Consider the following 72,089-nt stretch of genomic DNA (forward strand, 5'->3'; position numbering starts at 1 on the left):
AGTAGTAATTCTTTGACATTTTTAAGATGAGTCTACCATAAAACAAAGATAACTGGTTACAGTGGTGAAATTACTTCACATCATGGTAGACTAGTAATTTCTTTTGCTATTTGTATAAAATATGTAATCCCACCTGCCCTGCCCCACCCCTTTGTAACAATTAACTTCTCTGTTCACTTCAGATGCCTTACTCTAGATCATAAACCCCAAAGATTTTTATGAAAAGCTTTGACAAACAGAATGTAGCTACCCAAAGTTTTCTATAACTTCAGTTATAACCTATTAAAAACTAAATCAACTCCCAGAGAAGAACATATGCCTCTTGTAACACAGAAATGTGCCTCTGTTTTATCCAGATTTAAACACCTGGAGTCATATTTTATCATTGGTACCTAAATCCAAAGAGAGATACCTTGTTTCAGTTCACACAAATGGAATTTCTGCTGACATGGTACAGATGTATACAGGTTTCTGCAAGAAATGCAAATATTAGCATGAGAACTGAAACAGGAAACATATTATAGAAGTGCTGAAATGGGAGCAAATTACTTCGAGTTATTGTCAGTTTCACTTGTGTAGCCATAGTGCCCTCTAGCACTGAAAAGAGAAAATACAGCATGTTATCTCAAGGAAAAGAAAATCTACAAAAGCGGAACTGTCCTTTTTTGAGCAGACAAAGGACAGTTTGCAAACGTGAGAAAGAACATTTCCTCATGTTTAAAACAAGGTACTTTTAAGGGAAAGGACAGTCCTATCAGCTGTTATGCATCAGAGTCCTGCAGAGCTAAGAAGCTCTGTAAAATGTGAGTTCTTATACCCTAGAGGCATTTCTGCACTTCACAGATCTCACCTACACTGTATATGCATTAGCAACTTGCACATGATTTTGGCAAAAGTATACATATTTTTACATGCACAGATCAACATACATATTTGTGAAGTCTTTGTTTTCTCTACAAAGAGAAAACAATGTAGTGCAAACATCTTTATTGCACAGAAGTCCGTACAATTTGAGGAATGAATTATGACTTTTAAAACCTAAAAAAAAACCAACTTTTTTAATTTCCCTAGAAATTTACTCTAAAGCATACTAAGTCTTCCGTCCATGTATTTCATGTCCATGTCATGGACAGAAGACTTAGTATGCCTTAGAGTAAAATAAAAATAAAAATTAAAAAAGATCTATTTAGCTACAGATCATTAGGAAAACTTTTCGGAGTAGTTTTCCTTTGCATTTAGAAAAACACTAAGCCTAAAAAGCAGAAATTATGCTGTAGTAACTGTGAAATAGTCATCTATACCATTCACATTTTGAGGCCTGTAAATAAAATTGTGCATTTCAAATAATCTCCATAGCTTATCATGAGGAATTGTAAATATTGGTTTGTTTTTTTCTTTCCTTTTTAAGGAAAGTATATGCTAGGTCATATGAAAATATCTTTTTTGAAGAAAATATTTACCCATCAAATTACTATCAAAAATCTTATATGAAACTCCAACATAGAAAATCGTGTGCACATTAGTTAAAAAAAATCTTGAACAAATTGTGTTCGTAACTTTGTAACTTTGAAGATGATTTTACCCTCTCTGCATGTGAAAGGCCAAAATAAAAGTACACAAGTCTACTGTAGATCTTTATAACTAAAGTGAGTTTTGAAGAGCACATGCCCCCATTTTTTTTTCACCCAGTTGCTGACAAAAACTAAAATCCAGTTCATCAACTACCATAGATAGATTTGTTAACTAATATTCCAGTCTGTGCCAGAGAAAGGTAAGAAACTGAGTTAGTCTACTGTGCTAACATGAATTCCTGGAATTTAAAATATGTAAATTCTATCATCAAAAACATTAAAAAATACCATGGGTCAGGTGAGATGATATTCAAAGATATCTACTGGTCTCAGCATTACAAGCTTACTGTAAGAAGAAAATTAATCTTCACTCATACGGACAAACAAAGAAGTATTAACACTCAGGTAAACTTCAGCAATAACACACGTAGGAGGAATTTACAAATAACGATCCATTAGGAAGAAAAAGAGAAAAAATCCTTATGTAGTATGTTCTTGAAATCCTTCTCATTTGCAATCTAAAGAGAATTAAAATAAAGACCAAAATCAGTCTATTTTTGTTACAAGTGTTTTTGACATCTACAGATTCAAAGCAGTTCAGAATGAAACACGCAAATACATTAAAATAAAAAATGAAAACTTTTTTTAAAACAACCAGTATTCAGATAACTGCGTGACAAGCACAGTAGGGGATTTACCACGGTCTACATGAGTCAACAAAAAAAAAGCAGTTCATTTTTAATTGAGAATCAGTTTACAACTATATTGGCTGAACAGAAAAACAGGTTTTTATTTTTCTTTGTGAAAACTTGATCAAGAATGCCTTTTTTGTATAATTTAACAGATTTATTGGAAATTAATCAAGATCTGTAATGTTAGTACAGTAAGAAACACCTCAGCTCAGGATAGAATGATAAAGAAACATCAAAATTATTCACTTTCATAATTAACTCCATTTCTTTTTTTTCACTAAAATGCCAAATTCCTGGTATTTGTTTCAGTTCTAGTCTTAATTTGTTAATTTTAACTTCATTTGTTAATTGCTGCAAAATTTAATCAGTGTAGGATTAAATCCAGCCATACCACCTTTAGTTGCAACATTTGAACAACGCTGAATTACAGTAAATTAGGTGCATCATTGAAGGTCTACGCCCCTTTATGTTACTTTATGTATTGGTACAAAAGTAGTGTAAGAGAGTTGGAAAAAAGCCCCTCCCCACATCTGTATTTGGTGACACAAACTAGGTTCAAGGTATCAGTTAAAATATATAGGGGACATAGGAAACTTCCATTTAGAATTACTGTGAGTCAAAAATTCTTGTGCATCTTTTGGTGTTCTTTTATGCTCATGAGACAACTGACAATTACAAATGTGCCCATTTCACCTAAAAAAAAAAATCCTGGATAATATTTTGGACTCATTGCCTAGTTAAAGAGGAGAGACTGTTTTCAGAGAGTCATTTAGAAAAGTAGCTTATTTTAAACGCCTGAAGTTGTATGAATACTTTTCAATGAGTGCTTTTTCTATTTAAGAAATGGACTTCCTGTGACTTGGTTGTAAAGTCAGTCATGCGCCTTCGTGCTTCAGTAGGAGATAACTTGTGTACTTCTTCTGTGCATATCCCAATTTGAAATAAGTGGTTTTTAAGAGACAAAAAATAACTACAACACAGCCTATACATAATGCTTGAAAGAGGCATTCTTGCTGTTTTACTGTTGACAGCCTGAATTACTGACTCCCATTACTTAACATTTCCTGTAATTTACCAAATGTGTCTCACTATTACATTATCGTTGAACTGCATATCAGATCACATCTTATTCAAGGACTTCACACGATCTAGTTGGAAAAGAAAATACCTTCTTAAACATTTACCTTTTTTTCCAAATAAATTTGGAAAGGCTTTCTGGGGAAAATGAGGGTAACCCATTCTTGGTGTTTCGGACTAGGAAAATCCATTTGCAGAACTGTTAAAAAGAATACAATGATTTAGCTAAGTACGGCGGAGACATACTTAAGAATGCATTCAGAAGGATCAGCTAGGTAAAGAAGGAAATGAAAATCAGCAGGATGCTTGGTTTGTTCGGTCAAACAAGGGAAGATGCAGCTCCATACAACAAGAGATTTAATTGAATGCTGAACTAATAAAGTTCTGACTGGACTGAATGGAAATGATAAGAGTTGGTTAAGTCAGTAGCAAAAAAAGGGAGAGCAAAGCTAGGCTAGGAATACAAGGTCAAATCAAGCCAAAAATAATTTAAAAAAATCAAGGAAATTATAAGGACAGAAATACAAACAGCATCAATTTATATTGCAACCAGGAAACCATTACTTTATGCTGAATGGCATCCAGTCAGATTAGTTTCAACTAAAACAGGCATATAGGTTCGTTTTTAAAGTGGCGGTAAACCAAACTAATCTGATCCAGGTGGTTTTCAGTCATCCAAAATGACATAAGATAACAGCAGGGAATAAAATATGACAGCAAGACTTTCCCTGACATCTTTCTCTGGTGGCGTTCGTGTACGGAAGGTGCTGAAGACTTTTTCCCCTTACAGGTAGACCAGGTTGCAAACAATTATTAAGAAAGCAATCTTCCATGCATGCTGAATTGAAGGCAAGCAAGGAAACAAGGAATAATCATCTTAAAAGTACATGATATAGCAATTTTGTATGTTTCATAAGCATCCATCTAAAGAATACACTAATATTTATCATTAGCTTGTGCTAGGATTTAGTGCCAGTGAAAAGGCAGGTTTGAGCAGAAAAGCACACCACACAACAGCCATAAGGCAGCATGCACTGTTTGTGATTTTTTTTTTTTTTTTTTTTTTTCCAGGCTGTACCTGTTCTGCAAGACAACACACTAAAAACTTCCACCTTCTGGACTGTCAATCTGGCAGCCTTCAAATGCACTAAATTATTTAAAAAGAAAAGTAGAAAAGCTTGTATTTAATTCAGTGAACTAGAAGTGCTCATGGGATAAAAAGGTTCTTAAAATATTTTATTTTGCCTTGAATTCAGTGTAAAAGGAAATCAATTTCCCAAATACAATTAATTATGGCAAGATTTAGAACTTACTTTAACAAGCATGGCAGTCAATTGTGATATTTCAATGTGAAACTAAGCCTGTATAAAAGTTTTAAGTGCATATTTTTTCAAGCATGCACACAGGAACACAGAAAAAAGAGCCAGGCTTCAGGCCTCAAAAAACCCTCAAACAACTGAAAAGCAGAGGACAAAGTCTACTCTTCTGTCTAGGACACTGCTATTTCTACTTTCCTCTGCTTGTATTATGGAATTAAGAAAAAAAAGAAAAGGAGGGAGGGATGTGGGAAAGGAGAGAAGTTCAGGAGAGCAGCTCTCTCTTCTCCCAATAGGCAAAACACAAGGACTATAGAAAATATACTGTTAAATGATGTACTATCCCTCTGCATCTAATTGATAGATGTGATAGTGGTATTACACTGCACTCATTAATGAGCTGATAAAAAAAAATAACTATTATTTAATAAAGGGCTTTAAAAAAAAAATACACAACAGCAGAATGCCACTGAAGGGAAAAAGAAACAAGTCCTTTAATGTGAAGAGCTAGGAGTTCCCCTTCCTAAGTAAAGGAGAAACTTCAGTACTCACACAACAAAATGCCCTGTTACAGCTATTTAAGTATTTCTGCAGAGTAGGAATTCTACTTACATTTTATGTATGTACATTTTCACATAATGAAAACAAACTACAGTATGAACGTAGTATCTGCCAAATACTACTTTTGAAATAGAAAAAAAATTAATTCTAGAAATCAAGGAATAAAAAAATGCATTAATGTGCGTGGTCAGAATTGTCAGTTAATACCTACCAAATATTCTGCTTCTCCTAGTGTGTAAATTACATTCCAGTAGCACATATTTTTGTGGGACCAAGTTTTCTTCTATAATTGTACAGCGCAGAGGTAGAAAATAAATTCCTAACTGTTGAATCATTGACTTAAACCATTTTTAAAATTCAGAAAACACCCAAAAGCTTTTAGGTGATAGAGTATACTTGTGTATTAAATGAAACTTCATTTTGAGATTTTTTTTTTTATATCCAACAGTATTTTGAGGTGACAGTGATTATAGCTCCTTTTGTGAATATGGGGGTGGGGTTGCCATTTGGAATGGTCTTTTTTCTTTTCTTTTTTTTTTCTTTTTTCTTTTTTTTTTTTTCATTCTGAAGGACCATTGCCTCAGCTTTTTTGGTTATTGCTTTTTTTTCTTTTTTTCTTTTTTTCTTTTTTTTTGAAGACCATTCCATTTATTTATTTTTTAACATCTTAAAGTCATAAGGACTTATATGCAAAGCAGTCATACACTTTATCATTAAAACCCATAGGTAAAATACGTACACAAATCCAACAAAAGGCTAGTACATAGTAAAGCCTAAGCATACTACTATGCAATATTATGAATACATAACTTTAGAGACTTCAGTTTAGTACTGTTATCTATTCATTTCTGAAAACATTCACAAAGATTTTAAATGCAAATTTTCGTTCCGTATCTGGAATAGAACAAAAATTATCTATGTTATAACAACTTTTGGTCATTTGTGCTTGACCAATTTGGTAAATTACAAAGAACCCAAAGAATTCTGTAACTTTCTGTAGAACTATGTAATAAAAACATTGCATATGTTCCTAATATGATGTCTTTAGCAATCATTTACTGAAATGTAACTCAAACATCAATCTCTCAAAACGTGTAACTGATCAGCTGCTTTTTAGCCTATATCCGAATTCAACTTCATCACAAAACCCCTTTTAATACAAAGATGCAGAAGTACATTAGGTAATACTAATGCAACACAGGTGCAGTTCTAGCATTGTCACTGATGAGTTGAATCATCTTCTCCATGAACGAGACTCATTGTCCTCCTCCTCTTCATCATCATCTTGAAGCAGCGAGTCATCCACCAAAGACTCTTCCTGAAACTTCAAGAGAAAAATGTGATAACCTCTGTTACGTCAGAAAGTGTAAGAGATCAAAAGGCAACGTACAATCCTCTGCAAAGATTTAAGAACAAGCAAATTCATTTTTAATAGTTAAATGGTAATGCTTTCAAAAAAGTATACTGTATATGTGTGTATTTAATATGCACATATTAATATATGGCAAACGCAACTTGTTTTTTTCTTTTACTGGACCTCAAAATGACATCATAATTCAATAGATATTCTGATTCCTTAGCATGTCATCCACACCAAGGCTTTAACATTCTGATGGAACTTGAGATGCTATACTGAAAACTAATGTTAGGTTTTCGAAGTTAATATTAACTATTCCTCTTTTAATCCCAGAGCTTAATCTACCTGTGCTTTAGTATAAAAAAAAAAAAAATGAATATGGAATATTTTAATTTTGACAGCTTTAAGAAAATGCATTTTAAATCATAGCTCTGTCTGCATCTTGTCTCAATATACACTTCTGTACTGTAAGCTGAAATAAAACATTGCTTTCTGAGTACTCAAGTCTCCTCTTCTGGTGTACAGATGTCCAGCAGACTAAAATATGATAGCACTGCTGAAAAGGAGAGCTCTCTCTCAAGTAAAAAGCAACAACATCAAAAAACACATCAAGGTCTTTCTTCAAAGTCTTAAGCCTCTTTATGATAGTATTCCTTAGGTGAATTAAACTTATCAATAGAGTTTAGACAGAAAAAAATGAAACCTTTTTCATGTGTGTACCATAGTGGCTATAAAACAAAGTTACATAAATAGCACAATCAATTGTAAGCACATGGAAACTTGAGATGTCTCATACATAAAAGGAATACAAGACTGAAATTGAGGCGACTGATTACAGAAACCTCCACAGCCCTGATTCAATCCTGCATAAGTTAAAAATTTGAATGATAAAATTACATAAAAATTATTTTATGCAATTGGTTGAACTTCTGCAAATGAACATGAAGTTCTTGAACCTGTCCATCCAAGACCTGGGATTCCTAACACTATACTTCAATACTAACTTAACCAAATGCTAGAAGCAATACGCAGTGCACACAAAGAATAACATTTAAATACAAAATTTCCTGAAGATTGCTGAAAGGAAATCCATCATACAAAAAAATTTTGTGAATGTCAGGGGGTCTAATTCAGCTGTAGAGAATTCAAATAAAATCCAGTCTAATGAAATGAGGAAGATAGGGGAGCTATGTACACTTGATTTGTTTTGAAAATGGAAAGTGATGAGAGGCAAGTAGAGGTAAGCATGTTAAATGAGTAATCTGTAAACACTGGGCCAAGTAAAAATCCAGCAACATCACCAATAAAAATATAGATAAAGTAAGATTTTTATATTATACATTTGGTATTGCAAAGACCTCAGCAAGCACACAAAGGCAATGAGTAGCCTGGTAGCCTGGATCAAATCCCTGTGCACTTTCTACAATACTTAGCTAATGACTGACTACAAAAACATTCCAGAGAGAGAGAAAATCAGCTAAGAAAAAAAAAAACAGAACTCAAGAAATGTGTTAGAGGAAAAAATCAAAAAATACTAGAAGATTTGCAATAAAGGTCAACATTTAAACCATGAAATTATTTCTTAATAGCTACCTCCCAAAAAAATCATTACCTCAATTTTAACTTACATCTTGAAAATTTGGTGTGTTTTGGATGGGTCAATCAACTTAGGAGTTACAAAGAACAGCCCCATGCAGTCTTTTCCCTAAATTTTATTTCCACACCTCATGACTCCTGTTAAGGAGTACAACCATCACCTAAAATAGATGTATCCCACTACTACAAACACTTCAAGAGTAGTCAAGACAAGAGAATGTACATGTAAATCTGCCCTTTCCCTCTGCCAGGCCAGCCAATGCATTTAACTTGTTACCATCTTCATTCCCTTCCAATTTTCTTACAACCCAAAGGTTCCCTTCCACACTCAGTATCTTCAGCTAGGGTATAAATCTAAATCTCATGATAGATCACATGCCAATCAGTCTGTACTTTCCTTTCTTTACCCTGTTAAGTATTTGTATATCTTTGCATGCCCTTTCTTTCATTATGTAAAATGACAAAGTCTTAAAATGAAGGAGTTGCTCAATGAGACCTGCCACTACGGTAGGCTCCTTACAGTAACAAACATTGCTTCAGAAGCAATACATCCCTGATGGGAAAGTGACAATGTATCTAAGAACCTCTGAACATTACTCAGCATAGCCTCTTGTTCACTCACAGCTCATTACTACTTGACAATGTATGAGGCTTGTATATAGAAGAAGAACAACATTTATTAAGTCAGAATACACAAATGCTTGAACTGAACACTCAGTGGTGAAAGTAGACAACTCTACCTGTCTTTCACACGGTAAAAATAAACTGGCATTTTTAGAGACAGAAAGAAGACAAACTACATTTCTTCAGGAAAACAAAAATGAATGAAAATGAAAAAATGAAAACTGAATGATAAACAAACGTAAAAAGACTAACTGAGTTTGGTTATATCAAAACAATCTTGTGAAGATGCTTTTATGGTAGGTCCACCAAAATATCATAGGAAAAGACATAAATGAATACAGCTCCAAGTAACTCAAGTATACTTCAGCTCTTCTATGGCAGTCATTTATAATTGGCAGTAAATAAATTAGAAAAAAAGCTGCTTGACTTTTTCCTCAAGTGACACTTCCCTCCCCCCCCCCCCCCAATAATTCACAAATGTATGTAAATTTGAACGTAAGTTACACATACCAAAAAATGCAGCCCAACAATTACTGTATTAACCTAGTTATTTGGACAAAGCTTTAGTATCTTTTCTTGCACCACAATGAAGACTGACACTCAGCAGGGGTTACTTTAGATGTCTAAATGAAGTTAGCAGATTATCTAAATTACTACTTCACCGGCATCCTACAAGACATCTCTCACTATAAAGGAAAGTTAGATTCTGAGCTATGATCCTCTAAGAAATTAGTGCTTAGAGATGGTACAAATAACTATGTTTTAGACAAGATTTTTGGTTATTTCTCATGCAAATTTGAACCCAGATCTTTCAGTTTCTAGATACACCCCCTAGAAATGAAACATTCCTGCAATTAGAAGTGAAGTATTTGGACTGTCAATAGACTAGAAAACAAGAAAAAAATTGATAGATTACTCCACTATCTGATATTAATACATGAGTCAGGTTCAAGAAACATGAATGAACGGATCATTTTCTTTTGAATCAAAAATATTTCATCTTAAGAAATAAAAAGGAAAAAAAAAAAGCTTACTTCTTCTTCATCGGGTTCAGCTTCTTCTGTTTCAACAGCTGACATACTAGCAACAGGCTTGTTCCATGCCAACTTCAGCTCCTGTCCTTTAAACCGAGATCCATGAATCGCAGCCTAAAACAAGTTTAAACATCTTAGTTAAATATTTCCTCATCAAGGGAAATACTAACTTCGCTAATACTTAAATCCCAGACGTAAGCCAATAGTCTGGTCTGCTTTTTCTGAAGAAAATCCAAGTTTTAGTATGTCCATATTGGATCACTGTTAATAGTTTAAAACAAAACAACTTATTAATTTGCACGTCCTTTCAGTTAAATGATCAAAACATATTCAGAACAAAATTGACCTTGAAAATCAAGCATCATTTGGTGATGTAACACACTGAACCCAACTTGTTTTTTTTAAAACTACCCTGATGTGTTCTTCACCTGTCAAAGACTGACACAAAACTGTTAACGCGTTATTTACTGGAAGAAATAAGGCATTCCACAAACACAAATGATTTAACATTAAAACAAACAAACAAACAACACCTCTGTGATTACAACTTAATCTACTGGAAAATGTTCCACTTCCTGTAAAGCCTTTGTAATTGAAATGTAAAAATTTTTAACTTATGGGATATTCATGCCGTTTTAAGTACCAGATGCATTAAGTGGCTGCTTTGGAAATAGTATGTTCAAATTAAAGTAACATGAACTAGCATAAATCAGCGTTAGCAACATTCCGAAATAACCGTCACAGTCACAAAAGATTTATAGTACAATCTGAAAGCACAGCATAATGTGAAATGTAGAAACAATTACATGTTCAATGACATCTGAACATGAATTGTGTGATATTAAAGTCCCCAGGTATAAATTTTAAATCTGTACATATAAATTTATGATAAATTTAAAAGATTCTATGCCTATTAAAATGCAGCTCAGGAGCTTTTCGTCCATGGTCTCATCACAATGTCACACAACTGGAATTTTTAGAACTACTTATACGTGACATTTAGGTCCAGAAACAACTTGTAATCGTTGGAAGAAATTACTACTACATAAAAATGCAACATTTCACAACAGGGAATCCTCCTCTTACTTCCAGGCTAGAACATGTACAGTCATAAAGCTTAAGCCTTTTTTCATTTAAGAAGGTAAAATATTAGCTGCATTTACTTCACAATTGGTCACAGCAGATGCTTCTAGTAACTACATCCTCTATTTACAACTTCTTCAATTACTGATGTCTGCTGCACTAATAAACACAAATTCCAGTGAAAATGTTTAATATATAAGAATATCAAGAAAAATATAGACTTTACTGTATTTGACCTAGCATAGTTTTCATACAATTTTCATTTCAAAACGAAGGTGCAATTAGACAGTTACAAGAAGATGAGAAGTTTTAATGCTAACTGGACTGTGGGCATACAACACATCAATAAAGAATTTTAATCCAATTAAAAACCTGGGATAAAACTTGAAAACTTCATCTACTGGACTTGAAAACAATGGAAGAAAAACACGCTGTTTTTCAAATGCAGTGAAACTTATCATAGAAGAGTAACAAATGTACACAATGTTAACTTGAACTATTCCATCTACCATGTCTCCCCTCTCCTCTATAAATACCTTTCTGCATCCTCTGCACTATCCTCCTTTTCACACACTGCATATATAAAAATTTCTTCACTTCATAATATAAAATCATATGTAAGAAACTTCTGTGTTTGCTTCCAAAGCTACTGTTCTCTGTTTTTTGGGGAAAGAAATTTAACTAAGGCTGAAATTACTCTCCAGGCCAATTTTTCAGCAGTTCTAACAGTAAGACCTGTATTTTGCTGATAAATAACATCTGTTAATTTCCTTTGGATCATAGTCCATCTGAGAGAAGAAGAGACGTTATTTGGACAGTACATAAAAACAGGTAATTGTCCTAGGTCACCTATTTTTAAGTGTAAGCTACTTTCAATAATTGAGAGTATTTTTTTATATAATACCTATAATATTTCTTATATAAGCTACAACTATAACATTAAGTAATACGAAGGTGCAAAATCAAGTATCAAATGTTAGGAAGCACCAAAATTAAAAATTTCAACCATAACTCAGTCCACTTGTGAGTATACTAATTATTACAGCTTTTATCTGTGTTCATGTATTTCTTATTCTCCACAAAACTTCTGTTCACTGTTGAAATACAGTTGTACAGTACTGTTTTTTTCTCCTTACCAGTCATTATATACTATGCACACTAATTACACTTTCCTTTTTGCAGAATAATTACCATCTCTGTACAGATAGCACTCAACACTGTTACATATAAAATTTTCACAAACCATATTTCTATATTTCTTTGGAAGACTGATCAAATTATTTCTCAAAATAATGCATCAAATTATTTCTCAAAATTTCTCATCAATTTATTATTACATTATTTTTCATCAAATTATTATATGCTGTACCATATATATATCATATATATCATAATCATTATGATACTGTAAGTGTTCAAAACTACTGCACCCCATTGGCTTTATTTGCATTGTAAATGTATTTCTGTCAATCAGGTCACTGGTCTCTCAAGATAAAGCATACAGAAAGAGAAGAGTCTGGCCATGTATGAAAATTCTGTTCAAGTAATCTCCACAAGATGAACTTTGTGCAAAAATATAAACTTTGTTCAAAATAAAAATATAAAATGAAATCTTTCTATCCAACCATACCGTAAATATGAATCCATTCTTTTTCTTTCGGGAAGCCCTATTACTTTCAGGATACTCCTTCCCAACAGTGATGCAAGGATTTTAAAGAAAACAAAATCATTTGCAGAACAACTCTGTTTGGTATTTTGCACAGGTTCATGTACTGCACTATTTACTGAGTAAGGCAGAACTGCAGCTGAACCAAACACATGAAGTCCTAATGATCTGTATGCAATGATTCTGAATTACAACATACTTCAATGCTGGATTTTAGTTTCTACGAGTTACTTCTATAATTCTATACTTATATAATTTCATAAAGAAATTAAAAAAAAAAATGAAAATATCATTGTATAAGATTACTTTTACATTACCCTAAATTTTCAGGCAAATGTATGAAAACAAACACCAAACAGATTCCAACAATACCAAAGAAAACGCATAGGCTCAGTCTGCAGGATGTCAATGAACCTACAGAATACTGTGAGGTCTTCAGGTGAAAACAGTGCAGTATCCATGCAAAAACAACTGGTAATTAAACAAAGACAAACCAGGACATCTAGCTATGAATTCCCACACTTGTCTTGATCTCTCTTTCACATCATGTATTTTTCCCTTGTTTATTTAAAGCATCTTCATTTCATAAGAATTTCAGTAACATGCTGTTTTGACAGATTTGTTTAATCTGGAATTAAGACTTCTGTGTCAGACTTCTTTTAAAACCCTTCTGAGTAATTAACTACATTAAATTTAATCAATTATAGAAATATAAAGCAGTTGAATGTTGAGGAGTATTTTCAACAAAGAACTATACTCACAGCTTCAGCTTCTGCTCTCGTCTTAAAGGTAATCACCGCGTGGAGAGAAGAGTCATCTATCTGGCAATCTTCAATTTCACCATATTGCTTTTAATATGAAAAAGAAAAAAAAATGGTGAAATAGTCCTCCTCCTCCATCCTCCCCCTCTAAAAATGACGTCCTAAATGAAAGGCCCTCAAAAAGCATATAGAATAGTGTACCCCTTCACAGCCTCAATGCCAGTCTGAGGGCTTTGCAAGAAATATTGTTGTGTTTTTTTTTCCATTTCGAAAACACAAAGTACGGTAGTCTTTGGATTTCCTGACTGTAAATATACAGGAATGAAGTAAAATTACAACAGAAGAAATAAGTTCTTCTGCTTCAATAATTCTCTCTTGATCAGAAAGTTCACATCTTGAGATTACTCCCTAAGTCTATTATGATACAGTTCTACAAAAAGATTTAATAGATACAGAAGAGGTAGCAAGTTTCCAATTTAGCTCGATTTCAGCATCTTAAGATCCTGCCCCATACATTCCTGCAAGGGTCTCTAAGTTTTTTTTAATTTTGAAGTTGGGTATTGTAAGGTATTCTTCTTTTTACCCCAAAAATTTATAAAATCTTTGTTTAAATGTTCAGTCTGTCATTAGGAAGTTGTATATCTACATATGTAGATATATATAGATCGTGGAAACACAAGACCTAAAAAAAATAATACAGTAGTGCTGGTAGGTTACTTTTCTTAACTCTTGTTCTTTTCAAAAGCTGCTTACACAGCTGCCAGACAGGAAATATTAAGTGCAATGACTGAAGTAGAATTTACCAGACTTAGTGGGTCTTCAATTTCTATCTTCAAAGACAACCACTGAAATTAAATATTGGAAAACAAACAAACAAAAGAAAACACCAAGGTGGTGTGTGTTTGCTAGGGAAGGAGGGTGACAGGACTTACTTGTTATTTATGTAAACGCTGATATTCTCAGTATTCATCCCTCAAAATAAACTAATATTACTTTAAGCTTTTTTTTTTTTAATGACAGATAAAGGGGTTTTATTTCTTTCTGTCCAACTATCAATTTATTATACTTGCATAAAAATACTGCTGAAATTCTGATTTTATTTTTAAATCGTGAACTTTTAAATCATGAATCTATATCATATTATAGATTCAGTCCTAAATAAAATTTCCAGATGAATTAAGTTAAGAAAAAAAAAGTCATTGGAAAAAAGAATGTTATCCAAAGAACAGAAGAAGTGAAATTACAACATACCGCAAAATGAGGAAGAAGATCTTCTCTATCACTTTCTGTAAATGCAGAGATTTCTAATGCCCTAGGTCGATGATCCACAACCGCATGCACAGGAACTCCTCTGCCTCTACCCCGTCCACGTATTCCTCTACCTCTGCTACGTGATGCACCCCGACCTCTTGCATGAACCCCTCTACCACGAACTGAAGAAAGAATCCCTCGTTTGGCAGCCTAAGATATTTATACATAACATGGTGATTTATAAAAATTCATAATCTAAATGTTTAGACAAAAATACCAAACACGTTCACAGAGCAGCTTACAGGTTTTAAAGTAAGATGTTTACAGAAATATTACTTTTTAGTAACAGATCAAAAACAGGACAGCAACAGAAAAAAGAACAAAGCATTCAAAAAAAAAAAAAAAAAAAAAGATGTCAGAAGAACCCTCATCTGTGATGACAATTCCTCGAAGGAGGTCAGACTGTAGTGTAACATCTGAAATTTCTCGATGTGGGGACTAACAATTTTCTTTTAATTCAAAAACAGGACTATCATTCTGACAAGAAAATATGGAGCATAGTAGGTTTTGGTTACAGGACTGTGAGGTATGAAAGAGAGGACCTACTAAGAACCTCCAAGTACAAAGCATTCTCTAAAAATTTGGGTCTACATAGTCACTAATTTCCATTCCTGCAACATCTGTGCTTCCATTTTTAAAGTACAGGTATGCATTCTCTAGAAGTCAAAAGGTTGGTGACAGTATCTCCATCAACCATTTAAAAAATAAGTTGCAAATAATATTCTACAGTGTTTGTTTACAACTCAACCACTAATAACACTATTTGAATACATGCCAACAGTATCATCCATGAGGAGATAATTTTCTTTATTAATGAAATCATTCAGAACACCTAAGAAATATTACTCACCATCAGAATAAATACTGGTAACTTCTGCTTGTGTTATTTCTCTACTCAGTTGGCTTAGCTTATTAACAAACCTATTTTCACAAGTACCAAAGCTGCATAACAACTTACTTTTGAAGTAAGATTTTAGGGCAACCTAGCTGTATATACGTATATACATGCAGTGTTCATATGTAGTTACACATAAAACATGACAAAACCTCATTAAGAGGGATTTAAGCAACACAGTAGCCTGCTTCAGAGTAAAAAAAAAAAAAAAAAAGTAGGAGCATCATGCAACTAAGTAGCTACTACAAAATCATATATTCAAGACAGTACAATATAACACCATATAACCTCCAATAGTATTCTGAGATCCTTAGAATAAGACACAAAGAATCTTGCATTGCCTTCCAAATTTTTGTAAAGTGATTCCTTTAACAAAAAGTGTATTTCTGTACATAGAACACATTTTGAGATATTGTCATTGTTTTGCTAAGTTCATCTTTCCTTCAAACTAATGCTGTAATAACACTGCTTTCTGACACTTTGGTCTTTTTGGTTATTAAGAGGATGTTGAGATTCAAGAAGAAAAGAACAAGCTGTGTCTTTTATTCTTTTGTAAAAAAAACACAGCACCACCTATAGACAATATATTTAATGCTCCATATTCTCAAGGAAGCACTCCTACCATAAATCTGTAAAATACCATGTCATGTTAAAGTTACAGAATTTAAATAAATTAGAGATCAAAATTAAAGATAATACTATTTCTCTGGTCAAGGAGAGCTCAGAAACTTATTATGTATTGTTGCTAACTGTCTGCATCTATAATTGGAGCTTAATATTGCACTGAAGAAAAAGTTTGATACAACACACAAGCTAAGAAATATATTTTCATTAAAAGTTATTTGCTACAAATAAGAGACAAACATACTTCCAGCTGCAGTTCTGTGTATTTCCGTCTTAATTCAGTAACTTCCTCCCCAGCTTGCATCTTCTTGTATAAATCCAGTTCAGTATCTAGTAACTCTTTCTGCATCTAAGAAATTGTTACATCAAATTATTAGTTCCACAGTTTACATTCACTTGTGAGGAAACAATTTTCTGATGAAACTCAAGAATCTATTGCTACACTCCTATCAGCAGGCTATTTCAGAAATATACAGTGACTTAAGGATTGGCCAGTGCTGGCCTTCAGGTGAGGTAGAAGTCTGCCACAGCACTTCTAACTGGAAAAAAAAAAATCCTAGAAACTCTAAGGAAAGAGAATTTGAAAACTACATGTAGTGGGATTTAAAATTTAGCCAAGTTGTGGCTTATTAATTTAGATCATAGCTGTAACTTCAGAGGTATACTGCTTAAAATGCTAGGTTTCCACTTTAAAAAAAATAAGCCAAGCACAAGCTTAGGAGCGTCTTGGCAAGATAAAATTTCAACATGTAGTATTATGTTACTGAGCTTGGTGATGTCAAAGCCATCTAGTCTACTGCACAAAGCCAAAGCCAATAGAATTTGTTCTAAACTACAGATACACAAAATAGAAAATGCAAAATTAAATGATAGTGATGATGAGATAAAAAGGGATTCTACAAAAAAAAAAAAGCAGTAGATTTATGAATGAACACACAATCTATAATCAGTAATGACAAAAAGCTTCTAAGATTACCACAAGCACGAATGGTAGTTCTGTTCAGACCACAGTAGAAAAAAGCACAGTGAAAAGATCTCTGATAACAAAAAGCTGGACTCTGATATATCCAGAATTGCCCTCCAGCACATGGTACCTTAGAAAGAATTATTTAAAAGTTCAAAAATATCTATGAAACTGAAAGGTGTCTCTGAATCCAAATTTAGAGGTGTTCACAGTAACCACAGAGGTGCAGGACATGGTACAGGTGCAGGAAAGAGCTTTTACGTGACTGTGAAAATTTTATTTCAAGTTCCAAACTGGAAAGGTTTTTTCTTTTCCTGTTTTGTTTTGTTTTTTAATGGAAAAAGCAGCAGCCAAATGTTCTAATGACATCACAAATGAAGGAGAAAATTATAGATGACTATGAAATAGTTTTACATTTACACCCGTTGATTCAAAACCACAGCATGTAATGTATTCAAAGGCTGGTTGTCAAGAGATGAAGGTTTCGCAGTTGTGACAGTTGGAAACCAAGTATCACCACTGAATGATAAAGAAGGGGGTTTTTTGTTTCTTTGTTTTTTTCCTGGAAGCTTTAAAAGAAAAAAAGCTGGATTATTCAACTGGCAACTTCAACCTGAACCCCTTTCATCCCCATTTTTCACCATCTAGAGCAACCACAAAAAATCATCTCCTGTATAATGGTTTTCAAAGTTTTCAAAACTGGAAACTGTTTCTCTCCAATCCCACTGCGTGTTGCTAAATAAATGACACGACAAAACAATCACTTCTGAAACTTCTTAATGACCAGTAATTAAACTCACAAAGTAGCCAGTGACCCTGGTGTCATAATGTCTCTAAACTTTTGAGGTTTCTTTTTAGTTCTCTTAATGAAGACTCCTCTTTTTATAGAGCTGTGCCTGGTCTCAAGAAGATAATGCCTCCTTCAAGACATAGCAGGAGGCAGCAAATGTTTCTACACTCAGGAGAAGGGGATTTTGTAATCTACATGAACTGCAACACACAAAAATATGTAAAGATAATGACACGTTCGCATGGGCCTCACATACAGAACTATTCCTGCAAGTTTGCAGGGGCTTCTGAGCTGCCTAGGATTTAACAGCTAATAAAATGCAAGAGAACCTTGTGCAAAGCCTTTCAGAAAATTGCCAAAGTAATAAATTTTAACTGAAGAATGCTCTTAATTACTCACTTTCACAAAATTCAGATGTTTTTTCTCTCTTTCAAATGTTAACAAAACAATGCTCATTGTTAATACACAATCTCCCTGAGAAGAAAGCTATCAATAACATCAACTCTTCTACAGTCTAGATGTTTTGACCATTATAAACTGTTTCTTCACTTTTCATATTACAAAATAGAAAAAAAAAACAAAAACAAACACCTGAAGAACTGCTCAAAAACTCTAATTAAAGTTAGTGTATCATCTCACTTTTACTAACTAAAAATTAAAATCACATGAGAAACTGATGGACCAGGTTACCAACTGAAGAGTGATGTGGACTGAAGTGATCCCAAGATCAACATACAGGGTTGAAGAGGGAAAACCTCAAGCTTGCACATATTAGAACATAAGTAAAGGAGGGCCTACAGAACAGTATTGTAGGGGAAGACCTCATTACTTTTTTGGGAAATCAGTGCTTCTCTAAAGATCCCGTACACTGATATACATGACAGGAAACAAAGAGGAGGAATTAGATGTCTGCACAGTTCCAAGGCTACAATCTTACAGAGACTACAGAAGCATTGCAGTGTAACTCACACAACTGGAGTGCTGCGGTGGATGGATACGGGCTCTTCAGGAAGGCCAGGCCTGGGAGAAGCAGGAGCTACCCTCTGTGTGCGAGGGAAGTGTGAATGCATGTAGCTCCGCCCAGGGACAGATGATAAGCCAGCTAGAAATTCATCAGATGGCAGACCAACGTGGGTGACACTGCAGTGGGCGTCTACTACATGCCATCTTATCAGGTAGAAGTAGTAAATGAGGCATTTTTTAGGCAAGTGGAAGCCACCTCATGGTCCTAGCTAGCAGCTGCAAGGGCAGGTTGATTTTAAAGAATCATATCCCCCGCTTTCCAAAACATGCGGGAAATAAACAGCAGGAGGCCTGCATTAATGCCTAAGGAACTCCTAACAAAAATCTAAAAACAAAGTGTAGGACAGGTGGAAGTAGGCTCAGACCACACAGATGCAATACAGACAGACTGCCTAAGCATGCAGGTACGATTCTGGAAAGCCAAAGCCCACCTGGTAAGGAACAAAAAAAGCTTCCGTAGGTCTATCAGCAACAACACAAAGACTATGCTATGAAAAATGAAGACCCACTACCAAATGTGGAAGGGGACTTGTAACAAAAGACATGAGAACAGCCAAGGTACTCAATGTCACCTTCTCCTCAAGTCTTTACTCGTAAGACTTATCTTTGTTAAAAGAGATTCAAGTTAGCAAACATTTAAGCTAACTGGACATATACAAATCCCTGAGACCTTACAGATGCGACGGTTAGTACCGAGGGAGCTCACTGATGTCACTGCAAGGCCAATCTTAATTATCTTTGAAAGGTCCTGGCATTTGGGGGCGGTTCCTCAGAACTGAGAAAATGCAAATGTCACTCTAACCTTCAAGTAGGGCAAGAAAGATCTAGCAAGTACATACTGGTCAGTCTCATCACTATACCTGAGAGGATAATGGAGCAAATAATCTGGGAAACCATTCCCAAGCATACTAAGAACAAGAAAGTGACTGGGGAAAAAAATCAAAAGCAACTTTGAAAATATTGCCAATTCCTAGGACTTTTATGACTCAAATTCACTCTACAAGAAGTTAACTTCTTTCATCTAAGACCTCTAAGAATTATTTTCTCATCAGAAAGCATCAATTCTCTCTGAAAATATCAGAAAAATCTCTTCTATAATTTAAGAAAAAGTTAAGTTTAAATAGCAGTGTCTGAATACTGGTGTTACTACCTCTTGTTCCCCCTCTAAAACAGAGTTATTCCACTGCAACTGTAGTCATTCTAAGAGGCATACACCAACTCCCAGTAATCACACACTATGTCCATCTTCAGGATACAAATGCACTGCTTCCAACTTTTTCCTGACTGACAAACAAGAAAAGAAGTTACAGTAAGTACATACAGGTCATTTCAGTACTACCTTTTTCCCACACCTGTACATCACGGTAATTTATTCTGCATGTACTTTTAATGCCTGTATTTCTAAGCAAAATTAAGCCTTAGAAATGTTCTGTCAAAATGAAAACTAATGATCTGTTTAAACTAAATCCGGGTTGTAACGTTGCACCAGCTTTTTACAATAGAATCCCAAACTTTAGTAGAGATGATTAAGCATTCAGAAGATTTAAGAACTGAATGAAAACAGCAAGAAAAGATCAAGTGTTTTTGTTGGCGGCTGAAAAATACACTGCATAAAAATCTAGCCCTTTATTGTTATGTACTTCCTCATTCAATAAAGCAAGAAAAGCTTGTAATACGTTTAAAATGCCTCTTAAAAATTCCTTAAAAATTTATTATTTCTCAAAGTCTCGCTGAACTCTTAATTATGTTGTCATCTGTTTAGGAACATATACTTCCACAAAAAGAGTAATACCGGATTTAAAAAAGGTAATGTAATTGCATATTTAAGTAGAGTCAAGAAACAGGTTATAGCAATATATTAACAGAAAGTATAGCACAGAAGAGAAACTCCTCTCAACAGGTTCAGCCCAAATACAGATAGCTAAATCAAAGGAAAACCAACCAGTATAATCTTCTATCTAAATCATTTTGCAAACATTTCAATTTCTGTGATGTAAAAAGAACAAACAAAAAATATGTACCAGTTCAGTAGTCAACTAGCTTCATGAAGCAGTCAATTTGGGTATTTAACCTGACCAGTGGATATCTGTGTTGCACAATGATAATCCTTTTGCATAAGAAATACTATTTTCGCTGTTTCTATTAACAATGTATGAAAGGAACAGACTAAAAAGACTGAATAAGGCAAAAGACAATCATAGGATTTCTCTTTTGGTATCTTCCAGATCATCACAGAATCATAGAGGTCTTTTCCAACCTAAATGATTCTAAGATCATCTAGTTCTAGCACTGCCAAGTACACCACCAATCCATGTATTGCTTCATGACATCTACAAGTTTCTTCAATACCTCCCCAGGCAGTGACTCAACTACCTCCCTGGGCAGTCTGTTCCAATACTGCATAACCCTTTCACTGAAGAAGTTTTTTCTAATATCCAACCTAAACCTTCCCTGATGCAACTAAAGGCCATCTCCTCTTGTCTTATTACTTGGTGCTTGGGAGAGGAGACCAGTCTCCACCCCGCTATCGCCTCCTACAGTATCTGGGTAGCAGTGGGTAAAACTTCTAGACAACGGCACTGTTTTTATATTCACTATGCTCCTTTAAAGGGAGAGCAAAAACAATCCCATTTCATAGAAGACTTCAAAACTAAAACAGCATACTTCTAAATACCTCTGATGTGGCTGCATATTTTCATTCTGGGTGCCGTAAACATGTACATTCTTTTTATTAGAAAGCTGACCAAAACTTGAGTACCTGAGTCTTAGTTTTCATGCTTTTTAGAGGAGTCCCTCCTCCTGACGATACACCCTTTAATTCATCCTTTAACTTGGTAATGCTATTAGTCAGTATTTCCAGTGTTTTCATGATTTCTGCTTTATCTTCTGATTTCATGGCTTTATTTTTCTCCAGCTTCGAAATCAGCATCTGTCCAATTAAAAAAAAAATATTAAACTACACTTACAGATCTGTTTTCCAGTACTCACCACAGCTCATGGAAAAACATAATTTTGCATTACCCTTGCTGTGATCTTCAAAACTCAATAAAAAAGGCATTTAACAGCTTATATTCAGATATTTTAATCTCTGGTTAATTAATTTGCTAATGAACATCTAGCATCTCTATTTTATTTGGACAGATAAGTTGAACATATTGAAATTATTCCAATATTTGTATTCAACCTAAATGACATTTTGTCCTTTTTCCCCTCTCAAGCTTGAGTGCACTCATGAGTACTTTTCAGTATCAATTTCTCTTGCTCTTGCCAAGTATAGAACTCTCTGACTTGCACTTGTTCACCAAAAGCACATATTTTGCACCTCAAGTTTTTTAATTTCAACTAGAAAAAAGCATCCAAATTGTAGATGCTCGGAGTTTAAGTGGACTAACATGGCAAGTTTGATTTAAACTCTAAACTTAAAAAAAAGAGCATGTTTACTCTTGAATCAGCATTAGCACATTACTTTAAGTCAGTTTGGTAGCTCATGCCAACAAATTCTGAAATATTTTCAAGTGAACTGAGTTTTACAACTGAACTGCTGGCCTTGTACAGTGCTAATGGTTTACCTTTTGTGTTTCAATGTGCTTCTCCAAGATTTCTTGCTTCTTTTTTCTCACGTCTTGTTGAAGTCGCAACGCTTCCTAAAAACATTTCAAAAATTACAGAAAGTTTGTAGATTTTGAAAAACAATTTCAGAAGAATAATACACCATATCTGATAACTATAAAATAGTAACTTACAATATAAGGAAAAAACTAGTGAACTCAAAGTACTGAAAGGAAATACTTAAATTTATGCTTTGAAAATCAAAGCATCATTACCTCATTCACTAATTCGGTTATCTTTATTTGCATATGTGCTGGAAAGACCTCATTAGTTACGTAAAACAATCTTTGCACAACTCCACCGAAAGTTGAAAGGCAAAATAACACACTACCACCACAAGAGGTAAAGCATACAATATTTTAGACTTACTAAGATGGTATCTTGAAAGCTACTGTAAATCAAGTCCATCAATTAAACACACTCTCCAGTATAGCTCCAGGCCAAAAAAAAAAAAAAAATATGTTCTATTTTCTAAAATTAAAATGTTACCCACAGAAAATCATCTCTTTTATGTCTGCTAAGAACAGAATCTTGGCATTCCAATAAGCAAATCATAATCAACTGAAACTGATTAATTTGTTACATATTGCACTCAGAAGGAAATGTAGGAGGAGATGGCCACAGCTGCTGCACTCAGCTCTTCCTAATAATGTTTCTAAAGAGAAAGCAATTGCTCTCAGATACAGAATGTAAAAGGTCTTAGGCACCGGGATAGTTGCAGAAAACAATAAAGAGCTTTAATAGTAACATATTTAACAGGATAAAAGTGGCAGAAGATGATTTTGATTGCCAATCAACTTGTATCAGACTGCAAGTCAATTACCATATACAAAGTGTAAAGGCACAAAAGCCATAAAAAAAGAAATAGTAGTAAGGTTTGTACATGTCTTTCCAAATACTGGCAAATTCTGATGCGTGAAATGTTAGGTTTGCAATATAATGTGCAATTGTTTTTTCACAGGGAAAGGAAAGATAAGACATGGGGATGAACGCTAAGAAAAACTAGGGTGACAAGAAGGAAGAAGGGAATGAGTCCCACAAAACCATGTTTTTCCACAAGTGCTAGCATATCATAATTTCTGAAGACAAGAAAAGAGCACAAGAGCGCAAGAGAAATGAACCAATCACTTAGCATGTCTTCAGTGTTTTCTCTCAAAAAAAACAGGTGTTATGATGAGTCATTAATTTCATTCCAGGTTTTTCAGCATTTCATAAACACTCAATTTCTTATCTTGAAAGGTAAAAGCTCTAATTCTGAAAAACATGTTTTGGGGGACAAACATGAAATAAAATCCCCAAATTAGAAGTGATTTCTAATCACTTTCTGATCACAGTCTGGACCAATGCCACAACTGACATGCAGCCACAATCTGTTATTTCAAATTATATCAGACATTAGATATAGAAGTTGACCAACAGGCTTAGTAGTATAATGGTTATACTACTCTCAATGCTTACATCTGAACCTAAATTAATATTCAACTCTTAATTTGTGATTTGAAGCCAGTGAGATAAATGTTGTCCTATATTTAGTTTTTAGGAAGGTTAAGAATAAACCTTAAAAAAAGGAGCTTTACTGGGCACTTTGAAAATTCTAAGCAAGCTATACTACCAGTAAGTGACCTGTTGAAGGCCAAACACATTTTTGTTGCACTTCCTCTTCAAAATGAGAAATTCTAGTACTATGCAGAAACAAAAATGGATGCAAGAGAACTACAGTTTGGAAACAATAAAATGCAGTCATACAGTTCTCAGCTCTATCTGATGAAGAAACAATACTCGTCACTGCAAGTACAAAGTACACTGAGGAAAAAAGGCCAGTTTAATGAGAACTAAGGCCAGTTCCATCTGATAAGGTGTAAGAGAGAAGAGCAGTGACTATACTAAACTGCCTTGTCACTCACAATAGACAATTCATGCCTCAACATGGAGACTCTGTTTCCAGGAAAAAGTGCTTCGCACTTTGAACCACTAAAGAGCTTTACGTCTGCTTACACTGCCTGAACATGCACTGAAATAATAATAAAACAAATACTGAATTTTATTGTCCTTTGAAAAAAAGTTATAGTAAATTTTATCTTGTAGCTAGTTTCATCTATGCTCTTGAGATAAGTATATATATTGCACTATCTCTAGTGGTCACAAATTCCCAATCTAGGTCCATTTTAGAAAGAAGCATATTTAATTTACCTGTTTTTTCTTCTGTGCTTCATTAGAGTCTAGCACGGAAGTGGAAACAACAGGCAAAGATTTCTGTGCTGCCTTCAAAGCAGCAGGGTTGTACACAGTTTTTGTCAAGCCAGTAGAAGTGGATAAAACCTATAGAAGGAAATCATTTTATTTTTTTTTTGCCAGTGAACTTCAGTGCTTTTTTTTTCTTCAAAAAAAAAAAACATGACTGCTTAAAAAATGTATGTCTTTTCTTTTGTCTGTTTTGACGGTATGAATATAAAAATTTGGCATAACAATTTTATTTGGAGTTGCTGAAGTTAAACAACTTTTAAAGAGGCAGCATCACATCAAATATGTAAGAATTATAAACATCAGATTATAAATCCTTTCCATTGAGATTTCATATATATTTCCATGCTTAAAATATGTAAAATTTAAGGTATTTGAACATAATTAAGGAAACAGAAGACTGTGATTTGCCCAAGAATAACTCAAGTTTTTCTTTTTTATTTTGAAGTTTAAAATACAATTTTCCATAGCTGCACAAATTTTCTAGGCAAAATTTCAACATAATTGTAGAAACTAAGGTCCAATGTAGACAAAATAGTTCCTTTTCATATGCAGCTTGTGCAAAATACAGCTTGCACAACCAACAAGACGTAAGAGGTGTAGGCAATCGCTGAACATCATACAGGAAAGGAAAAGACTCCTATGTCTCTCTTTCCTATGTTTCTAAGGAGATACAGATATTTCTCCATGACCGAGAGCATAGTTGCCTGCTATACAACCTCTCTAACATCTCTGCAATACCTGAGAACTTGGAATGTTCTGTTTCTTATCACAATACTTGAAGTACACTTTGGTCACATCAGTATTGAAAAACCCATGACTAACTGCTGGAGATGATATTGCCATGATCTTGCCTGCCTTGTTAGCAAGTCACAACAATTATGCGTTTGGTATCATCTCTGGGAGTTAAAAAATAGTTTATATACACGGAAAATTAAAAGATGCATGCAGAGTCTACTGGTCACCATGCACTCCATAAAATAAGACACAACGCCCAACAACAGGAGAAAAAAAGGGACAGCCACAAAACTTTAGAAAGACAGAAAAGATCAAAAGATCAGAAGAACACTTCATATAAAAGATCTGCACTTCGTTGTGCTATTGATACTATTTTTTCCCCACAGATATTTTCCAGAGTAGGCAGTGCAGATGGAAAAAACAAAAAATTCAAAGCATGTTATGGGGTATTATAAAAGCTGATATAAAATTCTCTAAGCAGGCCATCAAAAAGGAGATGGAGTAATTGTATTTATTTATTAACTTACTGAAGCACGTCAATGTATGCACATCCCTGTAGTTCCTTTTACAAAGTAGCTTTAAGACAGGCCACATCACAAAGAGAGGACTGAGTAAAGAACAAATATACTGACACATCCCTTTCGCCCTGAAATTTCCTCATGTCTGAATGAACCACACTTACTCATCTCAAATAATAAGGAGAGATGCTACAACAGATGTACCTGCATTAACTAATACAGAAGAGCAAGAAGCAACACACTATCGGTCTTGTAAGTCTTTTAATGCTATTCAAGAGTGAACAGTGAAACTTTTCACAAGTTCATGAACTGTAAGTCCCTATCCAGATCTGAAAAGGCATTATGATGACTGTTTCATCTCCATTTCCTCCTGCTCTTTGGGAGGCAAACCAACCTACTTTCTTACTGGAAAATTCTTGCCATTGCCTGTACTTAGTCAGAAGTAGAAAAACATCTAGGAAATATCTACGCTTTTGACAGCTGTAAATCTAATTTAAATCTAATCTAATTTCTAATGGACATAGAGCACTATCAGAGCAAACTAAGCAAAGCATTGCCTTGCAAAGGGAGAAGTGTTAGGTCAAAACAAGTTTCAGAACCCTAATAAAAACACCAAAGGAAACTGCTGCTCACAAACTATCCACTGAGCAGTCCAGCAGCTTATCAAAATCAGTCTGTACTGTAAGACAACACAGTGGAAAAACCTTTTATAGCATGAATTTGCTCTTTGTAGAAAGGTGTTTCAGCATAACTCAGCTGTTGCAGAAGGAAAGTATTCCCACTTCAACTGAAGCAGACTTCCTATTTCTAAAGTAGACATTTAATATACATATAATACTATGTATCCCTGAACTACATTTTATGTATTTTAATAATTTAGGGCAACAAGAATGCAATAGAACATAGCCAGGAAGCCACAATAACTATATTTAGGTAGACTGTTTGGCTTGGAAATGAGTCGAAGAGACATCTGCATTTAAAACTCAACAGTAAATAATTACTTTTGTGTGCAAAGGATAGCACTGTAACTTTGCAATGAGTTTCACTATCAGCAGTAATGGATGCACTGTCAGATAGAGGAAAATGCACTCTATCATTAATTTCAGTCAAAGCCAATTCAGAATAGAAAGGTATATAACTAGGCAGACAAATCTTGTTACTGGGTAAAACTTGCTGCCTTTCCACAAAAAGTTGTCTCGAATGTTACAAATACCAAGGAAGACCATGACCTAAGGTGCTAAACAGATTGAAAATATGCCTTATAAACTTTAGTAGTAAAGTACTGAACTTCATCAACAACTGTAATGAAAATTTCTACTACTGGAAAAAATATGTAACTCTTAACTACCATTCAGATACACCTCCCCCAGCTTACCTCTTAGTCCTTTCTGGTTAATTTTCACTTTCATCTTTTCATAAGTACTACAAAATTGTAAGACCAATTAAGAAAACAAATGTTTACAGCATCACCTTTTAAGGGACACAAAAGCCTAAAAGCTTCTTGGAGATTTTTTGTGTGTGTGTGTATTTTTTTGCTATGTTTTTTTTTTTTTTTTTTAAATAAAGACTTTAAAAAGATTCATATCTAGTACTAACATATATATGTATTTTTGAAATGAATTTTGGCATTGTTCTAACAACTTAGGATCCTAGAACATTTCTAATTATTTTCATGACTGAAAAATGGAATCTATCACATTAAAACAAAAAACACAGAATAGCAGCTTCTCTCCTAGCATGTTTTACTCTTGCTGTAATCATATAGCCATCAGCTAATCAGAGTTTCTATATACTATACTACATAAAACTAACCTTTAACAAATGACTGTATTCATTTCTTGTGAAACAAACTGAATATTGACACAAGGGGTTTTGTAATAGAAATAATTCTTACCTTCTCAGTTGCAGGAGTAACTGGCTTTGACACAAAACCCAGTCTGTCCTTCACAGATAATTTAGTCACATTCTAAGAAAACAAACAAAATTAACTTTCAGGTATGTTTAACATTACGAATACAGTAACTTATGGTTTCCTGTATAATTCCAAATGTTAGGGATTAAAAAAAAAAAAAGATTGGCATAACAAAATCATAGATTACTGAGCAACATTAAAAGGAAAACAATATCAAAGCTGTTGAAAAATGAATTTTATATATATAGGACTTCAACAGCTAATATGCTCCTATGTGATTTAAATGTATTAAAGAAATGTATTACAGCCAACTATGGAATCACAAATTATGTTGTTGCATTTTTTTTATTATTATTTTTTTAAAGAAACCCACAACATGCTAATAGATTATTTCCAAGACAGGCCCTTTTAAATACACTTCACTTTTTGAGTTCTGCAAGCTGCTATTTACAGGCATCATTTGCAGGAAGCTGTGGTTTGAATTTAAAATCAGAAATTCAAACCTTTAGAATTTAAAAGGTGAAGCCTTCCTTCTCAGAAGGAAAACTAAAGTAGTGACACTGTTATTTATGAGAAGATACTTCCAACACAATCAAAATTTAAAGGCTATTTCGTATGTGAGTAACATGACAGATTTTGTCATGATTTGGATTGACATTACAACTATCTTCTTCCTTAAGGGTGATGTATGCATACTGAAAACATTTTCAGATGCTGACCATTAGTTTAAAACAGGTTGAGATGTTTAACATATATGAAATTTTAAAAGGGTAACATTTAGTTTTTTAGTAGACTTACTTTGAAATCTGAAAATTGACTTTTAGCATAACATTAATGAAACATTTTTAGAGTCTTTTGTTTTTTGAACTAAGTAAAAAGTTATGATAAAAAGAATTTTAAAAAGACGTATCATTGCACTTAGGAAAAACTGCAATATCAGAACACCACTCAGTCAAATTAGATGCACTTAAAAGCAGTAAATATTTATTTGCACTGTATGATTAACTATAATTGATACATTTTTTGGCATGTATTTATACACTATGGAACCTAATACAGAAAGAAAATTCTTTTTTTTTTTTGGCAGATCATACATACCTGAGTGACTTCTGTATTGGCACTCTGTGCTTCTGTAGGTTCAATGTTACTTGCGGGTACTGGACCTAATCGCTCCTTGACTGATTGTTTCACTACCGGCAAGCTAGGTTGCTGAACTAAGGGTTGTATTACCTGTAACACCCCCCACCCCAAGAAAAGCACATTGTAATATTAATAACAAAAGCCTACTACATATACAGTTCAGAAAATACATGATATTCCTGTAAAGGCATTTAGATTTACACTTTCTAATCATTCAATAGCTTCTCGCCTGACTGCAAAAATAAACACTTCATGAGACTTAGGATGTTACTTTGACTGTGAAGTGCATACAGCTGTAACATTTATTTGGCACGTGCAGCTCACAGATCAAACAGTCTTGGATCTGATTCCATTAATTGCATCTAATTAGACTATCTTAATTTCCATCCAAAACTGAACTGAATAAAAACCGGCATCTGTGATTCCTTTCACAAATCAATCTTTCATCAAACACCTAGAGAATGGCAGAACACAAACTTGTATCATAAAGATTCTCATTTTTTACTCTGATATATCCCTTTTCATCTCTTATGCATTTAACTTGCACAAAAGAGAAAAAGAAGGAAGAATATGGAGACATGCACTAGTGGGACTGAGGAATCAGAAAACAGCAGCTAATCTTCAAAACTACCATTGATATACACTGACAGCTAACACTGTCTTTTTTTTTTTTTGACAAAAACTCTACTTAAGCAAAAACAAAACAAAACAAAACAAAAACAACTTATGCGTCTAAGTTTCTAAGCAAACTTGACATTGTATTTATGGAAAAAAAAAATCACAAAAGTGGAAGAAACCCTCAAGAAGTCACCTAATCTGTTCCTCCATTCCAGACGTCAGCTATACATAAAGCATTTGCAGTACTATAAAATACTATAGTGCTATAAATGAAATACTATAAAAACTATAAAATTGAAATACTATAAAATGTAGTATAGTACTTGAAGCACTGTAATTGTAGCTATAACAATAAATATTAATTTAAATAAAAAGGAAAGTAAATATTCACACCCCCTAGAGGCTTAAGAACTAAAAATACCTGTTTACTCATTCAACAGTTTGATAATTTTTGTACTTAAGGGTAGAAGAAAATGAAAGCATTACATTTAAAACTTTAATCTCCTGTTCAAATTTTGTTACTGACCACTTGCCCCCATAGTAGACTTCAAGTTGTAGTTTCCTGACATGAGACAAAAGGTTGTTCTTTGTGAAACAGGAACCTTTAATACTGTCACCTGACCTTGGGAGGAATTCAATCTCAAACTACTCAAGTTTACATATCAAAGGTGGTATGCTGTGAAACTAACAACAGAAATAAAATCCCTAAGACTATTTAACATGTTCTGCAAAATCACAAATACAAAGATCTGGTATCTGGTTGTAAATACACAGTTAATACTCCCAGGTGGATAGCATAATAGTCAAATAAACCAATGGCAATAACTATTCAAGCTATCCTACTCAAGAGAGGCAATGTCTGTATTCCTGCAAATCACATACTCCACTGCCCTCTTCTGGCTGATCTGATGTAAATCAAGCTTAGAAAATAATGTCAAGTACTGCAGGTTCAGATCGGGGATACTTATAAATTTGAATCCAAAATCAAACCAAAGGGATGGTAACAGGATAGTTAGAGAGGTGGGTGTCTTCACCTACAAAAATGGAGTTTTAGTAAGCAGAATACAAAAGAAGGAGACAAATGAAACTGTTACCTAAAATGCCCTACAGCAGGATTGATCTGGAAAACTGGGTCATTTTTCTCAATGATGATGACATACACCATCAAGAAAAGGGAAGGATTTAAAAACCTGGAGCAACAGTTGAAAGAATCCTCCAATACTGGTTATTATATCAGCACATATAAATACAAGAATATTTCTTCTACAAAGTCTTTGTCATGTTTTCTAAGTATAGAATGTTCCACAGTGACAACAAATCTAATCAGGGAGGATACATAGGTATTTAGAGGGAACTGCTATGCCGGAAGCTAACTGATAAAAACTCTCTATCCAATAACCTACATGACTTGGGAGAATCCAAGCATCTTTTTGTGTTTCAGTGGAACCAGGAGGCCTGCTAAGAAATCCAATTTAGCTTGTTACAGTCTATGAACTTAAGCTCCGTAACAGTAGTTACTGTTTCATATTCTTAAAAATTTTCCAATGATACTCCTACTATGCACTTGACAACTACCAACAGGTGCTCCAAAAATGTAAAATGTCCCCTTCTGTTCCCCCAAAATTAGGGTAATGTAGGCTCTTCCTCTTATACTGGAATTTGGACTTCCTCTCCCTCTATACATATGTGTGTGTGTGTGTTTATGCATATAAACATATTTATCTTTGGATAAAGCCAACTCTGCTGCAATCTTCTATAGCAGTATGCAAGCCCAGTAGGAAAGGAAAAAGACAGTTAGAAAAAGCAGCACCTTTTGGAAGAAAATGGAGATCATCTTTCAAGAAAATGTCCATAAACACATATAACTGTCTTATGGTCACCAGAAGGAAAAAAAAAAAAAAAAAAGTAGTTAAAGCAAAATAGAAGTTATTCAAGCAGATGGTAGCATCAAGATAATAGAGCGTAATTCCCCAGAAGTCAGAGAAGTACTTTCATTTAGTATCTTCGGTCCTACCATGCTATCAACTCTTGAACCTTGTACATGAAGTAAAAAAAATCTACAATTACGGAGTAACTTTTGGAAAGGAACGACATCAAATATTCCCTATTTCAAAAATATTTAACTTACTTTCCATAAATATTTAAAAGCAATGTTTAAAAGAACGTATTTTACATAAAGCTCTAGATAGAACAGACTTAGATCCTCTACCTTCTGTGTGGTAGTTTGTATTTGTGGTGCACTGCCTTCTCGATGCCAATAAACTTTGATAAAGCGATTATTTAATACTGCTTCTGTACTCGATATAGCTTTCTTTGCTTCTTCATGTGTGGCAAACTGAATAAGGGCACCTTCTGGATCACCTTGATATGCAACCTAAGATTTAAAACAAAAACAGAACTCACTCTATGTAGGATTTTCATCTGTGTCACAGCTACTACAAAACCAACAGTTTCAGAACCTTATGATTTAAAACCGGTACGGATCAGTAGATGAGTATTTCCCATTCATGATTCTGTTTGAAAAGCCTGGTGTCAAGAAGCAACCTTGAGATTAAGTTAATCAACTTTAATAGCTAAAAACCACTGAAGTAAAATTCCTGAACAGCAAAACAGGATTTCTAATTGCAAATATGTGTAGCTCTTCGAAACACAAGAGGAAGCATCACTGAAATAAAGGCAACTACTGTAAAAAAATACAGGAGTTGATTAATAAATTCCCTATCTAATATCAGAGCTAAATAACAAAGTTCATTTTGGTTTTCCTCCTTTGGATACGAACATGTTATCTTAGAAATCTTCAAAGAACAAAATTACACCTTTTGGAAGATAAACACAGTTTATAATCTCTGTCCTGTCATGTCTCTCCCCCTCTTCTCACTCCTTTCTTAATGGCTTAAGAAACATTTAAGAGGAATTAAGATAAATCTCAATTCCCTCAGTGTTTAGATGGCAACAGAACATTCATTCTCTACTGTGTCAGTGCACAAGAAATACTCCATAACATCTCTTCATTCCATCTCCCAGGGCAAACAGGAAAGCATACATGAAAACACTAGTATCTGGAATTTTTTGTTGCTGATAATGAAACACGATGAAAAATCAGGCTGAGTAACTTAGATGTTAGGTACGAAATATTGACATTGCACACAGCCTTCAATATGTAATACATCAATCGAGCTTAACTTAGTTTAACTTAGCTCTTTGCATCTCTTTTGTACCTTTCTCTAATTGTTTGCTTATTTCAGTTTATAAATAACTGTTTTTAAAAAAGTGGGTCACTCAGATGTACTAGGAAGTAAGCGTAAGGGATAAACCACCACTATTATGGAACTGGTAAGTAATCATATAAATGGGGACTGTTTTCTAGATGAGAAACAATTTTCTGTATTTACAATTCACCTCAAAAAAAACAGAGGGTTTATAACACAAGATCCAGAGATGTGGAAAGGTCAGAAGAAAAAAAAAAAATCAACAATTTTAAATGTTTTAAATAAATTATTGAAAAATCTCATCTATTTTTTACAAAATCTAATCAAGGACTGAAACATTGAATTTCTGCTTCTTCAAACAATTTCATTGAAAATAAGGGATCATGTTTAAGAAACAGGTTAGGAAAACAGTAAGAGGAGTTTCAGGAAACCAATTGCAAGGCACGTCACATTCTTTTAGTAATTACCTCCAGTATTAAGCCAAAACCTACTTGCCTTCTCTTTGTTATGTCTTACCTGCAAGTTGACTAAGTTTCCAAATTTACTGAAGTGCTCATTAAGTTTGCTGATATTGTTAAGTTCTGGTGGAACTTTCCTCAATTCAAGTTTTGTATTTTCATTTCCAAATTGCATTTTCTTCTGGAAACCTGGACTGTTTGTTCTGTTAAAATTTTGCCTGCAACAAATGAAAAACAAGCCAGAAATCCATAGCAAGCTAGCAAACAAAGTTAAATTTTATTCTCACAGACAGGATTGTGTGTATCACACAGAAAGATTGGCAGACAAAAAAAAAAAAGCATACATTTTTAGGGAAGTGTTGAAGAGGAGTGTGACACACAGGCACCATACCTACAGTTTCACCCACCCATACTCTCACCATACCTCAAAGCATAAATCTCTAAGATAACTGACAGAGCATAAATCTCTAAAACAATCTGCTTGTGTAGAAAAAGTTCTCAACTTAATCACCCCACCAACATCTCAAGTACCTACTATTTCAAAGCAGTCCCAGTAGTGTCTTAAAATCCCTTCCAACTTTTTGTCACCCCAGGTATATCCGGACACTAAGCAACACACTCCACATTTTATGCCAGTAACACAACTGGCAACTGGATCAAAACTGGTGACAATAAAATTAAAAACTAATCCAGTCAACCCTAATAAGTATCACAATGCAGGTCATTGTTTCTTAGTTAATTTCAGCTTTCCATGACTGGATCACAGTATCATCCAAAGCAACTCTAGCTATCTCTAATACAGCCTTTGAGTCACCTCTATATTATGCTTTATTTCAATACAGTCAGCTTAGTCATACTTTAACTTGCTTGCAATTTATATACTTCTCAGATCAGAGAAAAGAGCTCAACTGAACTGCAACCTTTAAGCCAACCTTGTGTTAATGATCACTCACTTGTCAAACCAAGTCTTCTTTGTAGGAACTCCACCATCCCCTGCACCAATTGTTCTTTTCCTGGACTCAGCATCTACCACTATTCTCATACTGCTTTTATTAGGAGGTTTTTCTGTAAACAGATGAAAAAGTTCTATGTTAATTTTTGCATTTTCTGTGCATTTGACTGCAACACATTATTCTGCTCACAAGGAATTTGCACTTAAAAATATAACTGTTTATTCTGAAATGACCACCTTCTTCAATCAAACTGGATCAAATTTTGAATGCAGACTTCTCTGCTTAATCTTAACTATCAACAAATGCTGTGATCAATAAAAACATCTAATAGCTTTCATTTTGTCACAGTAACATCATACAAAAGGAAAACAAAAGAAGTGTGACAGAAGGCTTCTGCCTCCAAGTGACTACACTCATTCATTCACAAAGTCACATGGAATATTCTGAAGTTCACACCATTTTTGCTAACACTTCCATTGTACCATTAAATGGCACACACAAAAATGCTAATGATAGGAAAGGTATGGTGCTCCAGAGCACTGACACCCAGGAGCAAGACAGAGGGGAGGAAGGGAAGGCACTGTCTCTTGTTGAAGAACAGAATCATACTGCTGAAGAACAGAAACATACTCCTTATGGAAAACACATCAGCAAAAACATAAGATTAAATGCAGCTACGTACCAATTCAAGTAAACCCACAGTCAAAAAAAACAAACAACTATTTTTATTTCTCTTCTCATTTTGTATACTGCTACTTCTCAGGGCTACGGGAACTATGAGGTTAAGATTCCTTCCGTGTAACAGTGTGATACAAGATAAAAATGACTGTCTCCTCTCCATAGGAAAAAAAAAAAAAAAAAAAAAACACCTCTAAGATTGCTAGAAAAACATCAACTATTTCTATATGGGAGATGCATAAAGTGATCAGTTACTGCACCAAAGTGCATAATTTGTAGAATTTTCTGGTAAAAGATTTCGTTTTACCTGCAAAAATACACAAACAGACCAAGAATAAACATAATTCCCTGCTCAATAAAACTTTTAATGCCAAAAGATTTTCAAAAATTCAACGATCTCCAGTATTACATTCTCTGAAAAGTTTCTCAGTTTACATTGATGTAAGAAATGAAGCTAAACGAAGTAAATATAGCTTTGAGAGCATACCTCTGGGTGGCAAATCCATATCACCTGATGTGAGTCCTATCAAATTTGGTCTTTGGGCATGTACTCTGTGTCTATACATAGGTCTTGAAGTGTTTGTTATACTTGGAGCTTCTGGATTGTAGCCATCTGTGTCATACGTTTCTAGTAAAAAACAAATTGTCTAATTAAAATAAATTGCAGTTAAAAACCAAGATTGCAAATATTATATTTCATCTATTAAAAAGACAGTTACAATGGAACAGTCTGTTGTATAACAACTATAGAACTGCCGTGCTATGTTTTTGCTTACAAATATAACAATGCAAATATTATTCCACGGTCAAGATTTACTTTTTACATGCAAATTTTACTTCTGTCTTGAACTAAATTGTAAAAAAACAACCAAAAATTATTGTCACAGTCTAAGTGATACACATTTATTCTCCCAAACTACTAAATTATAATCTCTAAAAAGTACAGTACAGTATGAATCAATGTTATTCTATTTAGCAAACCTTGTGGGCAAAGCCTCAGTACTACACCTGCTGTAAAAAGAGAGGGTGGAGCAGGAGGCGGCTGGTGATGAATACCCGTTGTAACAACAGTAGGAACTGAGCTAGTTGCTGAATTTGGGGGAGCATCCATGCCAGCAGGCTGCAATGGAGGAAGAGGAGGGGGTGGTCCTGTCAAAAACAAAGAACAATGTATTCACATATTATCCACTAAACAAGCATCCCCTCTGGCAAATGGCTCAAAACTTAGATTATAGAGACAAATGTTTGAACGGTTTAACATTTTTCTAAATAATGTGTATCAATAAGCCAAAATTTCACCACTAAGCCAGTACTTATCTTCACCTTTTAAAAGATACTGTAACAAAAATATTCTGTGACGACAGTAATGAACATTTGTTTTTTAATACAAACACACAAAGAAAAACACATTACTCAAGTGGAAAGTCAAAGGGTTCTTTCCTAAAATTGAGCTTTCTTATTTATTTAAGCAAAAGGTAATGTGACACTTCCAAAGCTGAACAGTCAAAACCTGGCCTTCAAATTAATCACTGGTAAAAACACATTCTGCAAAATCACATATCTGGACTTCCCAGACACATCTGGAAATACTACCTGAAGCAGAACTGATCACCCCAGCAAGACAGGTACTATCTGTGCTAAGTGAAATAAATAAATTCAGTTCTTACTTAAAGATACTGCTAACTGGAAATGAAAAGTTTAAGAAAATTTCAAGCAATATTAAACACCAATTACTTTTCAGTAATTTTACCAAGTGGGGCATTTAACTTAATAAAAAAAGGATTAGTCACATCGAACTAACACACCAGGCAGTTTTTAGACCACATCAGGCATCTGATTAATAAATTGCTATTTTAAAAGTGGGAGTGAGGACAGAAGTCTTCATGAAGTCATTTTTAATGCATGCATCTTTCCAATGAAAGAGTAAGCAAACTGGCAATTTTTCATTGTTGCTTTACAAGTTTAGGTTTCAAAATTAATCACAAATGACATTTTCAGGTGTAGATTTGATGTGGTCATGAATTCGTATTAATTTTAGTATTACAAATGAAATGCCAAGTGTCTGTCGCTTTAGGGTTTTCCCTTCTTCTCTAGCATCTAGCAGTAGTCATTTTCATGAAGCTTCTCCTAGTAAATCCAAGGAGTTGGGTTTTGCCATACCATTCCATGATTTTCCTTAAACACAATTATTTCAAGTATAATTTCATATTCAAGATTCACATTTTATATGCAAATTTTACAATTGACACTGCAACAATTACCATTAAAACAAAGATCATTTTGGGGTAAGCTATGCCAACCTAACTTTGAAAACACAGTACAATATATTTTTTTATAATATAGTTAGCTTTCTTACACTTTTTGTACTGTATAGAAGTAACATTGATTTCTTTCTATCCAGAAATGTTTTTTAATCTTAACTACCTGTTACAGGTGGAAGGCTAGGTGGCAAGGGGCCTGGTGGCGGTACTGGAGGTCTAAGGTTAACAGGAGGAGGACTCAGAATTGGTGGAGGGGGAGGAAGTCCAGGAGGAGGTGGTCCTTCGACAACAGGGGGTTGTGCTGGAAAAGGCAGAATGCCAGGAAGATTCACATCTTCTACCACTACTGGATCGCTTCCATGATCAAAAGGGCACATGTCTCCTCTCATACAGAAACCCTTTTCTGAAACATCAAATACAAAAAGAATCACTGTTAGTATTCGAGGGCTGTATCTATTAACTCTTCTTCAGGAAAAGTTACAGAATACAGAAAAATAAAAATCCCTCTGAAAGTCAACTAGAAAATATTTAAGTGAAGATAGGAAGAACAGTATTTTGGAACTAGCTAGCCACTAAAGAGAGAAATGAGCTTATAAATTCAAAATACACAGTCATAAGAGAAGCAACTGCAAGAGATATCTACAGAGGTATTTTAGTGATAGCCAGAAATATATCAACAAAAAGTAAAGACGTAAGAATAGCTATGTCATAGTTTTCCAACACAGTTCCATTTGCTTCATAACCACAAACTGGAAATAAATGCTATGTGAGATGAACTTTCAAAGATACCAAGTTCCAGCATTCCACCTGGAGTTTTTACTTCAAAAGTTTACTTACTTGCCCCCGCATCCATTTTCCTTTCTAAAAATTCTATAGAACTAGAAAACTGTGACAAAACACTCTACAGCTCAGCTTGCACTGGAAGAAAATTTCCAAACAACTACACTTTCACAATTGTACCTGACAGTCCTGATACTTATACCTGCAAAACTATTATTTATTAGTATAATTCTGTCAACACCTGAGACTTTAGTCTCCCATCCTCTTTTTAAAAATGTTATTATTCTAAAGAGAGTCCTGAATATAAACTGTCCTAGATCTTCGACTCATTGTGGTATACAGCAGAAGAAAGCCTCAGGAAAAACAAACAAACAAACAAACAAACAAACAACAAAAAAAACAACTTTAGGAGGAAATTAAATTCTGTTGATTTAACAAGTTTACTGTCTAGACTTAGTTACATTACGGCAAACAGCAACAGCCTCTTCCACTGATTTCAGCATAAGACAATCAAAACAACAGTTTGTGCATATAAATAAGCACAAAACCCACTCAATTTTAAGAAATACCTGTTCCGTAAAAACGGGCAAATCTGAGAAGTTGCAGCTCTAGACCCTTCTAATTAAAAAATAATCTCTCTTAGATAGGATGGAATAAAAGCAAAAAAATGGCAAAGACAATAAGGTCATAATTATGGTCAAAACAATTAAATATGTCTTCTTCAAGCCAAGTAGTAAAACAAGAAAATTGGGAAAAAGTCCACTAGAATTTTTGTAGAACAAATATACTATTTATATATATATATATATATATATATCTAAACTAGTAACTAAAAAAACCTGTATAGACACTAATAAAGACATCTAAAATGCAGGTGGATCAAAAAATGGGATACATTTACATTCAGTAATTGTGTTACAGAAGAAAAGCACATTATTATGGAAGAACAAGAAAATGACCTTAATCTTTCCAGAAAGATGTCTATCACTGCCGCAGGAAGGAATTTAAAAAAATACAGACTTACCATCATAATCCCTACAGCGTTTCTTTGGCAGCGGAGGTCTTCCATAGGAGTTGTGGTCCAGCTGCTCTTCATGGAACTCTGACCAGCTTTCAGTAGTGTTATTTCCATGATGAGCAGGAGCAATAACTGTAATAGTGCTGCTCAGTGTAGGGACAGGATAGTGGCCAGATGAAATATTTGTCACAGAAGAAACTGGAGTATAATTGTTCTCTAATGGGTCTGTTCTATCCATATCATATTTCGGCTTTCCCAAATCCCTTTCTGGAAGAAAAAAAACACAAAACACCACAACTGTGTAAGTATCCGTGTAAGTAACTACTGGGGTATTTCAGCAACAACTATACCCGTAATACAATAGAAACCCTTCCAGAGGAGTAGATCTTCTGTAGTGATCCATCTATTCTAAGAATGTCGTATGTCAAGTTATCCTGAATAAAGGAAAACGACATCCAAGAAAAAAATAAAAAAAAAAAAACACCGCCAAATGAAAACACTGGCAACACTATCAAGATAATACTTATGTAATTTTAACATTTCAAAACACTGTTATTGTTGTATTTTCATGCTGTTTATCTTCATTTTATCTGCACCCAATTGCATAGATTTGATCAAACACAAAGCTTTGCCATCATTGGAGAAGTAACACTTGACAAGTGAGGAATGCTCCTGGCCATATACAGCGGCAGCATGATTTTTTATTCTGAATACATACAAACTGTTCTCTTAATTTGCTAGCACCACCACCAATTAAACAGTAAGCATCCAGATTACGACAGAAGAGTTCTGTCATGAGATAAATTGGTAGACTCGAACAACATTACGTTAACGAAACATTAATAAAAATGTCTTAAAAATGGCATACAAGTATGGGTAAAACAGGCTTCTCCCTCAGTCCTTAGTATCTTACAGTAGAAACTTTTTCTATCTGTAAAATACTATCATTGTAATAGCTGTAAAATATTCCTTAAATTAAGATTTAATCACATTGCAGTGTTTTAGTTAAACTGCTGCATGCTATTGAATTTAATCACTCCTAAATTGTTTGGAAAAATATCTGCTTGCTTTTCAGGACCTTTGCGCTCCCACTTGTAAGGCCACGTTGTCAAGACCCATTCTCCACAGAAATAATAAACAGGAGATCTAAACTAGATTATTTTTACCTCTGTATTCTTTAAGTCAAGATAACAAGATTATAAGATGACTGCCAGTGCTCTTTTTCAATTTATCAATAACTGCAGAGGGAAAAGCATTCTTTTTAGGTGAAACAAAACAGCTTTGTTTCTGAAGAAGCCTAATTTGAAGAGCAAAACTACCATATTGAAATCCTAAGTCCTGCAGCAGTGTGTGCAAATGCACATACTTACCACAGTAATTTCAGCTCCTACCCAAAGGAGGGGCCAACACAAAAAGAGCACAGAGCTCTACTGTTCTCTTTGACAGTTTACTGCCAAACAGGTAATTTCTGCCAATCCTACCTCTGTAGATAGGTATTAATTTCTGTATATTCCCAAACAAGATTCCGAGTTTCTTAAAACTTAATGAAATGCAATTAACTCAGATTTTTCTTCCTCTCTTACAACATTGTTTAGAAGCAGCCAACACAGCCAAAGGTATTAGAGAAGAATGGTGGGAAAGAGGGGAAAACAAGAACTGAAAAAATAATCACATAAGCCTCATTTCCACAGAGAACCAAACTAAAATTGAACAAAGAAACAATAACAGTAATGGAAAATTTGGTAGACCTTGAAGAGACTGTTTAAATCTAATGTCTACATTTTGTAAGTAACATTCACCGTATTTTAGAGACCAACTGTTGGTACCTCTGCTTCGTGTTCTGCTCCTGCTTCTGCTCCGGTCTCGATCCCTGTCCCGCAATCTCTCTTTACTCCAACTTCTACTTCGACTCCTGCTGTAGCTCCGACTTCTCCCTCTTCTTCTGTTGTATCGATCCCTATAGGAATCTCTTCTGGGAGGATTTCGGTCATAATCTCTCTTCCGAGAACGTTCATCTTTCTTCCTTTCATCGCGGCTTCTAAACATGCAATTTTGGTGGTTGTTACTTACAAGAATTAAAAATCTCAAAAAATGGCAACGTTAATCAAGATAAAAGATAAAAAATGAATTTAACTATGGTCCTTCCTTTCTTCTCAATAGACTATGAAAATGCTTTTGTTTAGTTTATGAATTTTCCTTTTATCATCCAGGAATCTTTTAAATTGTAAAGTATTGTTTCTGCCCCAAAATACACCTTCCGCCAGCTGGAGATAACAAAAAGATAAGGGTTATTGAACAAACATCTTCTAAATTCAAATTACCTCTATTCAATCTCAGTAGTGAACAGTAAGTGTTGTAATATAAATTAGCATTAAAAAAAACAAATATAAAAGTCAAATGTAATAGTTGTACACAACTTAGAGATAGTTTACACAGTCACTTGTATACTCACATTTTAACTGCTTTTGCATAAAAGCAAAAGGTCTTACTTTTAGGTGACTATAGGTGACTATAAGGAAAATAAATATTTAATTGAGTAGCACTATAAACATATAAAAATCCAAATCCATCTGATTATTGATACAAGAGATCAAGCAAATTTTATTACCTGGTATCTCTGTAGCGAGAACTTGACTGAGGAGGGCTGTGATTTAGCCTTCTAGAAAACTTTTTCTCTCGTTCTTCCTCTTTAACTATCTGAATATTAAATACATACATTAGACCAAAACATGAGTATACTGTACTGAAGACTTCTGCACATCCAAATAAACAAAAATCTCAAATGCTGAACGAAGTCAGCAGTAACAACTGAACCAAAACAAGATTTTTACTTCTAATGCAATGAGGGATTCTTTGTAACATATTAAGTATTTAATTTCTGAGAACATTCAGAGCAGTGGTTGCCAGAAAATAAAGTAGCAAAAGAAACCCTTACTATGCTGCACTGAAAATACATTAGCTTTTAATACAGGTAGATGTTTCCATATTGAGGTGAAGCAACAGATCTGCAGGGACATGAATGTTCAACAACTGGTACAATAAGGTCTTTTCCTCATCAACAGGTTAGCAGGTTCAGATCATGCTCATACAACCAAACCTAAGCTGCTGTTGGAAAGTGCCAAACCTACTCTTTTTCTGGCTTGTAGAACCGACCAGAATTACCAGTACCAGGGTAAGGATCGAGCACCTCGAGGAATGACAGCTGCCATTAGGAAGGGAAAATTTGAAGTGCAACATAATTAGAGCACCCTCCTGAGCAAAAAACTAAGGCAGGTTGTATCATACTTCCCACGATACTCAGGAACTTTATTTGCATTTGCCTAGTAGAACCATTGTGGTTTACCTATGAAATTATGTTACAAAAAACTGTGCAGCAGTACTCAACATTAAAGAGAAAAACTTTTTGACATTTTAAAGCTGTCATTCAAGATTTGGGACTACTATTAATAAACAAATAAACATGATGAAATAAGTAAACTGCGGGAATAAGGGAAGACATACATTTAAAGACATACATACTCAGTCCTTACCTCTTCTTTTTTTGTTTCTTTTTCCTGGTGCTGAAAGAACTCTACTTTCAAGCTTCCTGACGATGGTTGCTCTGGTGGAGGTAGATAGCTTTTTGTATTCACAGCATCAAACAATTTTTCCACAAATATCTGAGTTTCTAAAAGTAAAGGAAGTATGAAAATAAATATCCAACATTCAAAACTTCAGTTAATATTAGTTTTTAGAAAAAAAAAAAAAAAAAACACCAGAAAGTTGAAACAGTGAATAGCACTTTAGCATGTTTTTTAATACTCTTCTTTTATGCTTTGTATTTTAGAAGGAGCTTTACAGAGTCAAGAAATGTCAGTAACGACAATATTTAATAAAGGCTTCCAATCCCTGAGTTTTTAATGTCTTTTAATCAACTATCTGGAATAATACTTTTGGAATATATACAAAGCTTCGCTGCTTTTAATTCAGGTAATAATTCTTACCATCTTCAATTTTCTTTCAGGAATACCAGTAGACAGAAAACATACTTAATAAAGCTTACATATTGTGCTATACACCTGTTTAAAATATATGTATCTATTTATGCAAATAGAATTACATAATTCCAAGTAGTAAAGCTTATAAAGAGATAAACACAGGATTCTACATTAAAAGATTGCTTAAATTTAACCAGGCAAACTTTCACTCAGGCTTAATAGCTAAATACTATACCTTTTTGAAGAAATACATCCAACTGATCAACACACAATGCCTTCAGTTCCTTCTCACTTTTATCCTTCTTTACCAAAGCCAGAACATATTTAGCTAGGGCAGATGGATCTGCATCGCATCTGAAATTGAGAACACATAAAACACAGAATCCATTAAATTACAGAAGTGAATGTCTGTAACTGGTATGACCTGTATCATATAGAGGGCCCAAACCTTTCCTAGCAAAGTAATTGAAAGACACCCATGGGTATTTTCTAAGACTCAGTCCAGATATGAAAAATCACAAGTATCACATTTTTCTTCAGAGAGATGATTCTCTACAAGTGACATTTCCAAACAATATTCCAGAGTACTTTAGAACAAACTAGAAAGATCAATTTAGAGTGAAACAGCTTCAACTGCTCAACGGTCTTAAAAATACAAAAACTACAACAAATACTTCCATAATTTCTCAATTATGGAATCTGTGAAACCTCTGTAACACTGAGTGACTGGTGGAGAAAAAGTCTGTCTATAGAATTATAAATGAATTAAGTGATACATTAGAAGTGAGTGATAATATATATATAAAAAAAAAAAAAAAAACAGGGAAAATTTGACACTTGGATGCTAGTGATGTGATACAGACAGCTAGCTTGTTTGGCTTATGAGCAAAGTTAATAATGGTGTTTTAAAAAAAACAGAAGAAGAAAGACACTTGCACTGATGTGTCCTAACTGTACATTCTCCCTATCAAAAATAACTGCAAAACAAGTAATATTAAAGTATGGTCAGGGAGTTTGCTCTGAATGTGAGTGTCACACGAATACTGACTGCTACAGCAAATTATGTCCACAGTGACTGAACAGAACAGCAACTCCAAGTCTCTTCCACGTTAAAACTCATGAAATTTCAACACTGAATCTTAATTAAAAGTCTGAATGTTGTTAATTTAACTGACACATATTTTAGATGCTGGAAACAAATCCTTCACAAAATCATGCTACTTAATTCATTTTCCCAAAGAAGCTCTCTCTTGCACTGCACCCAACATCCTCTGCACAAACATATCCACTAAGCAAAGAAAGCAGATCTGTCAGCATATATCCATCCTTAGGAGATCCCCTGGATATCCTGGGCCCAGCATGGAGTACTCTGAAGTTAAAGGTCAAAGCTTCAAACATAACTCAGCATCCTCCAGAAAGAAGGTAATAACAGAACTTCATGCTGTAAAAGCAACCTGAGCTGCTAGGGAACATAGCACAATTTTCTGTGTTAGCCTGCATTACTCATAGATACAGGAGATGGGAGTTCACAATCGGCCTAAACTCCAGAAGAACACACACTAAAGCAACAAAATGCAGATGCATACTGTTAATCAAAGAAAAAAACTGCACACACTCAAAAATTCTTCCAGAACCTTTGTCTTCCAACTACCACATCGGTTTGCCCCTGCTCAGATTTAACAATTCTTTTACCCAGCAAGAAAACGCTGCCCAGGCACAAAGACATCTTGAAAACAGGCACAGAGCCTTACAGGTTGAGAACAGCAGAACTGCATGACTACTGCTGATCCACTGCTAGCACCGAGCACATCATTTCACCAGACTACCTGGAGGCCTGGGTCAACATGTGCCATGAGGCATGTTGGCTGCAATAAGGGGTGTCATCTTGTACAGCCCCCATGAGGCCAGAATTCTAGCATTTCTCCACTTCTCAACGGTTGAATTTGCAAAATTAATATTCAATTGTTCCTTAATCCGACTTTAATGTCACCACAGAAGCTTTGCATTCTTCTCCCAGTTTAAAGCTGAATCATGCTTCAAAAAAACACTGTGCCATTTTCATACTGTATATCCACAGTCACAAGAGGAAAATCATTTGGGTAGGAGGGAACAATTTTCACGTAATAATCCTTAAATTTCTTCTTCTCCACCTTTCAATACTTCATAAAACTCAGATAAAACACTACAATCTTTTTTTTTTTTTTTTGAAATTTCAATTTCCCCTATTTGTTTTTATACAATAATACAAAGTCAGATATCAGTTACAAATGTGCTACAAATCATTTAGATGACACACGAATGCACACAAAACTATTTAGTGGGAAAAAAAAAAACGGCCTAGAAAGTAAAAACCCACTGATGTCTAATGTTAGCTACTGCAGTTTATTTTATTTAATTCTCCAGCTACTACAGTAGCAACTATAAGATATTAAGTATTAAATTTACTTTAATTTTTTTTCTTCCTCTCATAAGCAGAGCAGAAAATATAAAACCTTGACTGGAAAGCCATCTAGATTCCAAAAACTTTAAAACATAGCACACAGCAGTTTAAAAATAACAATTAGTGCTTTTCTCCCCTATCCTCCAAGGCTATTATCTATCCAACAACGATCTCAGAATTTCATTCCATCCACTCAACTCCAAGGAAACATCCTCAATAAAAACGTACATAAATGTGCTTTTCATTTCCAGAAGACAGAACCTCATTCTCCTGTGGCACTGTCTTTGCATTTATCATTCCATATGTGATACTACCACACATGAAAGATGCAAAACAAATTTAGTGAACTCTGTTATCACCATACAATATGTAACTGAAGAAATTCCGCTGTACACAACAGGAAGAACTTACACGTTTTCAAGTTAAAACTACATACTTTGGCTACTCAACAAATTTTATTTTTTTCAGGAAGTACTAAAACGGATGAATTATTTTGAATCACCGCCAATTAAGTGATAAGGAATATAATGTACAGTGCAGTTGAGATGGCAAAAATGTTTTTGTCAACTAGCAGAATGATTTTGCGATTTTTTTCTACTTTTTATATTAAACTGCAAATTATGCTGAGAAGCTGACTTCTTTCTTGATGTGACTTGAAAGAGAAGCTACTACTTCTATTAGTTCAAAGCTAAAAAAAAAAGAAAACCAAAGAAAAAATGATTGGTTTTCTCCACATTGTCATGAAGACCATGCGTGTTTCTGTACTAGCATCCAGATATATTTAATGAGTTTTTAGTATGATCTTTCACTGGTTTCTGGAGTCTTGTATAATGTTGTTTTCTTAAGATGATGGAAAAATCAAACTGCTAGCAACGTAAGTGGCAGAAGAGAGCAACAAGAGGCCTCATTGTGTTACAAAAGATGTTTAAATTTACCGAACTGTGAATCCAGGAGGTCACCCTGACATTTTCTGCTCTTTACAGCTATTTGAGTTCTGGATATTACCTTTCATGTTTTTGTTTGGGGGAGGGCTGCTTCACATCTATTTTTTCACTCTGAGATGATTCTGACATATCGTGTATAAACTCTCCATCCTCCACTAACTTCAGTCAGAATCTACTGGGTTTTTGATGGAGGGCTTGCTGGTACCCAAGTCCTTACGTTCTCTAGTTTAACACTACACTCTTACAGAATATGAGCCTTTGCCTGTGAATAATAGGCAATATACTTGCAGTATCTCTGCTGTGCGCACATGGATGTTTCATGCATATTGAGCTAGCTTTATCACACTTTGTGAGCCTGACTTGTATTTTATACTCTTATACTTGACAATGGTTTATTAAGCGATGTCACTCTGAAGAAAACAGGCCCCCACACTGAGACAACAGCAAAATACAGTGTAGCACAAGGATTCTTCACACTGTATATAGCATGTTGTCTTCTTGCAGGTTAAAAAGATCAATAATAGTGTGAAGAACATCCTTAATCGACTATTTAGAAAAATTAGAAAAATGAGGCTACCACCTATGCATTTCAAATAGCTTAAGCACCATTTCAGAATTCAATATCAATTTATATTTCAATTATAGCATTTACTGAATAATATACTTTCAATTGTTCAATACAGGTTTGAATCCTTAGCTTATACCACAGACCTAAACAGAAATAAATATATGCATTAAAAATATGTTAAATTTAGATTTAAATTCATTCTTATGCTAAAATTTGGTTACTTGAAAAAAACATTAAAATGCATTTAAATGTGTAAAAGAACATTTCTCAACTTTAAATCCTCTATCTACATTCCTTCAAGATTTTGTAGGGCAGTGCTACATGCCTCGATAATCGCATAGATTTCTATTTTTTTTTTTTAATCAAGTAAGCAAAAAACAGTTGGCATAATCATCTGAACCAATTTTCACTTTAGAAGAACATTCCAATGCCTGCTACAATTAAACACTACACCACATTTTCTTTCGCCCACTTACTAGATATATGATCTTAACCAGAAATGCTAAATGTTTTTACTTCTAGTATTGCTTTCTTTACAGGGTTTGTACTATATTAGTCAAAAATGGTGTGTCTACTGCTCTATGCTAGACAAGGGAAATTACTCTGGAAATCCTGCTTTAATAAACACTATTTCACATACAGGCAGAGATGGAAAAATACTCTTGCTAGAGCTCTACATGTTCTTCAGGGAATGATCTGGATACTTCCAACTGCTAACCACTGGAGAAAAGCGTCAAAAAGGAAAGTAATGGCCAATCAAATACTCTGCTCAAATGCAGGAGCAAGAGCTGGTAACTACAACAAAACTCAAGGAAAAATTCAAGGTGCTTCTTTGAAAATCCATTGCTTCCAATCTCATCTGCTTTTGCAGAGATTATTTCAATTCACCGTTTCAAATAAAGAAAAAGCAGAAGAGGAAAACTGAAGATGTAAAAGCATTTTTAACCCATAAAAAGATGTAAGTAACCAATGCTTTGAGGATTGCACTTCTCTGCACCATCTTTTTTCCTCTTCTAATTTATTTTTAATTTCAAAGTAAAGTAAATTTTAATACATCTCAATTCTTTAAGCACCATTCAACCCATCAGCTTCCAATATTCAGATTTACATATTTTAATATACAGAATGCTAAATACATTGAGAACCCACTTTAATTTTCATAAACACATTCAATTACAAGCATCAAACCAAATTAATCTAAAAATTCAGTGGGTGTGAAATACATTCAGAAGTTGTTTGCCAAGAAGTTTCACTGGTGTAGCTGTATACACAAAACCTCTTACCAACAGCAAAGTTTATACTGACTTGAAAAGACTTTGGCAAAATAGCTAAAAGCAATTCCACAAGGCAGATAAGCTAAACCAGCAAAATACCTTTGTACATAAATATTGCAAAAGAATCATTTTCTAAGACACTGAATGGAAACACAGTAAGTATCTTCCAAGTTTTAAGAGTGAACAAAACCAAACTTTGCCTGCAGTATGCTAAGGACACGTTTTACCAGGTTGGTGCCTGTGAACATGTTTAAAGATCAGCAAATACATATAAACTCAAAGATACAACATTCTGTTTGAGTATTTTAAATATAAGACGAAGACAGATCTGAAAGTCTCTGTTGGGCTCAGTATCCAACTATCAATTGAGAACTTCAGGTATGTCTCCCCTACAGGGCCCTGAACTCTCCACCAAGAGAGAGATCCCAAATACTGTACGTAAGGCCACTAGGACTCCTGTTACAATTCTTGCATCAACTGAAGGGAAAACAAAAACAACAACAAACGCCACACAAGTGATAAATTCTTAAAACATGAGGAGAAAAAAATGCAAGGAACTGAGAAGTGGTAAGAAGAGTCAAGAACAATAAAATGATAGTTATGAGGTTGATGAGAACGTATATGAATATTTCACATATTGAAGTATCTTATTAATGTTACCTGTCCTACTCCAATCTGATTTCCCCATATGATGTTGTGGAATAATTGCCAGAGTTGATTTAGAAATTAAACTGATATTCACATTTTAAAGAAAAGGTAGAGCAGTGAAGATGCTTCCAGAGTGGGGTGTAGCTGCACGACCTAAACATTCCCTAGGCCTCCATCCTTAAGTGTTGGCCATACTAGAAAAATTTGGTGTGCTGGCTCTAAGAGGAACTGTATAGAGGGTGGAGTGGAGACACTGCAGCCAGGCTCTGTGATAAAATGGGAACTTGAAGGTACATCGGAACCAATAGCTGCATACCTCCTACCCTGGGCCAACAGCCTGCGATGTTTTTGACAAAATGCTGTCCTTCTGGTGAACTTCTCATCATAATGCCAAAACAGACCTCCATCCCAGAGGCTACCTGCCTCCAAAGGTGGCCACACCTCACTGAGACTGTTTTATACTTTTCTAGTCTATATCTTTAAAAGCAAAGTGAGAAAATTTCAGGCCTTAGTTATATATAACTAGAGTCACTTAAACTCCACCTAAAAGATTGAAAACTATATAAATTATGTTAAGGGAGAGAGGGTGTTACAGAAGATACCATCGTGTAAGGGAAGACACCTTCTGATTTCCGGGATTGGTCGTTGACAGGCTCAGCCCCCCCCTTGGACACCTTTGGGCAAGATTCAAGCACTTGCTTATGCCAAGTGCCCCCAGGAAACTTAGAAATCTCTGTAGTCGCTTTCCATCCTTTAACACATTTGTAGCCAGGCAGTGTTACTTTAGGTATTTGCATGTGCTTTGCAGACAGTGAATTTATCACTGGCAATCCAAAGAACCTGTGTGTGTACCTGCTGCTTTAATAAATTGCACTAGTCATTAATCTAGCCATGGTAGGTCTCATTGAACACGACCAAACTCTTTAAGCGTGGCCGTGGGACGTGACTAGACCGAGGGTGTGCTACGTTATTTGTGAATCTGTAATCGTGATAGTTCAGTGCCCTGAACAAGACTGGACTTATAACGATGCACTGGACATCACTTCCAATTACTTTAACCTTTAACATAACAAATGCCTTCCAATACAACAAAGCATGGGGGAAGTAGAGATGCATATTCTTGGTATCCTACGTATATACCAAGCTGAAGCGTTTTAAAATTGTAAGCAGTTTGCTTTAGGAAAGGTCTGAAATATCTAAAAATCAGACATTTTCCTCCTCTCAAGACACACACACCACATTTGCAGTGCTATAAAGTTCTTCATGTTGCAATTTATCATTTAAGTCAGTTCTCAATAAACCACAAAGCCAGTCTGAGATGCAACTTCAAAAGTGTAATTTTTTTTCCTGTACGTAATAGCCACAAAATTTGGTGCAGACCTGGCACTACGGTGTTTCAGTAAATACTTTAAAAATCATTTTAGTGAGAGAAAAATCCTTTATTTTGTTAAAAATCTAACAGGCATGGCAAAACAAACTGGTTTACATTTTACAGTTAATGAACAACAGATTAATCATTGCATAGAAAGTGAATTTTTGGCAGCTTTTCACACCTTTCCTATGAAGGGAAGTTTAGTATTTCAGTGTCTACCCTCTGATGACAATACTTGGTCCTTCCATGCAAACTCCTAAAGGGAAACATACCTAAGAAGTGTTGAACTATAGGGCACTAAACCATTTTACTGTGGGGGGGGGGGGGGGGGGAAGAAATCCCAAACCGAAACTGTTGTAAACTGACAGTTTTCACAAAATGAATTATTACTCAACTTGGGGGCAAAAAAAAAAATGTTTGGTGGATGGAGAGGAACAAGGATAGAGCGGAAACTTCCATCAAGTCTCCTTGTAACCCAAATGCTGGTCAGTCATTTCCAATCTTTTTCATTGCTTTCCTTCAATCTAATGCCAAGAACCTCAATCTGAATTTAACTAAGCTAACTTTGGAGACAGCTTGTGCACACCCAACTATTTTTTTAAGAGGTAAAAGAAACTACATGAGTTTTTTGTTAATTCTTTTTTAAATAAATGTACCTTTAAATTAATGTACAAAAAGATAGTGCAAGTCCTTAAATTTGTTAAGGAACTAGTTTCAACTACCACAACAAATTATAACCACAAAAGCATGCCTGAAATCCTCCAGGCAGTGAATGGTCTTTCTGAAGAGAAAAGAGCATGTAGCTGCATGTTATTTGTCTCACTCTAATCCTCAGAATTCACAACCTAAACTCCATGGTCTAGTTTTGTTGCCTAAAGATTAATATTTATACTTCTCTAGGATACTGTTCAGTCCTTGACATTAACCAAGGTGGGCATGGCTATGTTTGAGGGCTGAGAGACATGCTTTGTATTTACACGGCTGAATGTGTGCAGAAAAATTAGTATGCTGCTCACTGGACAAAGCAGCAAGTCTAACACAGGCAGCTGTACCATTTGGTTGTGTTGCTACCACATAAGATAGTATATTCCACAATCTGTAGAAAGCTGCAGAACTCAAAAATTAAACTGAATGACAGACACATTCAGCAAGGTCTGAATTTTATCTTGACACAGTGCAGTATATGGGAAGGACAACTCTCGTAATGCTCACTTTCGGTAACTCTTTACAAGCATTGATATACTTCAGGAATGCAACAGCCTCCGACGCTCTTACACAAGTTACTGATGTCATTACAACAGTTTGAAGTTACAATAGCCTAATCTTACAAGTTCATACAGGTGCAACCTGCAACCAACAGCTTAAAAAGCCACCTCAGGACTCAAAAGAGCTTTCAAGAGGCAGAACAGCCACCAGCTTGCTGGTCATCCAACACGTGTTCAATGTTGAAAGCAAAAATCATTGCTGTATCTCCAGAGCCTGAAAGGCATCCAAGGGATTCTATTTTGCTGGTAATGAATGAAAATCAGAAGTTTGATGTAACAAGAATAATTTTCTCATCTTATAATACTGATATTGTCATTCTATCACAGTACCTTTTGAAATAAGCATAACCCCATCAGCATCAGAGGTTAGGAAGGTTCAGCTCCAAATACGACAGCTCTCCGTGAGCCAGGGGTGCCAACGAGAGTTCAAACAGATGCATCAGAATAACCAGCAGTAAAAATGCTACAATGCTGAGTGTTTGTGACTTATAATAGTTATAAATACTTTAATGTAAAGTGTTAGCAGAGGAAGTTAAGATAAACATACACTGCTTTTGAACTTCTTAGGAAATTTCTTGGGAAATTAAAGTGAAGACTCCTGATGGGCTGACGGGTATTACCAGCTGGATGGTAAGCAACACGTATAAGGAAAGGAACGCTGAGGTTTTGCATTTTGACTTCTTTCAGTATTTATTTCTTATACCATTGATCAACCTCCTTTATTCACCACTTTCCTGAAGTTAGTGGGTGAACAGAACTAACCAGTAGTCAATAATTAAGAAATGATACAAATGCACAAAAAATATGAAGATTTAACAGAGAAAGGTTGAAAAACATGGCAAACAAATAGAATAGTGAAGCCACAGCTGAATACCAGCTTGTTTTCCATAAAATATTCCAGTAACAAATAAAATATTCTTTAACAATTTGGATTTTATTCCCTCTGTTAAAGTAGTTACAATGCAATGATCATTTATAGAACTAAATGATGCAAAAAAAGCTTCCAATTTTAATGAGGTATGCTTAAATATCACATAAGCAATGTTTTACATTTTTGCCATCTTTCTTGCAAGTCTGACTCAGTAAGTGAACAGACCTCAGAAATGTAAATATAATAAAGACAAAAAATAGATATGGGAACCTTAATCAACTTTTACCTAAAACACAATGGGCCAGCAAAAGATTTTAATTAAATGTATTTTACACAAAGTAATTAAAAATAAGAAAATTTTTCACTGTGAAGAATTAGGGCAAGGGGGAGAACGTTACCATGTCTTATAAGGCAAAACAGAGTGCAGCATTTGGACAGAAATTTTTTTAAAACTCTAATTAAAGAAAAAAATGTAGAAGACCTGCCTACATGGGACTCTGCCAAGCCAGATCCTGACATCCTTGCAAGAATATATACACAGTTTATATAGGATCTGGAATGCACTTGCAGAAAAGAAATCCATCACAATAGATACGGCTCAGCAAAGACTTTGCTAGCACAGAAATTAGAGGTGACAGGCATGAGGTTATATTCCAAGTTTACAATTACCTTCAAACACTCTACAGGAGCCATACCATGGACAAGAAGTTATATAACAATAGAAACTTAAGCACACTACAACCTGCAAGAAACAAAGACGGCTGTTGACACAACTACCTTCTTTACAGAGCTGGCCTCAGCGAAGCATACTAGATGGCTCCAGCCAAACACAGAGCACCTACGGCACAGAAGTACTCCTGGTACTTTGTTTACACTGGTACTACATTCACACACATGTAGCAATCATGGCTGCATGCACATTTTGTGATTCTCTAGGCACCAAAGTCAGCTTTTCAAAGTTATTCCCCAAATGACAAAAGCAACCTCTGCTTTGGAGAACTGTACAAAGTTACTTACTAGAGAACTACCAACCCTCAAGTTGAGCACAACAGCACTTGCAGTTTCTGCCCTCCTGACAGGAGTGTTTGTACGGAGGGTCACCGAGGCTTTGATGCAGGCATTAGAGAAGTCCAGAAAGTTTACCAGAGAGAGAGAAAGGGGAGGGAGAGGTGGAGAGAAAGAGAGAAAAGTACAAACAAAAAATCCCCAAACTAAACCCTCTGTCATCCCCCTCTCCCAAGCTTTCTTGTCTATAAACAGTATTCCCTAAAGGCCCCATACAAGAGTAACCCAACAACCAAAAAGGCCCAGTCTACACAAATATATACAACACTGGTTTCATGATACTTAAAAGCTGTTGTTCCTGCTAATTCATTTTAACATTTTAAAGGTAAAACTTTCTGATGAAAGGAAACAACCATTATGGATTTTGACATTTTCTAGTTCTGGAATATACACTTCAGAAACATCTCTGTTACAGCCTTTGGGTTAAGTTATATACAAAGTTGTCTATAAAATTGTTTTCTTCTTAAGAACATTTCTCCCCTTGCAACCACCAAGAAAACAGCTCCATAAAGATCTGATATGGTGATATATTTCTTAGTGTAGTTAGGAAATCCAGTTGCCTATCTTGCAGCTAAAGGTTTCTGAAAGAGCCACAAGGTTGAACATCTGTCACTTTTGTTTCATTAAAAGGAAAAGAAAAAAAATATTTTCAAACTACGGTAAAACCACCAGGTGCCCAGCACTTAGGGCCTTATTGTACTAGTACTGAACTGACACTTCCAAAGAAGTAAATGCATACTAAAATTTTCATATGGCCAGAAGCTACGGCTGTAGGTATACATTTCAGATACCTGAGATCAGAAGCATCTCCAAGAGTATTTGACTGCTAGGAAAAGACAATACTTCTCTGCTAAATCCAGGGTTTAATGGGATAATGCAGTTATATAGGACACTGCACAAAACTGAGTGACAGCTGAGTTTATCAGTTCCTGCCGTTTTTTTCCTCCCAAAATTAAAAATTTAGAGAACTCAACATCCTCCATGTCAGCAAATTCCCTACCCCACAACATATTTTCCAGCATGGGAACCACACTTGAACTGCTCACGCGTTACATTTAATTTAAGAGAAAAACGTGCCTGAAAAACTGATCTCAAAACCTGAAAATCCTGATTTCACTGTTTAACTGCTGTTACTAGCAGACAGCAGATCAATACTCAGACAAACAGAGGAACATCAAACAACCTACCTGGGCTTGTTACCAGGATAAGAAATTACAACTATACACCACTAATGAACAGAGCCTGCAGAGAGGATGGAGGAACTACATTGATCTCTAACTAAATAATATCTGACAAACTTTTGTTAGTTTTTAAGATTATAAATAGGAAATGTATAAACCAGTGAAGTACAAACTTCAGCTCCTGATGTGTAATATGCAAGTACAGAAAAGCAGACTAAATTCATTTGGACATGGATCTGCAAAATTAAAATAACCTGACACATTTACTCAAGAAAGGGATTTTGAAGTCAACTGAAGCCCTGCTGCAAACGTTAACATCAGAATTCCATTTTCAGATTTCACAGAATTTGACAATGCTCATGAATTGTTTGTGGCTAACAACTCAATCCCCAGCGCCTTCTTGAGAAGTAAGCATGCAAGATTCAACATTTCAAACTACCAGCACCTACTTTGGAAACTATGAGGTTTTCTGAAGTTAAATATTACCTGTTACAAACCTCTCAAAGAGCATGTTCTTAATATTGATATCAAACTGCTGATTACCATTAAGAGAATATTCCTGCAAGAAAGCGTTCAATTAGTAATCAGGAACATTCTGCATTTGAAGAATGATGACGGTAATAGATCAGCTGGATCCATTAACACAGAACAAAGTATGCTTTCTTGTTTTAGTAACACCTTACAGTTAGGCTAAAGGAAGGTTATTCACCTTCTTCACAAGAAAAACAATAAAAAAAATCTTACCACAGTCTTAAGGGTCGACCGTTTTGTGTAAATGCACCCAGAGAAATTTATTGCAGGCCTAATTCAAAGTCCACTGAAATTAATCTCAAGAGTCATCTATTTCAGTTTTGTTTGGATTAGGTCCCATGGAAAAATGAACCACCTTCCTGCAAAAAGCCCAAGTGAAGCTCTCCTGAAAGTGCCCCAGAATTTTAGTTCCTGCGCCTTACTCAAGTTATTTCAACATGAGCCATACAAATTGTATGTGTACATACAGATACTTAACTAATGTTTATGGAAGCCATAAACCAAATTTTCCCTCCCCCCCATCCATTACTGTCAGAGTAAAGCCCATAGGGGCCACGCATCTCAGAAGAAAAGTTAATACCAGAATTAGCTTATAAGCTCTAGTTCTACTGACTCAAATCAAGCTCTAGAAACTTAACATAGCTCTGTTATAATTGTGTTTTGTAATGGTAAGTCAAGAGCGTGTTTTGATCTCAAATATCTATAGGCACTATACTTCCAGAAGATGAAACCTTTTAAACTGAGTTCAGGTATTGATGCTATTAAAACACCATCCAGAGAAGGAAGGTGTGTATTACACGGATTATTTGCAGTAGAGTCCTAATTACTCACGTGGATGTTATACTCAGAGGCCCAGCAGGTACTCACAAATAAGCAAATTATTCTCTGGGGCTCCTACTCCCAAGAGCTCGTCAGAACTGATGCAACAGCGAGGGAAACGCCAGAGTGTCAAATACTCAAAACGACCACGAATGATGGCTGAAAAATATTGGGGGGCAGACCCCAGAAACGCAAAATGCCTGTAGTATCAGACGTGATCCCTCTCAGAGAAGGGCACCGCACAGGGTGGCAGGCCGTGGCCATTACCCTGGCCTCTCCGGGGGGAGCTGCGCGGGCTGCACACGCGTTACCTCCCGCTTACTCCGGGCTACAAAGGGAGCCAGCACGGGCGCTGCCGATGAACGTGGTCGCTAGGGGGAGAAGCTGCATCCTGAAGAAGAAGACGGTCCTAGCCTACCTACCTCCCAGCCGAGGACTGTGCCGGGAGAAGCGGGGGCACGGCACAGCCCCGGGCCCCCACGGAGGGGGACGAGGGGCAGCAGGAGGACACCTCCCAGGGTGCCCTCCCCTCCCCTGAGGATCCCCCCCCCTTTTTTTTTTTTTTTTTTCCTCCAAAGGAGGATTTTATTTTGGAGGGGGGGAGAGGAGCAGGAGGGGGGCGAGGGAGAGCGAGGGGAAGGGTCGCGGCTACTCACATGGGCTCCAAGGTTTTGCTGAGCCAGGATTTCAGCGCCTCGAAGTTTTCTATGATCATTTTAACCACCATCCAGAGCGGCCCGGGCCCCCCGTCTCCCCGGCAGCAGCAGCACCAGCAGCAGCACCACCACCACGGACAAACAACGACGGCGGCGGGGCCCGTGCCGTCCCCCCGGCCGGGACCCCGGCTGCCGCCGCGCCTCCCCCCTGGCCCCCCGAGGCTGAGGCCGAGCCCGAGCCCGCTCCCGAGGCCGCCTCTCCCGGTTCGGCGGGGGCCCGAGGCCCAGCGCCACGAAGGGGGCGGAACCGAGCGGCGGCGGCTGCTCCCCGCTCCTTCGCCGGCAGCCGCGGCCCCGCGGATCCCTTCCCTTTCTTTTTCTTCTTCCCCTTCCCTCCTCCTTCTCCTCCTGCTTTTCCTCGGAGGCGGCCGCCAGGCACGACGAGCCCCGGACCGCGCCGCGCCCCCCGCCCCTCCCGCGCCCCTCAGCCGCAGAGCGAGGCGGAACGAGCGAGCGAGCGAGTAGCTAAGATGGCGGCGCGGCGCTCTCGCGAGGAGAGCGGGTCTCGCGAGGGCTGGGCGGCGCGCGGGGACGGGAGGGGGGCCGGGCCGGGCCGGGCCGGGCCGCGGCTAGGGGCTGATGGCGCTGCTGGAGGCTCCTAGGGAAGAAGGGAGGGAGGAGCTCGGTTCTCGCTCCCCCGTGGCACAAAATTTCTCAAGTGGCACAAAAAAAAAAATGTTTACAGATGGAAAATTAAAAAAAAAAAAAGTTTCTTTTAAAAGAAAAAAAAAGTAAAAGTTTCTTTTAAAAAATAAAGTTCTCAGCATTTTCCTGACCAGATCTTCATACCCCATGTTTTTATACTGGTTAGAGTAAAGATTACTTTAAAAAAAATAAACTTCTCAGCATTTCCCTGACTAATTCGTTATATCCCATGTTTTTCTTACTGTTCAAAACCTCGAGGGAGGAGGGAAAGGTATTTTACACCCACCGGTGTCCATCCAGGTAAAAAACACCAATTTGGTCATCAAATCACTAGGGTTGGAAAAGCCCTCCAAGATCATCTGGTCCAACCATCCCCCTATCACCAGTATCACCCACTAAACCATGTCCCTAAGCACCACATTCAACCTTTCCTTAAACACCTGCATGGACAGTGACACCACCACCTCCTGATCACAGTGTAAAGCCTAGCGTGGCATTTGGCACTGCTCTTGGGAGCACAATCCCAGCAAACACGCATATTGATCTCAAAATTGAGGTTATCCATACGGCTCAGGCCTCGCAAGGCATGTTGAAGCTCTGCTCCATCTCCCCAGCCTCAGGCTCATGGGTTGGGCCCCCAAGAGGAGAGTCTACAACAGTATGGGATCGGCCTGTGAGACATCTGAAATAGCAATACGTGCTACTTATGGTTTTTTTTGTTGTTGTTGTTTTTGTGTGTGTGTGGTTTTTTTTTTTCTGTACCGCACATTGACTGAGTAGTAAACAATAATGCCTGATGTGAGATTTCCTTCCTAGATTCCATCAGACTTCTGAAAGGTTGGCATCAGTCCTAAGAGGAGTGTTTCATATAGTTGATAAACAAAGGCAGATATCTGAGGAAATCATTCACTCTACCTGTCTGAGGACAGAAAGGATGACTATTGAGCTGCCTTCCTGTTTGTCTCAGGTTTTGAGGGACTTTGGGTGATCAGGCTAGATTAGGCAGCAACTTTGGTCGTGGCCAATCTGTCAACTGATCAGTGTCCTAATGGTCTATCTCTGTCACGTGAAATCGGGATAATAGCAAAAGTAGTTCTGGAGAGCACTGCTGATGTGTTCGGACAGATTAAAAATGCCTGGCTGTTTTCCTGGTTTGGGAACTCCTTCAAGATTTTCTGCTATCTTCGTTCACCGTGTTGATGGCAACCCACCATAGCCTGTTGGTACTTATTTCCCCTTGAAAAATCTCAACTATACCTCTCTGCATCTCGAACAGAGTACAGTTTGTAGGTTATTATGATCCTTATTTACAATTTTTCACGCTGTTTTCAAGAACTTCACCTCTGCAGAGAAAGTGTTAAGAAGTCTGGTATCTATGATAGCTAAATAAGAGTTGGAGGAGTATATGGCAGCTGCGTATAATTATTTGTACTTTGACTGTTATCTTCAAAATTTGTTTCAAAACTAGAAAGTCTAGCAAGCCAACCAAATAAACTGCCAGCTTAGTGGAGGACTAAGTGAGGACTTTCCAGTTACAAGATACACTCTGATTTCCTTGTATAGTGGAGAGTGAGCAGCATATCCAGTCTGTAGACAGAAAGATATTCCTGATATTCGCCTGATATTCCCTGGAGGCTGTTTTTTACACAAAGGCCTCGGCTCACAATCACCAACTTGTAAGTAAATTCCCCCTGAACATATAAAAAGGGACACTAAGCTTGGGATTCTGATCTGTCTTTGAAGGGACAGGCACATAGAAATTAGGCATTATGATAAGAATCTAAATTTGTTTTTGGATCTGGCCATTAATCCTTTGCAAAAACCAGTGTCTAGTGGAAATAATTCAGGCAAACACTGTCAGTCTGCTTCACTCTCATCTTTTTAATGACCTTTGATCCTCGAATATACAACAGCCAGCAAGAAAACACATCCTCAAAGTCTTCCCTTCATAAAATGTTTGGATATAAGCATGGTAGTAACTTTTCTGTGATTGACACCTCATTTTCTAAACTACTATTCAGAAGCACAGGACTGTAAGTAAGTGAAATTTGTTATCCACAAAAGTATTTCACAAGCACATTTTATGTACTGCGTAAGACTTGTCTTCATGTGGTAATTTATGGATGTTACTGTGTTGATATAAGCATGGTATTATCACCCTTCTGTGGCAATATCAAGAGTAACTATAATAAATAATTACAGCTGCTAAGATTCCCTGCTCCAAAGTTTGCAGAATAAATCTTAAGGCCCGATAAAGATTTAGATCCAATATATTCTGAAGTGACCACAATGTTCTGTAGCATTTTTGAGGCAATCTTTATTTAACTTCATGGCAGAAATTAGAGGAGTGCAAAGTGAAAAAAAGTATTTATTACATCTGAGAAAAAAAAAATCTCTGTAATATAAGGTGGTTTCTATACATAAGGTGGTTTCTATTTAAGACACAGCATCTAAAGGTGCTTCTTAACTATAACTATTTCTTGATAGTTTAACAAAATACAAAATAAGGAATAGTCTTTGCTTTGCTAAAACTTTAGTCATACATGAAATCAGCACTTTATCAAAATAAATAAATAAATAAATAAATCCTGGAAATCATGTTTAATTTAATGGGATTATTTAATAATAGAGATTCATTGCGATGGGTTGAAGTAATAATTAACTTATACAATGTCATATTTCTGTAAGACAAGTAAGCTGTTATTTCTCCGGTAGCTGTTCAATGTAAAGTTCATAAACTATCCAAGGGGAAAAAAATAAAACAAAATGTCATCCTTACCTCTACAATGAAAATCACAAAGAAAATACCAATGAGAAGAATTAATCTTTGAAAAGACTAGAAAGCAACAAATGAAAAATTAAAAATGTTGTTCTTACACTCCAGTGATAAGAACTTTTGGAAGAGGTGGAAGGTACTGTGAGAGAGGCTATAAAAGCCAGGGAGCGAAGCAAACCTCCTTATGCTGTTTCAGCAGAAGTATCCTAAGAACTTGAGTCAAAATAAGAGGTATCTGAATCCTCAATTGTGTCTTCAGATGGATCTCTGGCTGAAAAAGGAGTTGTGAATGAGGAAAAAACAGCTTCCAGGATGAAGGGGAACACAGGAGACAGCAGGGCTTTCAATCAGTTTGAAAATGCCTTGACTAATGGTTCTAAAATGTGCGATACAGATTCTCACTTAAATTTACTAAATGCAGACAGTATTTGCCATAAAGATGGTACTCTTGAGGCCACTGTCTTAATAAATAAATAAATAAATAAATAAATAAATAAATAAATAAAAACATTTTAATTTAAAAAATCAGTTCTTGTTGTTAAATGATAGTGATATACTGTAGGTATACATGTATGTATGTGTACATGTGTATAATCAATAGGAACCAAACATTTAATTGCAACTAAATTACAGATATCTCAAAATACAGAAATAGACATATACCGTCTGCATTAATACAAAAAGTGTGTTTTAACATCAATAATCTTAAAATATAAGTACATTGTCAAAATATAATAATTGTTGAATCTAATTTCCTTATTTATTCATGCATCAGAATTACCATTACTGATTCCTAATAGCCCTTTTGGCTTATCAAAACATTGCTAAGTTCTTCAGAGTATAGATGTTTTCATATATCTCTGGAATTTCACAGGTTTGATGTGTGCCTAGCTTGTAGTAGTCTTATCTAATGCAATTTAGTCACTTTTGGTTTCTAAAAATAATGAGCTGTGTTTATGCACATTTTCATAGTTTAGCCACTTACGTTAGAGCTGAAGATTGCCAGACAAGACAGAGATAACAATCTTTTTTTCTTTTTCTTTCCAATTCCTAACTGACTGCTTTCCAAAGCCAAAGGGATTTTGATCATAGACACACTTTGTCAATGTGTAAAGCTTGGATTTTTAAGCATTAATATTTTTTTGAAAGGTGTCATTTTTTTTTCAATATCCACAAATCTATATTTAACTCAGATTTGTCCTTCAAAGTTGTTTGTTTGTTTGTTTGCTTGCTTTTTCTAACAAAAAAAAATGGCTATAAATGAGGATAAATTTTAGGAACTTTTTATCACTCAGTGTTTTTGTCATAAATAAAATATTTTAGTTTGTTTGTTTGCTTGCTTGCTTTTCTGTGAGTTTATTTTTCTGAAGCTACCACACTGCTCTATAGCATTATGAAATTCCTTAATTTACCCACCTAATGCTTCATATTATTATTATTATTATTATTATTATTATTATTATTATTAAGTAGGAAAATGAGATTGCATAGGTAGCCATTCATTTCTGGTTGTAGCTTTTCTACTTGTGTACTAGTTTGCACGGTAGACCCACCAGTTCCAGCCATGAAGCCTGTCATATCTCCCAGAAATCCAAACAAATGAAAGAATATAAGCATTGCAGGCCTCAGGAGTATCTGACAGAAGATCTGACAATAGAGTTTCATGTCCTTGCAATGCACCATGCCCTGTAGCATGAGAGCATTAGCTGAAATAGCAGGGTCAATGAAACTGGATGGCATCAGGGTGGTTTTATGGAATAAAAATATCTTTTTATGTTGTTCAGATTTTTAGTTGGCACTTTCTATGAGTTTTGGGTTTTGCTGATAGTTGCTCTTTAGATATGTGTAGATGCACATCTTACATCTGTGGAATTACTGCCTTTGCTCTGCGTAGGAGAGGTCAAATGATACTCCTCACGATATTTTTTATCTACCTCACATACTGTAACTGTGCTCAGCTCTGGGGTCCCAGCACAAGAAGGACAGGGAAGTATTTGAACAAGTCCAGAGGAGGGCCACAGGGATGATCAAAGGGCTGGAGTACCTCTCCTATGAAGTCAGGCTGAGGGAGTTGGTGTTGTTCACCCTTGAGAAGAGAAGACTCCAGGGAGACGTTACAGCGGCCTTCCAGCATTTAAAGAGGGCCTACAGAAAAGCTGGGGAGGGACTCTGTCAGGGTGTGTAGTGATAGGACAAGCAGTAATAGTTTTAAGCTAAAGAGAGTAGATTTCATTTAGACATCAGGAAGAAATTCTTCACTCAGAGGGTGGTGAGGCACTGGCAAAGGTTTCCCAGAGAAGCTGTGGATGCCCCACCCCTGGAGGTGTTCAAGGCCAGGCTGGATGGGGCTTTGAGCAATCTGGTCTGGTGGGAGGTGTCCCTGCCTATGACAGGCGGGATGGAACTAGATGAGCTTTAAGGTCCCTTCCAACCCAAGCCATTCTATGGTGCTAGGATTCTAGGATCTACTGTATCATTAGATATTTTTTCAGGAAGCATAAATATGAGCTGTGAGGAGAATGTCATGGAACAGGTGTGTTTCCTCGTGCATACACTTACTAGTACAGCAACAGAGTGGCAGGTTGACTTTGTATTATTTGATTGTGCCTCAGAAAGATCGGTGTTTTTACAAATGTTCACTCATTTGCTTTTTACTGTTGAATCCTGCATGGGGCACTGAAAAAAAAAATGAGGCATTGCCACTTAAAAACTGGGGCCTGTAAAAGCTCTGAGAAGAGCAGGTGGTCTGTAATGTCGCCCTCTAATCTTGAAACCACACATTTTTAATCATGAAATAGGCAGTGAACATTAGATGACTTTCTGTGACTATGGTCTTTCTATACCATAGACCTAACTGATGAGCTTGTATATTGCTCCTGCTTTTTGTTGCTGCAGGAAGCAGCCAGGTGATAGAGCTGGAAAAAAGGACTCTTGGGTGGCCCTGCTTGAGCAGGGGGGTGGTTGACCAGAGGGCCTCCAGAGGTCCCTTCCAGCCTCAGCTGTTTGGTGGTTCTGTGAAAGGCTTCTGTCTGGTTGCCTCTAAGCCAGGCAGAGTTGAGGCTCTGTTTTCCGTCCCTGTGTCTATCTTACAGATGTGCTGGGATGGACAAAGCACTTCCATAAAGAATAATCTTGGGGCCTGACTGTACAAAGGGCACATATAACCTCTCTCCATAAAGTTACTGGAGTTACTGTGTTTTGTTCCTTTGCCTTATTTACAGGTGGAGAATCAGTCTCATGCATTTATATTTTTAGAATCAACAGCTGAGCTTTTTAGGTATTCCAAAAGTATAAGATTCCCAGACTAACAGATTAGTGGATATTTCTGAAAATGTCTATTATGTTGTCCTGCTTGCTGCAGTTTTCACATACGTAAGCTAGGGACATTGGGGATAATCACCTTCATACACCATTCAGTCACTATCCATGACTGAAATTCTGTGAGTTGTTATTTTTATTCTTAATTTTCTGAACACCTGAGTGACAGGTCTTTGAGATGTTTGTAGATGCTGCATGTTACATTTAGCCTGAGTTTGCAGGTCATAGAGCTGAGCGTTGCTTTATTGGACTGACATTAACAGTTGTTAAACAGGTTTTCTTGAAAGTCAAGGTCAGAACAAGTAGTTACAGTCAAAAGTCAAATCTACAAACTCTCTGTGTTATTATTGTTTAAATATAGAGACATTACCAGTAGTGGATATTTAACAACATTCCTCATGCTTCTCAAGTCACAATATACTAAGTCTATATGGTATATCTCTAAATGTTACTGTGTTCAAAAAAAATAAAATGTGTGAGTTTTGCAATACAAGATGCTCATGCTGTGGAGCCTCATTAGTTTGCACTAATGCAGGGACAGCTTGTTGTGGATTGCTCCATTTTGCCAATGGCAGCAAAAGTAAGCTTAACCCCTACTTCTGCTATGGGAAGAATGACTGAGAAAGGGCCCAGGGTGTAATTAATACATCCTCTTCTTCCCCAAACGAGGTGGAGCAGGAAAGGAAAGACACAGCTCATAACTCTGCCCCTATGACACCAACCAGCAGAGCTTCATCTTCCAGAAAGCTTCTTGGTGCAGTCAGCAAGTACCAGCTGTGTCATTCTGGTCTCTGCGCGAGCAAACAATTATGGGGCAGAGCCACACCTGGATTTGTGCCTGCACATGGGCTAAGCAGCTGTGCATATTCCCAAATTCCTTTGCAGGAACACGGTGACTGGATGAGCCTGGTCAAGGCTGGATGAAGCTGTGACGCTGATGACAGCACTGTGGTCTCAGCCTTTGCATGATGTAGCACAAGCTCTGTACAGGGGATTTCCCACTGGAGAAGAGAGGCTGTCTTTCTATTAATTTTTATTAATTTCTATTAATTATGTCCATCCCAAATGTCATTCTCAAACTCCTGTCTTCCATGCATCTTACATACCAGCTAATGCTCTGATCCATTTGGGGCCATAAACCTGCAATTTTGTGACATGTTGCACAGTACATGGACTGTTGACTTGGCAGATTTTGAGTTGGTACTACCTGATGTATTTTGGTACACAAATCCTATGTAGATATACAGAAGGCATAGTACCCTTTGAAAGTTATATGTTATACATAAACCATGGGAGGAAGCAAGCAGGATCTTGGTTTTGCCCTTCCTGCTACCTAGGCTGGCCCACCTTCCTGTTAAATTGAACAAAAGTGGAGACTTCCCCAATTCCCACCCCCCAAACCAGTGTTTGTGCGGGATACATCAGGCTGGAGTTCAGCCGTTCCTGAATCATGGTGTGAACCATTTTCTGCCTCTGAGATAGCTCAGCTATTTAAGGTCATAATCGAACTTGTAGTAAATGAGACAATAATCACAAGTAGCAGAATGTACTTTATCCATTTACCTTGAAACCACTAATTTAATTATAAATAAATGCTTGTTTCAGTTAAAACCAAATGCCAGCCATCTTGAAAGGCTGCTCAGACAGGCCACATGACTAATCCAACAAAGATGGCTTCACACTACGGATGGAAGAGCTCTGTACTCAACATAGTCAAAGCACTGACAAAGAATTTTGAAGGATACATTCATATTGGAGGCGAAAGTCGTATTGTTCACAGCACCCATTGTTCTTCACAATAGGCTACTGTATACAGAATCAAGTATAGCAAAGCAGTGAAGTCTCAGTTGTTGAGTTCTTACTACAGAAATGTACAAATAAATCACCCCCAAGAGAAGGACTTTATTTTTTAATTTCTGTTACTATTTGTTCTGGGGGAGTAATTGGGTTTACATATTAATTAAAAATGATCTAATTTTAGCATTAAAAAAGTGTGTGTGAAGAATTAATTCAATAAACTATGTTATTTTACAGTTTTCAGATTGCCCACCAGAGATATCAGGATTTCAATAGCTGTTTGGATTACTAAAAATTACTCCAGTGTTACAAATACTGAAAAACTGCTGTCATCCATTGGGCAAGACATTTTTATATTTTTCAACTATCAGTCCTTGGGAAAAACAAACAAACAAGCAAATAAACAAAATCAAAACAAACAAACAAACAAACACACCACTTTGGAAATACAATATATTTTTGTAATGATTTGTTTTTCCATTTGAAGCCACTTTTAATTTTTATGTTACTCTTTAGAGAAGGTGAAACAATATGGTGCTTTACGTTTTAATTCTCTGTTGTGCTCTATGTCAGCGTATTTTTTTTTTAGGTCGATGCTGCTGCAGAGCCAGAAGAGGGAGCACAAACATTGTTTCTTGTTGGTCATGCTGTAGGGGCAACCTAGATGATTTCTCTTGGGGAAACCAATAAATCTTTTTTTCCTCTCTCTATTTATTTATTTATTTTCCTTTAGGGGAGGCTTTCTAAAATATTTTTACGATCTCTTTTACAAGATTTAATGAAGGTGAAACTAATATCTAGATATTATCAGCAATTCTTATCAAGCATAAAAACTGTTGATAGTTTATAAATAGTAAATGAAGTATTCTGATTTATAAAACCTTTTAGTGATTTTTTTTTTCTTCTGCAGACACTGAGAAAGGGGAAACTTATCAGAACCCAAATATGCTAGAAATGTTTGAATCACTTCAGTCTAATATTAGTGTCTTTAAGCATGTTATTAACCACTCCTATTGTGAGCTATATTTGTGTTCTACCCTTAGATCACATACTTACTGAGAATTTTCAAATATAATTATTAAAGAGTATTTTAAAGACACAAAGTATATATAAAAACGTCCTCCAACTTTTAAATACTAATTGTTATAATTGCTCAAATCTCATATAATTTCTCACATTTCTCAATTGTTGTAATTTCTCATACCACTTAGATGTTCCTAACTTTATAGAGAAAGTCACCAAAAAATTATTTGTTGCACCCTGATAGTCATTTCTACTGCTTAATTTACTAAAAGGGGGGTGGTCCTATTTTCCTGTAGCAGGAGCTGCATGAATTTTGTTTGTTGTTGTTTTTTTTTTTTTTTTTTTTTTGTTGTTGTTGTTTTTTAGGTAACCACTGAAATAAAATAGAATGTATGATCTGTGTGACAGCTTTGCACTATTAAAAAAAAAATTTCCTTTTACCCCATTGTTTGTACTTAAAATGGCTTTTATTTACTAAGGGATGTTATATATGTTTTTTAGTTGTTACTAATTAATATATATATATATATATTTGTTTTATTATTTTTTTTTTTTTGTCTGCAAGCTGTTTTATTTTGACATCTGACCCTGCTTGAGAAAGCATCTGACCCCTCCTTGATCTCAAGAGGTCCCTTCGAACCTCAACAATACTGGATTCTGTCATTTTCTAGTAACTGTTTAAGAAAATAATTTTTTTTAAAATCCTTCCAAACACACATTCAGATATGACTTAATTAAACATTTATGATACAGTATATAGAAACAGAAAACTGTGTTCAAATCACCTGCTGGCCTTCTCCATTAAAATCCTTTCTGCAAGCTATGAATTGTGCATTTCATTTATTAAGTTCCTGACCTGTTGTTCTTTTATTGCACTGAATAACAATACTTGTCATTTAAATAGCTCCATTTGCTTTAATATAGACTTTCAAGAAGAGTAGTGATTTTCAGTGTAAGAAGCAAGGCAGGATATTTCCCTAGGAGTCAAAGTTACTTAACACTTCCAGTCTTCAGAGTACTAGCCATGAACAGCAGGATAAGGGAGTGTGAGTAGGATCTGAGATCATCTATGGATTACTCTTTCCAAGAGTGGACATTTGCAAGTTGTATGCAGCATTATGATCTTGGTCTTGCCTTCTTGGATGAGCATAGTTAAATACTGCTCTTACTCCTAAAATATTGGTCCTTTTGCTACTCCCTGTGGGTGAAATTACAGATTCATTAAATGAATGGATTTAACCTATGAGTTTTGGCCTTACAAAAGGGTAAGTAAATTTTGTAATAGATTTAAATGAAACTTTCCTCTTTTCCTCCTTCCTTCCTTCCTTCCTTCCTTCCTTCCTTCCTTCCTTCCTTCCTTCCTTCCTTCCTTCCTTCCTTCCTTCCTTCCTTCCTTCCTTCCTCTCTCTTTCTCTCTCTTTCCCTCTCTTTCTCTCTCTCTTTCTTTTCTTTCTCTCTCTCTTTCTTTCTTTTCTTTCTTATAAATTTCTTTCATACCAGCTCCTGTCTTTTGACTAATATCATATATGTTCCTTCAAATCTCTTTCTGAAGTCAATGTTCTTTGCAGAACTGCATGCAGGTGGTCAGATAATTAATGAAGTTTAATCTTAAATACCATAGTGACTAAGCACGAAATTCAGCTTCCAAAGACATTAACTCACAAAAACACAAATAGAATGATTTTGATTGGCATCAAAATAGACAGGGAAAATGTTACTTATACTGTATTCTGTATATGATGGTGAATGGATTCTATTTTGAGAACATATTTCCCTGATGCTGCAGGATGGTCAAGTTCACAAATCCTTTGTGCAAGTTTATGTTAGCATAGTTCTGTGGAAGCAAATGGAACTGTAGCCTACAGGAAGGTTTTTAATTGGGCCTGTTCGTCCCTAGAATAGCTCTACTGCAGTAGTGACTGAATTTCTTTGACAAGTCCCAATCTTTCCAATAAGACAATTCAAAGAAAAAATAAGGAAAAAGGAAAAAAAAAAAAAAAGCCCACAAAACCACACAACAAACTGAATAAAAGTGTGTTGAACCCCACACAAGGGAAAGGATTTGTAAAAGCCTATTACGAATTAAGTGTGAAGGTATGCCTTGTAACCAAACAAGAACAATGTTTGTGTTAGGCGCTACATAGACACAGAGTAGATTATTAAATCCTCAATAAAATTGAGGGGTTTCTGGTGGGCAGAACTGGACAATTTGAGAATCCTGTGGTCACAAAAGAAGTCCTTTGGTAGAAGGCCCCCACCAGCAGTGGTTCCCATTTTAAAAGTGCTGAATACTCTGCTGAATTCCCTTGTGGTAATTCTTCTATAATTAAACACTGGAGAGAAAACATACCAGAAAGGAAGCCACAAACCTTACCAAATCCAAAATACAGCAGAATGTTGAAGTGCATATTTTGACAACTGGCACAGATTTCATTGTCCTTGAAGAGATGCAATAGAGCAATAACACCCCAGAAGCATAGCAGATTGCAGCAAACCAAGCCATGGTCCTTCCCTCTTTGCAGAGCATCAGCCATGAATGTAGACACAGAATACCAACACAGTTTGCGATTATTGCAGGATAAAGCCCTATTCAAGATGTAAGTTTTCTCTAGAGATTGTCAGTGGCCCAGGTCCAAGCAACATGGAGTCTCATAGGTCATGGCTATAAGATTCAGCTTCTTAAGCATAATTGAGTTTCCTCAAAAGTAAATACAGCAAGAACACAACCTCAAAGGCTAATCTGAAATGATGAAGTTACTTTTTAAAAGAATCAATAACTAGGTATTTCCTACCTGCTGTTTATGGAAAAAGGTGCAGGATTTTGCCATTAAAAATAAATAAATAAATAAAAAGGTAAATCCCATCATCCCATCATTCCACTTGATATAACAAATCTACAACTTTTTTTTTTTTTTCTTTTTTTCTTTCCCCCCTCTCAGGCAGAAGTTATGAAATGCACACAGAAAAGATAATAATCACAACAGTTTCACAGTTCCTTAAAGCAGTCTGACCTGGCCTGATCTACAACGATTTTTTGCACCTAGCTTATGATTATTCTGGCAAAATGCCCATTATTCTTTCCACTCTCCTTATTGCAGAGCTGGCCTATCTTGCCCTTCAGTCATGTGATGTGACAGAAAAAAAAAAAAAAAATAAATATATATATATATATCCTTCTCTTCTACCACTAGAGGTCTCTCCCAAAATTCTTGTGGGGGATGGCTCCAGTGACAGAGACTCTTCTACACTAGATAGGCATTTTTAGTAGCGTGACAGGCAGAGTAATGACTATCTTGCAAGGAAATAAAATCAAATGTCTGCCAGGTTTTGTAAAAAGATATTTGCTTATTTTAACATGGTTGTGTACTTGCTGGGTGTTTAATTCAATGAAACATGCACAGTCTGACATATGAAGCTGGCAGAATTTTTGAAATATATATTTTGGATTTGAAAGAATAAACACAATTTCTACAGGAAAAAAAAAAATATTTATCTTCATTATCACCCACAGTAATATGCCTATAACGTTGTTGGCTCAAGAAAACCTTGCTGTGCTACAAATCTGAAACTAAACACTTGCACCAGCACTCAGTAAATATGTTGTTGAACTAAAAATAGGAATTACTGTCATCAGCAAAGGGTATCCATGAGGGAGTGATATTTCCTATAAATATACTAAGATACATGTGGATTAGTTTAATCTAATGAAGGATATGTAAACAAACCAAACGACATACCTCTGAATGGAGGAAGTAGGATGGATAGAAAATGTTTGAGGGAAACTACTCTGCTTGTAAAAATCCTTAATTTTATGCCTTGATTCAGAAGGAATACGAAGAAGAAGAAAAAAAAAAAATTCTTGTTTGTTGAGCAACTATTAAAATACTATCCACAAAGATGAATTTCTTGGGGAGAATTTTGTTAAGAATTTCATTCAAGCTGGGATATCTTCTATGTCTATCTTACATTTTCAAATATTAACCTGTGGTTTTAAGTATCTAAATTTCAATTTTCTATCTGAGATGCATCAAAAGGGGCAAATTTTCATAGGATGATTGCGTAGTATTTTCTGATTGTAGCATTTTCTCAAAACAAGATGCATTTACAACTCAGGTAAGGTTTCCAAAAACTCATTCAGAATAACTGGTGACATGTTAAATGTAGGCCATGGAATTAAAGGTGTTGAACATTTTATAAAGAATAACTTATTTGCCTGCTATTAACCTTTTAGTGTTTCCAAATTTATCTGTAATCAGAAAATGATTGCTATAAATGGGTTAGTTATTCAGAGCATTTAGGCAAAACCTGTATATGATAAAATTTCAGTCTCTTGGCTGTTCACAGTCTTTGGGTCAGGACTATCCAGTGTCACTGTCCCACATTTGGCCATGAGGAGTTCAAATTGAAGAATGTGTCAGATGCTTTTTGGACCATAATATCCATGACACAAAAAAAATACCAAGGATAAACAGATCTCACACACACAAATGGTTTATTGTTATAGTAGTAATGCAAGAAACACTCAACATATGAAACATCCTATTTTGAACAATCTGAAAAAAAATCATGCATTTAAATATTAAAAAAAAAAAAAAGTTTTAAAGTATCAATGAGGATAATACTGTAGATAAAATACAGATAATGGTGCTGTTTGCAGTCATATTACAATAGAAATTCTATAGAAATAACTTCTTTAAATTTATAAAGGCATAGACACAAGACACTGAGGCAGAGCTCTTTAAGCTGCAAAGTTTGACTCCCATCAATATTTATTCTAATCTCTTTGGTGTAAAAAACAGTGTTCCACATTATTTATTCAAAGTGGGAGGAGGATGAGGGAAGCCCTTAGATAGGTGCAGTGTCCAGTGGGACATGGGAACACATCCAATGCCCAGTGGGAGCATGAGGAGCACCCAGATTAGCTGAGTAAAGAGTTCTCTGCTGTGCAAAGCAAGGCAAGTTACCAGCCAGCTTTGAAGCCCAGCCAGATTTAAGTAGGTTAAATTAGTCCTAATATTGAACTAATAGTCAGTAAAAATAAAGTCATGAAAGTCAGCTTGTATTTAGAGTCAGTGGGCAGTCTTATCTAAGGACACAAAATACCTTTGGAAGACATGATCTAATTTTTCTTTAATGAAAGTTATAAAGCTAACTGTACTGTAACTTAAGTAGAGTACAGTTAATCTCATCACTGTCCCCAACTAACTGCTTTAATAAATGAAATGAAAGCAATGACATCTTAGGATTTAACACACTACAAAAACCTGCAGATATTTTCTATTGATTTTCTCAAAGGTATAGCCTAAGCTTATACTGGGCTACATATAGCCCAATATATATATAGCCAAAATTATCCAATATATATTGGATTATTGTTCTTCTGAAAGATAATTACCAGGAAGTGAAGATAAAGGACTTTCGTACAGATAGACTATAAAAAGTATTTGGCTAGATATATTCTCTACAGTTGGCCTTTTTTTCACTGTAATTTTGGTGTTTTGTAGCTGTTAGAGGTCATACTTCTGTTATTGACCCTCAAATGTGTGTTTGGCTCCGTACAAGTACAGAGAAAGTAGCCATGTTCCTGCTCAATCATTATCCCCAAAATTAGCTACCTATGATACTAGTGGAATATGTGAAGCAGTAAATATTGGGCCATATAGGGAACAAACAAGTGTTTTAAGAAGGGAGTTGAATGAGGAGGGAGGATTACGTGACAAGTTACAAGCAGTTCCAAAATATTTTGTAGCACCATCCGTAATAAAGCACACATGGTGCTGT

General features: G+C 35.7%; 1 protein-coding gene across 3 annotated transcripts; it reads right to left on the reverse strand.

The window, feature by feature from the left end:
- Positions 1–4,762: 4,762 nt before the first annotated feature.
- Positions 4,763–57,730, reverse strand: RBM26 (RNA binding motif protein 26). 3 transcript variants are annotated; one of them, XM_082774502.1, is made up of 22 exons: positions 56,690–57,730; positions 43,291–43,409; positions 42,609–42,745; positions 41,687–41,775; positions 40,905–41,116; positions 39,085–39,345; positions 37,444–37,683; positions 36,028–36,168; positions 35,507–35,647; positions 34,342–34,453; positions 33,447–33,606; positions 31,931–32,095; positions 29,062–29,193; positions 27,946–28,017; positions 24,745–24,873; positions 22,515–22,589; positions 21,704–21,874; positions 16,413–16,517; positions 14,590–14,799; positions 13,339–13,425; positions 9,829–9,942; positions 4,763–6,541 (listed from the first exon to the last, which is right to left on the reverse strand). In XM_082774502.1, exons 1-22 carry the CDS (start codon positions 56,758–56,760, stop codon positions 6,452–6,454), a joined length of 3,033 nt encoding a protein of 1,010 aa, XP_082630628.1. In that variant the 5' UTR covers positions 56,761–57,730; the 3' UTR covers positions 4,763–6,451. The 3 variants fall into 3 exon arrangements, with proteins under 3 accessions (XP_082630628.1, XP_082630627.1, XP_082630629.1); XM_082774501.1 differs by having other exon boundaries at positions 4,764–6,541; positions 36,001–36,168; XM_082774503.1 differs by lacking the exon at positions 24,745–24,873 and having other exon boundaries at positions 4,765–6,541; positions 36,001–36,168; positions 56,690–57,728.
- Between the last annotated feature and the right edge of the window lie 14,359 nt (positions 57,731–72,089).

This window comes from Aythya marila (genome assembly GCF_965140915.1).
Source record: "Aythya marila genome assembly, chromosome: 1".
Classification (NCBI taxonomy): domain Eukaryota; kingdom Metazoa; phylum Chordata; class Aves; order Anseriformes; family Anatidae; genus Aythya; species Aythya marila.

Coding starts and splice junctions, on each gene's coding strand:
- RBM26 (XM_082774501.1), bottom strand. CDS start 56,760: ATGGTGGTTAAAATGATCATAGAAAACTTCGAGGCGCTGAAATCCTGG. Junction 41,776..42,608: donor AAGAAACAAAAAAAGAAGAG/GTAAGGACTGAG, acceptor TTTAATATTCAG/ATAGTTAAAGAGGAAGAACG. Junction 32,096..33,446: donor GAAACTTAGTCAACTTGCAG/GTAAGACATAAC, acceptor TTTAAATCTTAG/GTTGCATATCAAGGTGATCC.